The sequence below is a fragment of the Pogona vitticeps genome, chromosome 4, assembly GCF_051106095.1.
Source record: "Pogona vitticeps strain Pit_001003342236 chromosome 4, PviZW2.1, whole genome shotgun sequence".
NCBI classification, from domain to species: Eukaryota; Metazoa; Chordata; class Lepidosauria; order Squamata; family Agamidae; genus Pogona; species Pogona vitticeps.
The window spans coordinates 51,294,038-51,366,126 of NC_135786.1; the positions used below are offsets into that span (position 1 = coordinate 51,294,038).

A 72,089-nucleotide genomic window follows, 5' to 3' on the forward strand; every position below is an offset into this window, starting at 1 on the left:
GGCACTTCTTTTCTCCAGAAGGCATACGATTGCAGCCTTTACCTTTGGCTAGTTTCATACATGCCTCACAGAACTACAGGCTCATTTTGACAGCTTTGTGACTGTCTGACGGTTCTATCTACCATTACACCTTAACCAGACTTCCCTTGCTTATTCAGTAAGCCAGAGAGGGAACGATTTATTTGGAAAAGGGTGCTCAGTGCCAGTGTCAATATGAGAATATTTTCTGTGTTTCAAAGATGTTGGAGAGAAACAGAACTGGCAGGAAGGAGTCTGCACGGATGAAAACTTTCAGACAAGCCAGCCTGGAAGCATGAGCACATTTACCTAAAGTCCTGCAGGCAACTATCCATAGAGTCTGAAAACAAATAGTGTTGCTTCTCTTCTTCCCACTGAAATCTCCTGATCTGAAGCTCCGTTTATTCTTGCCATTCCTTGGTTTTGTCCAATGTGTTTATTATTTAGGCATGTTTACAGTGCCTTGTTTATGTATCATATGCAAATAAACAGGAATCTTACTGAAGGAATGATGAGATCTTTATACTCTTCTAAAGGAAGAAAGATTCCTCTGGACATCTGCAAATATTTGATCATGTGTTTAATATTAATTTTAATCATATACAATATGCAAAATATATGTTACCTCAGTAACCTCCCTTTCCTACTGGAAACTCCTTGGTTGGAGAGAAAAAATGGAAGTGGGGCTCAGTTGATTTTAACATGGAAGTCCAGGAAGAATGCAAGAACCCCAATATGTGTATGTGGGGCCACCAATGCCCACATTTCCTGAAGAGGGATAGAAGAAACAATTAGTGGGCAATTTAGTAGATCAGGAATAATCTGGGTGGCCTCTGTTTTACTCAGAAAAGCCCTCTATCAACAGCTTTCCAGTTCAGGACAGGTCCATTTAAAAGATGAAGAACCTTAAGGAGGGAGAATGGGGGCCTTGCAGCTGACCTCGAGTTAGCACCTACGTAGATAGAAGACACACAGATCACCCAGTCAAAATCCTTCTCCACTACAGTGAGATATCTTTCTCTTGCAATCTCTATTTGAGCTAGACGTGTTTCTAGCTAAATGAGTAAATGTTTCTAAATAAGCATTCACACATATATGCAAATACAAATCTGTGTCCTCTTTTGTCCTTTTCCCCCTGGAGATTCATTTCCTCTTCTCATTTACTTAGATCTGCTTACAAACTTGGCTGGCAGATATAAGTAAGTGGGAGTGGGAAAGAAAGGAGGGAAAACATATTTTAAAAAGCAGAAAAAGATGATGCCAGAATCTTGATTGTCTTCAGATAACGTAAAGTTACATCTGCATAAATCTGCCAGGTGTCACATGCAAGCAAAGAGGACTGTGCAATTTTCTGCCTCAGGTGCACCTGGGTGTTTCAATTTAGTGAACAAATTGCTACTGTGTCCTCCCTAATCTTGACCATCTCATTGGGGTAGGAGGACTTTAACTGTTTCTGCTTTGCTATAGTCTTAATCCAGATTTAGTCACGAGAAAACAGATGAACAATCCATGGAAAATAGTAAACAACTAACTTGCTGTCTGAGGCAACATTTATTATTAAAACCACGAACAAAGAAAGATTGTTCATGGTCTTCCATTTTTCAAGGTAGCAGAACATCTAATCACTGAAAACTGACACTTATTCCAAAAATGGGTTCCATTCGGCCAATCAAATTCCAGCTTTTGGATAGCTAGATAGCTGGCCATTGTGCATGTTGTCTGTTCCTAGGGCCTTGGTATAAGAAAGAACTCATCATTTTAAGGGCTGTCAGTGGACAGCTTTTCTTCTGAAATTGTCTTCCATTTGAATGCCTATATGTTCCAAGTGTGATTTAAATACAAGCAACCATAAGAAATGAGATTGGAGCTTTTGAAGTTGGCCTTCCACAGTGATAACCTAGACAACCAACTCAACAGGCCCAGAGGCCACGTGTTCGCAATCTTAGAGCTGCAGGGATGGAAAGGACCCCATGGATCATTGAGTCCATCCTGTATCAAGAATGCACAATGGGGAATCAAACTCCCAATCTCTGGCTCTGCAGCCAGATGCCTAAACCTCTAATTTCTTTAGTGAGATGCACTGTAATTCTATTTAAGTTATAATTTCTAATTGTGCAACTGTACATTATTAGCCTATGTTATGTCACTCTGCTTAATGGCTCATATCCTGCTGAGCAGTTACATAAATGGTGTAAATTTTAGAGATAAATTGCCATATGTTAAGAAATCTCCATAGGCGTTCTCAGTTGCACACTGAGTTGTGCAACTCAGTATGCAACAGATAATGTCCATAGAGAATTCTTAATTTCCACCAATTAGCTTCCAAATGTTATGCCATTTGTGTAACTGAGCAATCAGATTTCAGCCCGAGTCTTCTTTTGTCTTCCTTTCGGCCTGAGGAATGGGCCATTCATCCGTCGTGTACTGGTCTTGTGCTGGGCAGCAGAGCGGAAGATTGAAAAACCAATTTTATTTTAAAATAATGGTCCATGACTGAAAACCCAAAGGAGAGACAGAAACTGAAAAATATTCCAGTGACCAAAACCTGACCCCAAATTATGGGACTCCTGGATCAAAGTGAATAAAATCACTCAAAACCAGCCTATAATTACTGTCTCAGTTCGGCACATAGAATTCCAGTAGCCATGCTGGCTGGTGGACTGTAGGAATTCTCACCGAAAACAGCAACTTTCCCAAGCTTTCAAGCAAATCAATACATTTTCCCCAAAAAAATGAATATATTACAAAATAGGAAGAAAAGAATACTTTGGCAATGAATAGCACAAACGCCACCTACCTACAACTTGCCCCCCTCTAATCTTTTTTGCTCTTGCTTTGAAATGTTCCATCAATCAACACCATGCCTCAGCTTTCCAGTTCCACACTCTCAAATCTTGCCCCAAATAATTTGCTATTTATTACTTCGCAAACTTCCCTGCAGGAGGAGGCAAGATCAGTACTGCAGCCAAGACTCTGCTGAGAAACTGATTTCAATCCCAACAGGCTCAGGTAGCCTAGGATGAAATGCAGGTGACTCAGACCAACAGTACATTAAGTATTTCTTTTGCTCTGCAGAACTTCTGCCAAAATTCCTCATTTTTGTCCCCCTGCCTCAAGGTCTTCCTCCCTCCCCCCCCCCCCCCGGCCACACAACTGATTTCTTCCACCAACTGTGAGCATTGAGCTTCTGACTTTTTTTGCAGTGGCATAGGGTCCAGTCTGGGGTCTCCATCTGCAGGATTTGGGAGAATTGCTGTTGTAGGGGATCTCAAACTAGACTTCCCATGACTGCTAATGTGCCAGAAGACCAGTAGTCTCATCAAATGGAGAATGTCTTGGAGGAGATACATCCAGCCCAGAAGACAAGCAAACAGGTGATGGGATTCCAGAACAGCTGGTGGGGCAAGGTCTCATCTGGGTTTAGCCTATCTGTGGCCATGTCTGTAAAACCACATTGAAACATAGTATACAAGAGGAGCATGAGGCCTTTTTCAGCCAAGGAGCTGAATTCCAACTTGAGAGGGGTCTCTGGGACTGCATTCTAGCAGTTGGCAAAGCTATGGTCACAGGATAAGGCCAAGGAAAGAACAGGCAAGGCTTTTAAAAAAGTGGAGTTCAATATCTAATTTTTAAAAGATTCTTAGTTTGAGACACCAGGCTTAGGGAATAATTTCTGTCTCCTCATAATTGCTGCTTTGTAACCTGGAGATGTATTCTGTCCATTTATATCCATGACAAGTGACAGACAATACTGATCTATATAGTCTGCCCACTGTTATTTTACTCCCAGTCCTTCTCTCTGCCCCTTGTCCATGTTCTGCTACAGTGCGACTTCAAGCACGCCATTCATGAAATAGGTGTGACCAGAAACAAGAGGCAAACATGCAACAGGTACAGTCATTAATACTTCATCTCTCTCTTTCTTGGAGGATTTAAGGTTAAATGGCAAATTCCCAAGTTGCAACTTAGCAGCTGTGTACTTTTTACAATAATATTGACCCAGAAATGCTGAAACCAAAAATAGATTAATCTATTACAGTGGGAAGAGATTATTATGGGTTGTCCATTTTTTGAACCTTGACTCCTTTGGTAACTATGTGTGCAACAATTCTAGTATAAAAAAAGTAAAAATGCAAAAATGAAGGCAATGATTTATGAGCGGAGCTCCAAACAGAAGCCAGGAGCCAGGGCCAAGGCAAGAGGTGGCTCAGACTGGCACAGAATTGAAGAAGAGTCAACTGGAGGCTGAATATATTGTTGTCAAGTTGTCATGGGAAGGATTTCATGTACTGAGAAAATGAGAGCCTTCCCTTGTTGCATCTGTTAACAAAGTTCAACATTTGGTGCGCTGTGCACATGAAAATAGCTGTTGTGCAAAGCGTCTTAAACCGTTCCTCATTTAAGCTATCAACCTGTACAAGAATATAAGATTTTGTATGAGAAGCCTCTTTTCCTGTACGGTGAAACTTTTTGCAGAAGTAGCAAATGGAATCGCTACCATGCACTGTGCAGCACTTGATAAGAACTGAATTTCAGTTTATTTTTATTTTTAAAATTCCACAATTTCCCAGTTTTCTTAATATTCTTGATGCAAACAACCTGATTAAATATACATAAGAATTAAGCACTCAAGTGCTCTGGGCCTAGATAAAAATATATTCTATATATATAAAAGAAACAGCAATTGACAAATTTGTCTCTCGAGGGCTAGGACCAGATAATTAATTAATTTTATTATTTAAAATCTGGCTTTATATGTCTACATATTAAATCAGATTGGAGGAGAGTAACTTGTCACCTCTTTTTCCACCAAGGGGCTCCTTCTTAGCTATGAAACCTACATGGCAGGGAGCTACAACATAATCCTGTCTATGCCATGAATGGCATTTTGGAGGGTTTATCAACATGTTCACATTTCTTCATGTCCAAGATGGAAAAAAACTAAATTTACAAGATCTGAATGCAAGAGAAAGCAAAATAGATAGCTTCCCACATTCTTAGCACCAAGGCAGAGTGAATGGAAAACAATCTAAATTGACCTGGAGGTGATGGAATAAATCTAGGTCAAGTTAATTTTTTTCTGAATGGCAAATCCCTTAAAATGTGTTCTCTTTATCCAAGGGAAGTGCCACTGACTAATAGAAATATTACTAAAATATCACTGAGATTAACATAGAGACCCATTCAAATAACCAAAAAACAGAATGAGTAAGAAAATATGGGATGGGATTGGAAAATAATTAGGAGAGAAGAATTAAAAGCTTAAATGAGAAAAACATGATACTCATGAAACTGTATCCAAATTCCAAGAAAATTATTTTAGAAATGTGTGATCACAAGGTGCTGATTATATTCTTGCCTGGGCCAGGCACTAGGGGCAGAGATGGAGATAAATAATAAGTACCATGTTAAGATTCACACATACACAATCCAGATTATTACTCATATAAAAACAAGAAAGGCAACAATAGGATAATTCAAAATAGGAGTGGAAAGATTTGAAAAAGACAGAGACTCAGATTAATCAAGATGGTCAACAAGCACCAACACACTCCCTACTTCTTTTTCAACATTCTGCCACTAACAGCTAAAGAATGATGGCATTTGCCTTATATCATGCAGTTTGGCTACTTTTTTGATGAAACAATGACTTTCATTTAATATCTGAATCATGACTCAAACCAAAGCGATTTTGACTGCTCCAGGGCTGATTAAGACCCAATTGGAATCAATCCAATTTGTTTTGGGCTTGATCTGACCTTGTCTGATTCATCTTCATTCAGTTTGGAATTCATTCAACTCACTGGCACATCCCTTGTACAAATTACATTGAATGAGCTTAGTGGCAAAGTACACAGTTTGTGTTTCTCTTCTCCCACTCCAATGACTGCCAGTTGGTGCTTTACAACTGGATCTATATTTCTGATACATTAAGAACAAGACAAACAAGAAGAACAAAACTGTTTGCTAGGTCTGATCATTAAAGAAGCGTGTAGAATTTCATGTTTTTAAATATGCTTAAGTCGCAGCACCATCATGTTACAGGAGTAAAATGGACTTTACTTCCATTGCTCTGGGGCTGAACACATTTACTTGGGAAGACAAAGCACAATTCCATTGTTCAAAAAGATAATCATTTTTAATGTAGAAATAATTAACTCAATACCTGTAACCATGTGCATGCCTGTCTGGCTGCTTCCTGATTATAAAATGCTTTTAAAAAGAACAATGAAAGGATGTACCACTGATCTTGTCTCATTTCAGAAGCTAAGCAAAGTCAGGCCAGTTTCAGACTTGGATGGAAGACCAGGAATCTTCAGGGAGAACTAGAAGGCAGTTTTGCCTAAAATCCTGCACAGATGCTGCTAGTCACAGTTGACAGTTCTGGTGGAAATAAACCATGTCTTATATTCCTGTACTGTCTAGATGATCAGTTGGAAGAGATCTGCCAGCTCTGCATCCTTGGATATCAGCTACAAGGTCCAGCCATGGCCACACACCATGTGCAGGCAAAGAGGAAATACACTGTTAAAGGAAACAAGCTTCGGATAGTGTGGGCGGCATATATGTTAAATAAATAAAATAATTTAAAAAGTAACCCCAGAGTTTGGTAGCAATGGAGCTAGGGGACAGGGACCTAACATGCTAGTTTTTACATGCATAGTCCACAAAGACGCAGGAAAAACATTGTGAGTCTTACAGTCATTGGAAGGTTCAAAAGGTTCAAATTCTCAGAGCATTTCAAAAGGATTTGGGGGAACTGAACTCTTTGAAGAAAGTGCAGAGAGACAATCTATGGTATCCGTGGGTTTTATTGGCATTCTGACCATTCCATTTTCATTAGCAGAGGTGGGGGGGCAGATATTCACCAACAGCTTTGTCTTGATGCTTTAAAAATATTTGATTCACTTATATTCTTTTCGGAAGGCAACGGCCTTGGGCTGTGAAGTCCACTACTTATCCTAAGCTTGCTGGGAATGGAATGGAATTTGGGAAAGGCTTGGAACAGAGCAGCTCATTCAACAGATAAACAGTAACACCAAGGGGCTGTTTTCAAGTAAGAATTCACAAACTTTGAAATACCAAAAGTCCAATAATAATATTATTAATAATCATAATCATGAAAATAAAAGAAGCAAAAGTGTTGGAGTACCCTATCTATTAGGTATTAAGTGTGCTCTGTGCCATTAAGTCGGAACCAATTTATAGCGACCTTAATAGGGCTTTCAATGTAAATGAGATATTTAAGGAATGGTTTTACTAATTCCAGTCCCCCAGTGAGTTTCCACAGCTGAGCGGGGATTAGAACCCTGTTCTTCAGAGCCCTAATCCATCACTCTGCTCACTGCACCGCACTGGGATTCGTCCACAATATTAGATATTAGACCGATTCAAATGATGGAGTCACTTTTTCTTGCAGCCAGTGTCTTCTCATGATGAAACGGGATAATTTAATTTGTTTTAACATGGACTGGGCATGTACAATGTCTTTGGACAAGTGTGAAAAATGGACTGAGTCAGACTATTTGCACAACTCTAGGTTCCCCGTGTGCAGAACAAGAAGACACTGTTCACCCCAGGATCACATAACAACATAACATGTCCTTCATATCCCATTCAGCTTTCATATGATTAAAAAGATTGTCAGTCACTTGAATTAAGGAAATGGGGAAAGCTAAAGATCAAAATAATTCAGTAGACTGAGCTGCTGGTACCAAAGAAGATGGCAAGTGACAATTTCCCCACCCTCACCCCAGTAAAGTGCAGGCTCTCCTCTGGACACCCCAAACACTGAGGCACGAGGGAGGACTCACACTGAGGTCACAATGCAGTTGCTCCACTAGTAATTTCATAGAGCTCTAAGTTGAAGAAAAAGATCTACAGTACATTGCTTCAGATAACCCCCTTGTGTTCTGAAATAATGTTTATGTATGTACAGTATTATATATATATATATAAAATAAGAACAGAACAAACCAGTAAAACAGCATATATATAATTATCTGTTTCTTAACTGCTCAGATTAATGCCTTGTACTAATCGGGTGGTATAAAAATGGAAGAATTAAAAAAATGGAAGAATAAAAAAAATTATACTACATTTTTATTCTTCTTCCACTAATATAATATAATATTTCTCACTACAGTACCACTTTCATTACTGCATTGACAAGAATATTTTGTGTACAATCACCCATTTTTGGACAAAATTGCCCTTTTTGTGGAAAATCAAGCAGTTCCAACTATTATGTGAACTGTACAAATTGACATAGATGAGCCTATGTGCTACTTTACTTAAGAACTTGAAGAGCTAGATGTATTATTTGCATCTTTCTAAACAATCTACCTGCCGGGTAGGTGGGGCTCATCAGCCTTGGAAGGCAGCCCATCTAGGAGAAGGAAAACTCCGATTCCAAACCTTCACTGCCTTGTGGCTATATCCACTGATGGAAAAGACTTCAGTTCGTGTCATTTGGGCAACTCCTGTGACGTCACTGGAACCAGTTGTATTGGCTCTTGCCTTTCCATTGGACCATTTCAGCAATGTGGAAAGGAGGGATTTTCCTCTTGGGTAACAACCTATCCTCCATATTATTTTACACAGGCTTCATGCTCTGGAGAGGATACTCGTACAGAACATGTTACCATAGTCTTTCGAGACTGAAGGATGCCTAACCTAACCTTAACAATCAGCTCATACCTCTGTGTTTGCTGTCGGTGTATATGTTTTGCCTATCAAAGGGACAGGATGCTAGAGATATTGTGTGAAAATTATAGAAAGAATTCTTTCTCTCATTCTTGGCTGGAGGGAAGGATTTTAAAATTTAAAACTCCTTGTCATGGTTGAGACAGCCTAAATCAAGGAGAACAAGTAATCCGGTGAGCATTCTTATCTTTTTTTCAGATTGTCCCAGCATAAACTTGCCTCACTCCACATTTAGCAAATCAGTTTGTTTATGTTTTCTATTTCAAGAAATTACAAGCCTTGAGGGGGAAAATGTGTAACTTGACCCCTATGGTTTTTGACAAGCCCAAAAAGCCACCAAAATATTTGGAAAGGGAAAGGTCAAAGGGTTCAAAATGTTGTGAATATTTTTGAACATTTGAGGGCTTTAAGTGGTGCTAAAAATGTTGAGTGAAAAAAATGTTTAGACTGTGGCCAGTGAAATACATTGAACTGTAATTCCCCAAAGAATAAAACAGCTAGGGGTTCATTGAGCTGTGACTGCCATCTATGGGAGGAGCTGAGATTGAAGCACCTTGCTTTGTCCCCGTATGTGAAGGAGATAAGAATATCCACAGCAGAACATGCAGACAATGTGGGCCCCAGGTAGTGTGCTGTGGATAAGCAGTTCTTCTTCCATGCATCCAAGGTAAGGATTTAATGGGGGAAATCTTGTTGCATAACTTTACGCTGACATAAATCATATCAGGGCTGGAAACATTCCATGTACACTAATTAAAATCTTCCTATTCCCCCCATTTTAGATTCCAAGGCTCCCTAGGGCTCTGTTTTGACCAAGGGAAGACTTTGTGGGTCTCAAATAGGGAAGGGGGGAGCTTTTAGAAGTCAAGATTGCCACTGACAGGATTAGAACCGCCAGCTCCATCAGCAGGTTTTGACTTCTAAAGTCCTTCTGCTCCATCATTCCTTTCTGGAGGTTCTCAAAGACTTACCTAGGGCAAAAGGGAGTCCTAAGGAGCCTCAGAAATTAAAAGTAGAAGGATGGGAATATTTTAATTACTTCAGATCAAATGTTTCCTAAACTTGGTCCAGATTACACCACACAAAGTAATGCTGATAGGATTTTGTCAAGTATTTCCTTGGGGTACTAGCAGTTTCAAAGGATACTGCTAATTGGCACACCTCCATGTCTTGTCCCAAGTAGTGAAGGTTTTTTGGGATGGGATCCTGAGTGATTGAAAGCCTTTCATCTGGCAAACTTGGGACTAATCAGTCAAAAATGCCAGAGGTAGAGTTTAAAACCAACACTCCAGCTTGACTTTGCAGCCTTTGTTTTGAACCTGGCATAAGCAACTAGGCATGATTTTTGGAACTCTCAGATTTTTGATGCACCATCCACAGATAAGTGGTATTTAGCCTGATGACGGCCCATATGGACTGAGAGCTGTCATTTCTTCGTGATTTTTTTAGCAGTCTAAGATAGGTATCACACACAGATAAACACACACACACACACACACACACACACACACACACACACACACACACACACACACAAACTGCCTCTTGCTTTTGGATAGTGTACACGAACCACATGGCTTTTGAAAAACTTTTGTTAAGCAATAGTTACTTTTATATATATGGACAAATATGGAATCTAGTTAGCATTCCCTTCCCCCCCCCCAAAAAAATAAACACACCCACACACAATACATTGACTTTTCATCCTCACGCTGCTGAATATTCAGCCCTTTGCATTTAGCTTGTTGGAGGTGGGAGGGGTTGAAAATCTACCTTCCAAGGCACTAGATTGGTGCTTTATAAATTCCTGTATTTTTAGGTATGCTAATGTGAATCCCCTTCATTGATTGCTGCCTTGTCGTGTCGAAGGGGCTTGAGTAATACAGAGAAGCTATGGGCTATTCCATGCAGGGACACCCAAGACAGACAGGTCATAGTGGAGAGTTCTGACTAAAGACATCCACCTGGAGAAGGAACTGGCAAGCCACTCCAGTATCTCTGCCAATAAAAGCACATGAACAGAAAGAAAAGGCTAAAAGATATGACACTGGAAGATGAGCCCCTCAGGTCGGAAGGCGTCCAACATGCTACTGAGGAAAAGCGGAGGACAAGGACAAGTAGCTCCAGAGCTAATGAAGTGGTTGGGCCAAAGCCGAAAGGACGCTCAGCTGTGCATGTGCTAGGAAAGTCCGATGCTGCAAAGAAAAAAAAACTGCATAGGAACGTGGAATGTGAGATCTATGAACTTCGTAAGCTGGATGTAGTCAAACAGGAGATGGCAAGAATAAACATCTACATCCTGAGTGTCTGAGAACTAAAATGGACAGGAATGGACGAATTCAATTCAGACTATTATCATATCTACTATTGTGGGCAAGAATCCCATAGAAGAAATGAAGTAACCCTCATAGTCACAAAAGAGTGGGAAAAGCTGTACTGGGATATAATCTCAAAAATGATAGAATGATTTCAATATGAATCCAAGGCAGACCTTTCAACATCACAGTAATCCAAGTTTATGCACCAACCACTGATGCTGAAGATGCTGAAATTGACCAATTCTGTGAGGATTTACAACACCTTCTAGAACTGACACCAAAGAAAAATATTCTTGTCATTATAGGGGATTGAAATGCTAAAGTAGGGAGTCAAGAAAGTTTGGCCTTGGAGTTCAAAATGAAGCAGGGCAAAGGCTAATAGAGTTTTGTCAAGAAAACAAGCTGGTCATCACAAACACTCTTTTCACTCTTTTCACAAACACTCTACCCATGAACATCACCAGATGGGCAATACCAAAATCAGATTGATTATATTCTCTGCAGCCAAAGATGGAGAAGCTCTATGTAGTCAGCAAAAAAAAAAAAAACAAGACCTGGAGCTGATTGTGGCTCTGATTATCAGCTTCTTATAGCAAAACTCAAGCTTAAACTGAAGAAAGTAGGAAAAACCACTGGTCTAGTCAAGTATAATCTAAACCAAATGCCTTATGAATACACAGTGGAAGTCAAGAACAGATTTAAGGAACTAGTTTTGGTGGACAGAGTGCCTGAAGAACTATGGATGGAGGTTTGTAACATTGTACAATAGGCAGCAACAAGAACCATCCCAAAGAAGCAGTAATGCAATCACCTCCTGGCAAATAGAAGGAGAAGATATGGAGGCAGTGACAGATTTTACTTTCTTGGGCTCCATGATCACTGCAGATGGTGACAGCAGCCACAAAATTAAAAGACACCTGCTTCTTGGGAGGAAAGCTATGCCAAACCTAGACAGCATCTTAAAAAGCGGAGACATCACCTTGCCAACAAAATTCCGCATAGTCAAAGCTATGGTTTTTCCAGTAGCGATGTATGGAAGTGACAGCTGGACCATAAAGAAGGCTGACCACCAAAGAATTGATGCTTTTGAATTGTGGTGCTGGAGGAGACTCTTGAGCGTTCCCTGGACTTCAAGGAGATCAAACCTATCTGTTTTGAAGGAAATCAATCCTGAGTGCTTACTTGAAGGACAGATCCTGAAGCTGAGGCTCCAATACTCTTGCCATCTCATGAGAAAAGACCCTGATGTTGGAAAAGTGTGAAGGCAAGAGTCGAAGAGGACGACAGAGGACTACAGAGGACGAGATGGTTGGGCAGTGTCATTGAAGCTACCAACATGAATTTGACCCAACTCCAGGAGGCAGTGGAAGACAGGAGGGCCTGGCATGCTCTGGTCCATGGGGTCACAAAGAGTCAGACACGACTTAACGACTAAACAACAACAACAAATACGAAGTTGTTGTAATGACTTTTGTTGGTAACAGCAGAAAGGTTATTTATATACACATATGGCTACAGATGACAGTAGAATGCCAAAAAAGTCAATGTTTTGAGAATGGAAGATAACTGAGGGAGGATTCAGATCAGAAGGTTGAAGTGGAACACAGCACAGAGTTTGAGTATGAAAACAGTTCCTGAGGCTCTTGATCATGAATTAAAATAAATAACCCACAGAGAGATAATTACTTTGAAAATAAAGGAAAAGATTCTTTGAGCGTCCTCAACAAAGACAAAACAAATATGGTTCAGTTGATGTTGGTCAATCCCACCTCTCAGATGCAAAGAGATCAAAGAATACTATCTCTCTCTCTCTCTCCCTCCCTCCCTCCCTCCCTCCCTCCCTCTCTCTCTCTCTCTCTCTCTCTCTCTCTCTCTCTCTCTCTGTGTGTGTGTGTGTGTGTGTGTGTGTGTGTGTGTGTGTGTGTGTGTGTGTGTGTGTGTGTACTTTAACTTCCTCAAGGAAAGATCTACAGGAAAGCAGTAAGCCCCTGAAAAATATGCTTCTAGCAGCGTCAGTCATTTTCTAGGGAAGAGAACACATAACAGCCAGAAGGCAACTGACTAGAAGGCAAGTTGATCTGTGTTTTTACCAGTCCAAAGGCACAGCAACACTGGACCAGAGAAATTGCTGGGTATGTGGGAGGTGGGTTGATGTTCACATTTCTTGAAGGAGGCTTGTCCTCCCTTTGAAAACTCTGGCTGAAGAAAGCAGCGTCATAGATAAGGAACATTTAGCACAAACAATGGAGATCATTCAGCTTGTATACAGCAAGCTATGAATATAACATAGTTCAGGTATCTTATCTTTTGAAAAAGAAACTTACTCTCATGAAAGGCTGTTTTTGTAAAAGAGAGTTTAGTTTTGGTTTGTATCTATGAGCTCTTATTAAGAGTAGTGAACTCGGCCTTTTTAAAAAATGAGTTGTCAAGAAGACTTCTCATTCAACCTCTGTATTATATATATGCTGAAACAGGCTAATAGGGCTACCTCTTTGAAAAGTGACATAAAAGCCTACCGGTAATTATATTTTTTTCTTTCTGTCCTTGTTAATACAGCAGTTGGGTATGTTCAACATGTACTGTGAATGTTCGTGTATTTGAATGTTTCTAACCAGGCTGCAAGCTTTTGTCTATTGTTATGGGAATTCCATTGTGTATCAAGTGAAAATATGGCAATTTCTCTGGGCTTTTGTATAGATCGCTAGCCTAGTGATGCATGTTGAATAGTGCTGAGTGTGAATTGACTTCTACAGTAGTTACAGGTCACTCAGCTATCTGCCAGAGCAGAGGCTGAATCAAAGAACTTTTCTGTTTGAAATGTACAGCGGTAGGAAAAGATCTGTTAATGGTGATGTGACTAAAATATACACTATTTGAGACTTGTAGTCTAAAAAGATCATTTTGGAAATGTAGCTAGAAACAGGCCCAGACTTTTGTTTATACAGCTGGTTGACAAGTCACCTTGGCTAACTTCAAGGGCCTACTGTAGCTTTTGAAGAAATAATGCTGCTTTAAAGATTGTTGATAATTAATATGTATCATCAAGTTGTTTCCAATTAATGGTGACCGTCTCAGGGTTTTCTCAGAACTAATTCATCAGTTTTGCCTTCTGATCGTGCTCTGGGAAAAGGCAGCTTACTTAGGGTACATACCCATTCAGTTAGTCACATATGCTCTTGGTGATCCCAGCTGGCCCTTTTTGCAGAAAGCACAGTATGTATTTGAATTTCCATTCCCTAGTGTTTCTACTCATTGAACTACTCTATATCAGTCCTTCCAGCTTTAAAGACTAATGCTATCTTAGGAATCACAATCCCTCTCTCACCCTGCTTAACTAAAATTTCATTTTTATTTTAGGTATCATTGGGTGTTCACCTTTTTTAGCCAATGTTTCTTTCAGTTATTAGGGGAGATGATGGGCATTCTATTTTTGTTTGGGTTTATATCATTTTGTTTTCATGTTACGTAAGCCACTCCAAGTAGTGAGTCAGGTGGTATATAAGCTTAATAAATAAATAAATGAACAAAGAAACATATTTGTAAATAAATAATAAAATCATCAGTTTTCTAGTCTTCTCAAAGAAAAAACACTAATAGTTCATTGCTAATACTTCCTTGTCCTTAGGGAAGTGCAGAATTCTGTTAATCAGTTCAAACATAATCAGCAAGGACAGCAGAACCCCAGCAGCCATGGGAACAGTATCCACAGTTTCACTTATCTGTGGCTCACTGCAGCTCTATATACAACATACTATGACACCTCCTTGTGGCCTTTGTCCCACCTTCTTGTATGTTGTATACTGTATAGTGTTCTTTTATATCTGCAGTTTCAGGCATCCGCGGTAAATCATGGAACTGATCCCCCATGTATATGGGAGGCCCTACTGTATTTTAATTGCTGATGAATATCTACACTCCTGTCAGTCAATCATTAGAACTGATAGCAAACAAAAATGTTGGATTTGGAGGACCCCAGAAAGCAAGTCACAGAGATGCACCACCTCTATCAAATCTGTGTCAAATCTGATGAAATGTTCTTTTCTGTGGTGTGTTAGTATCTGCTTTAACATAGTAGGTGGATGGAAGCTAATTATTACTTTAAAAAAGAACCTGCATTCTTCCTTCAGGACCTCCAGAAATAACAGTTTCCTGAGAAATTGTAATATATAAATGTATTTCAGTATAGTCAAACAAAACCAGAAAGATGGAGGAGGGATATATGCACACATAGATATTGAGGTATTGTGTTTGGTAAACCAATTTAACAAAGTAGAACACAGAAGGTTTCACAAGTGAAAAAGAAATACTTGGGGCATCCACTTGAAGGATACCAGATGATCTAAAATTTGTCCACATGCCCTTGAATATCAGAAAATTAATATTAAATAATTACTGCATCACCATGCGGGGGAAAAAATGGCTGCTGTCATTACTTTTAGTGAGATAACCAGAAACATAACAATGCAACAATTTTTCTTTATTAACTCCTTATTCTAATAATCTGCTAAAACTTTTTAGATTATATAGCTAGATAAGAAAGTGCAAAGAAAAAGAAAAGAGGATCAGACATACAAAATGTAGGAACATTCGTTTCTGTATTTTTCAGATTTGTTAGTATTTGATGTGCCAGTCCCTGTTAGGCAATTATCCCCTTTAACTGGACCAATCGCTGATGTTGGCATATATATATATCTAGAGCCATGATTCCCAGCCTTGGATCCCCAGAAGTTCTTGGACTACAACTCTCAGAAATCCTGGCCAGCACAGCTAGTAGTGAAGGCTTCTGGGAGTTTTAGTCCAAGAACTTCTGAGGACCCAAGGTTGGTAACTGCTACCCTATTTCCTTATTGACATAGTGATTGGATACTGTCAAGTCCATGAATCATGAGAACATATGAAAGGCAGAGTTGGTACTGCAATACCATATATCTTTGAGTTATAATCTTCCATTAGATCAAGAAACGCACAATGTTTCTCTTTAAATGTTATTGGGCTGCAGCTCCCATCAACCATAGCTGGTATAGTTGATGATGAGAAATGCTGGGAGTGGCACTACAACATCTGAAGTACTGCACGTTGCCCGCTCTATGTTGGATGATCTAGTGCTGCTGTTGAAGAGCTGATCCAATTTAGGGAGCCGCCCACAAGCAAAGACGACTTTTTTTCTGTTTCCTTGAAGAATTGTTAATTTCCAGGACAGTGCAAAAGAATTTACTAGGGACCATCTGGATAGAGACTGGAGTAGTCTTAATCTGGCATGGGGCAGTGGCTGAGCAGAGGTGGAAGGGACTGGCAATGGGCTTTCAGGAGAACAAAAGTATGTGGAGAACCTAAAGTTAAGCATACTGAAAGAGAGAGAAAGAAAGATCACATGAGATCGATGGATATGGGGATGCAACCTTCAACAGCAGACACATTCTCAAGGAAGGAGGAAACAAATGCCAGCTTGTGTTGCAGTCTCTTTCCATCTACACAACTGCATATTTCATGTCTTTTCTCTCTGTATCTGCAGGAGTAAAAAGATATTTAATTCTTAACAACAAAATGTATTTTTCCCATTTCATCCCCGTTCCCAAAACTGAGATTTCTTTCATTCAAGCCTCATTGCTGTTTCCTGATGGGAAATGCAGGCAGCATTAGCAAGAGTCTGTTAAAAACAACAACCAAGGTTCCACTAACTTGTTAAACAGAGAGAGTCTGAAAAAACTGCCAAGCCCTCTGCAAGGGAAGAAGGAGAGAGAGAGAGAGAGAGAGAGAGAGAGAGAAATCTAGTTATTTATAACGCCAAGCAGCTTTAAAGTTTCTTCATTCTAGTTTGCAAACTGCCTGCTGCTTGGAGGTCACTCCAAAAAAAATCCCAGCAAAGCCCATGGCCTCCCAGTGCAATATTTGATCAGGAGTCTGGGCGGGCACCAACCTTGGCAGATTGAAAGCTGCACACACACGCTCTTTAGTACACAGGAGGATCACACAGGCGAACACTGCAGCTCTGGGAAAAAGGTGTCTCTGAGTCCAGGTGAGTTGATTTTTGAATTGCGTATTTTGCAAATAGGATGTTTGAGCAATCCTTGGCATACACATGCCAAAAAGATGGTTGCCATCTTAGGTGGAATGCGCCAATGGGGACATGGGCTGGCAGAGGGCTAGCAAAGGGTGTCTGTGTGTCAGTAACATAGCACGGCATGGGTCACTAAGATGCAGACCTGTCTTGGCTGCTGGAGAAGAGAAACATATTTATTTGACCTCATTAATAATGGCTTCTCCACTTCCATAATTTGCAAAATCCTTGGCAGTCAGAGGTGGGATGAGACATGTGCCCAATCTTGCCAGACCCCTTTGCACAACTTCCTTCCACTTCATGCCCAGGACATTGTGTACCAGGCTGCTTTATTGCTATATCATCTACATCAGGTCACTGACAACAAATGGTGAGATTTAAACCATGGGGAGCAATTAACAGGCAAGGATTGCTACATTGTGAATAGCACCTGAAAATTTATCATTGGAACACCAGGGATGCAGAGTCTTAGATAAGGGGTCAAGAATCTCAGTTCAGCTGAATGAAGAAACAGTTGTCTTCTTTTAATACATTGAAGAGTATCTGTTAAGACTCTGACCGCTAACATGGTTTGACTGCAGATGGACACGTAGCAAGTGCACAGCAGATGGGAATATATTTTTCATAAATGTGGCTTGGTAAGGAGAACTTCCAGGCAAGAAAAACCTTCCAGGAATAACCATCTGGAATATCGCTCTTTCTAGCATAGCTATTAGAACAGGGATTCAGTTGTGCAGAGGCAGATCCTTTCTTCAAATGATGCTTCTTAGAGGCATCTGATTTTTTTTAAAAAAAATCCAAAATCAAGATTAAGACAATACCTTCCCAGTTCATAACCATTCTGGCTGGGGGATTTTGGGAGTTGCAGTCAAAAAAAGTAAAATTTCTGAGTTCTGAATGCCTACATGTGGCAAATCCAAAGGCACAGAATACAGTGCAAATGTCGGAATTTTCCAAAAATTTTCATCAGGCTAGATGGTAAACAGCAACGTTGGAAAAGACTGGGAGATGAAAGGAAAAGTGGATATTGAGGCTGCTGAATCAGAGGCTTCAAATGGAATGTATCAGATTAGGCTCTGCCTTGTACTGTGTGTGATGGTTTCAAGATGCACCAAGGATTTGTGAAATAAGAAAAGCAAGGGTTGATCCCCAATATAATCAATCTGTTGTCTAAATCTGTCTTCCTCATCAGAAAAACAGGGGTTTCTTACTAGATGGAAACAGCAGCAGAGGGAAACTAGACTGTTTTATATGAATAAAGCTAATCTTCAAGTGGTATTGAGTCCTTTCTCTCTCATATAGGGATCCACTACCGAAGGACTATAATTGGCATTTTGTAGGTCATAGCAATATGGTAGCCATGATAGCCATAAGAAAAATCCATAATAGGGAAGAAGCCTTTATTAGGTCAAACAAAGTGTCACAAAAGTTTGTCCATGTTTTAAAGCTCTCTAGAATACTTTATCAAGGCTTGAAGGTGAACAAAGTAAGAGCAGGGCTGGGAAGAGAAAGAAAGTTTACTGATATTATCGGTAGCCTGCATTTAATGACAGTTTTAAGATGGAACATAGAAGTAGGTGTGACCTATAAAATACCAAATGTAAGCGAACCCAGCAAAGAAAGGATGTTTTACTGTTTAGAGGCGGAATTTTATTTTCTGATGGTACCTCCAATCCAACTGCTCTATAAACTTTGCAAGTTTTTAAAAAATTAAAAAATATATTAAGATGAGTAGCTTGCACTTGTATATTTGTTTGTTTCTCTGCCCCATGAGTCTTAGGGATCGCACTTGTTTAGTTTGAATGTCCTCCCCACTCTCACACACTCCTTCTTATGCAAGCCACCAAATGAAGACACCATGGCTGAAATGCCAGAGAGATTCCCCACCATTACTTCTATTCACCTTGTACCCCAGGGATGATAACTCTTGGTGGTGGGTAGTTTTTCCACTCTACAGCCCTCCATGGGCCAGATAACATTGAGGAACATGGCCATGCTCCAGCTGTCAAGAACGTGGCCTGCCCTCCCGCATCACTGCACCTTTCCTAGTCAGGGAAGGCACAGCATGGATGAAATGCCACCTGTGCTGCAAGACTGAAAGAGACACTCATCACGGGGCAAAGCAGAGGCAGAAACCAGCTTGGTACATAACATGTCCTCTTTGATAGAGGAAGGAGATGTGTTGCCTGAGCTAAAGGAGTGTTTCTTGACCCATGTAGCTCAATCAGGACTTCTCCCCACTCCCTATCAGGAAAGGCAAGGGGTGGAGGAAAATGAGGTGAGAATCCTTGCTGTTCTCAGAGATATCTGACTGGATATAACTCCTGGGAGAGATGGAGCCCAGGATGGGAGAGGGGCAGAAAAAGAGAACTGTTGTGGTCTAGATTGAGAAACCTCTGTAACGTGGACTGGCTATGGGGTGAATAGGCTCCCCTCCCTTGATCTTGTGTGAAGCAACATTCCGAAGAATTTGAAAGCTCACAAGTTATTCGTTGACATTTGGGTTGTCCAAAGAATGGCATTTTTGTAGGATGGATTTTTTTTCCTTATGACTAACAAGGCTACCTTTGCTTCTCGCTATGGACAGAAGTGGCAGAAGTCCATTTTCCAAGCAGGAGAAGGAATGTTTTGTTTTTTCAGGCAAAGTGACACAAAATGGTAAGAGAAGTGGCATTTTATGAACAGCTGCCTACATGCCAAGCTTCTCCAGTACATGAAGTCGAAACACTCCACATAATTTTTAAATACACTAGTTGCAGCATTTGCATTACTTTTTGGACTCAGCCTCCTAGAATCTCCTAGTCAGCATGGCCCAGGGATTGTGCTGGCCTTGGTATTTGGAAAGTTACAGTCCAAAAAAAATAACTTTTCCAGTTCTTGACTCCTCTCTCTCTCTCTCTCTCTCTCTCTCTCTCTCTCTCTCTCTCTCTCTCTCTCTCTCTCTCTCTCTGTGTGTGTGTGTGTGTGTGTGTGTGTGTGTGTGTGTGTGTGTGTGTGTGTGTGTGTGTGTGTGTGTGTGTGTGTGTGTGTGTGTGTGTGTGTGTGTGTGTGTGTGTGTGTGTGTGTGTGTTTAGAAATCACATAACTTTCACTCAGAGCCTGAATAGGATTTAGATCTCATGTGTCTCATTAACATTTCATCTAACACGGTGGGTAGGGAGGACTTAGAAAATATTCTAATTTCCCTCAACAACTACATTTGTTTAAACTGTGGGTAAACTATGAAGGAAAACTGCATGAATGTTGTGAGCATCTATTGGGAGGTGCCTGTGATATCTCAATAGCAGATAACTTACCACTGCCATTGTGTCTAATTTTTCCAGTTTTCAAAAAACATGTGTTTTTAAAAAGCACAGCTAACTTTCCCTGCATGGGTCAGAGGGATCCATGTAGGGCAGGCTTCCTATGTCATTGGACCTCAACTTCCAGAAGCCAGTAGTCAACAATCCTGGGAACTGCAGTCCAGCACCATCTGGGGATCTAAAACTATAGAACACACCTGATTTCTCCGTATCTGAACAGCAGTAGGTCAGAGATAGATTTTTGAACTACACCTCCCAGAATCCCCAATACTGTGCATTTCTTGGTCAAGAAGAAAGAGGGAGGTAGGACAGAATGGATGGGAATATGGAAGTGTTGAAAAATCTCTCATTCCTTGCAATGTTTTGTGTTGCACCAACATATACTGATATGGGTGGAGGAAGAAAGTAACATTCTATTATACCCAGTGGGAATTTCTTCTTCTCTGAGTGCTTTGCCCGTGCAGACAGGGCTATGTGTTTTACTTCGACTCTGTTCAACAGGTTTAGAGCAGTGATTCCCAACCTTGGGTTCCTAGATGTCCTTAGACTGCAACTTTCAGAAATCCCAGCCAGCCCAACTAGTAGTGAAGGCGTCTGGGAGTTTTAGTCCAAGAACATCTGGAGACCCAAGGTTGGGCCCCACTGGTTTAGAAGCTCAGTGCTCCAAAACATATCATTTATGCTATATCATGAATCTAAAAGGGAATGTATAAAGGGAAACAAAGGGAGTCCCTTTGGCATGGATCATGCCCAGGTTTTCCATTTTATAAAGCCCTCCTAGCAAGCTACCATAGGTTCGGTCACTTTATTGTCTAACAGAAATGCTCTGTCAGGGAGCCCCCATAATGGCTGCTATGAGGATCACAGAGGTGAGAAAACTGTACTTTGTGTTCTTGAAGGCTTTCACAACCAGGATCTGATGGTTGCTGTGGGTTTTTTGGGTTCTTTGGCCATGTTCTGAAGGTTGTTCTTCCTAATGTTTCACCAGTCTCTGTGACTGGCATCTTCAGAGGACAGGAGTTAGAATGCTGTGCTCTGTTGCAGTTTATTGGATAGTTGAGTATTTATAGCTGTGGGAACAGCTTTTGTCCTTTTCGGGAGATGGCTGATTATGGTGATCAGCGTGTTTTTGTTGTGGATGTATTATTGTGATAAGGGGGAGAGATGATCTGTCACTGTGATTGATGGGTGTTGTTAGCTGGTCTTTTGTGTGCAGTAATCACTGGTCCTTATGGCTGAGTAGAGTTTATTGACCTTTTGCAGGCTGTATTATTCAGTGCCGGGAGCCAGGCCATGTTGAGTTTTACACTTTCTTCTTCTTTGTTGAAGCTCTGCTGGTGTTTGTGGATTTCAATGGCTTCCCTGTGCAGTCTAACGTAATGATTACTAGTGTTGCCAGTACTTCAGTATTTTGAAATAGAATTTCATGTCCAGCTTGTTTTATGGCATGTTCAGCTACTGGAGATTTTTCTGGTTGTTTTAGTCTGCAGTGTCTCTCATGTTCTTTGATTCTGGTGTGAATGCTGTGTTTTCTGGTTCACACCAGAATCAAAGAACATGAGAGACACTGCAGACTAAAACAACCGAAAAAATCAGCAGTAGCTGAACATGCTATAAAACAAGCTGGACATGAAATTCTATTTCAAAATACTGAAGTACTGGTAACACCAGCAATCATTATGTTAGACTGCACAGGGAAGCCATTGAAATCCACAAACACCAGCAGAGCTTCAACAAAAAAGAAGAAAGTTTAAAACTCTATAAGGCCTGGCTCCTGGCACTGAAAAATACAGCCTGCAAAAGGTTCAACAAACTGTAGTCAGCCACAAGGACCAGTGATTACTGCACACAAAAGACCAGCTAACAACACCCATCAATCACAGTGACAGATCACCTCTCCTCCTTATCACAACAAAACATCCACAACAAAAACACGCTGATCACCATAATCAGCCATCTCCTGAAAAGGGCAAAGCTGTTCCCACAGCTCTAAATACTCAACTGTCCAATAAACTCCAACAGAGCACAGACAGCATTCTGACTCCTGTCCTCTGAAGATGCCAGTCACAGAGACTGGTGAAACATTAGGAAGAACAACCTTCAGAACACAGCCAAAGAACCCGAATAGCCCACAGCAACCATCAAACTGTACTTTCTTTGTTGACTATGCCAGGATTTAAAAGCAAAAGCAGCTGTAAACACACTTTCCTAACAAGCAAGCCCAGAGCAGGCTATATATAAGGAGCTTGGAAAGATTACATTTTAGACTACAACTCTCAGAATACTTAGTTAGCCTACACACTTTGTATGTACCAAAAGAGGGAATATTATGGAACTATGAGCCTAAATCCAATTGCAAGTTGCTGATGAATATATTGCTGTATGAAAAGTTAACATTTATGTAAATGCCACTGCTCCAATGGGTCTCCTCTATTTTGTACTGGCAATTGGACTGGAGCCATGAAATCCATTTTCAGAGGTCCTGCCGGCAATTACTGAATAATTCCCAGTTAGCAATTCCAAATCAGATGCATTCATTTTCTGACAGGAGACTAAAACTTGGTCTTGCTTCAGCTGTCATAATCTGAATGGAAGAAATAATATGGCCTGGAATGCTCAACCACATTGCAAATACTTTTTCCGACTTGTACAGTTATTATATGTTAGCATTAATAGCAAGAGAGGGAGCCTCAAAAGAGGCTTGTGCTCCATGCATGACACGTACTGACACGTACTGCATCATTATCAATATTACGACTGTTATTTGGGCAGGCTGGCCCCTGCAGCAATTATTCTTTTACTATTATGCAAAGAGATTTTCGTTTTCCTTAGGTTTTTAAGACACTATGCTGAGTGTTTCATGTTGATTTTACAAATTTGTGGCCTTAAAATTTATTATGTTTTGGCAATTACATTTTACTGTTTTTTAAATTCTTTTTTGTAAACCATCTTCAGGTCATGGCAGAAAGGGTAAGATAAAACACCTGCAACAGATGAGCTAAATAGTCTGAACTGCCAGGGGAGGGGGATATTCTGCATTAACCTTTCTCAGATTTCTGATGGTTTCTCCTTGTCCCAGTACAGAATATTCCCAAGGAGATTCAACCTTCAGTTTATAAAGAGGCACTAAGTGGCCATCCTGATCATCTTTCATAATATATATATATATGCACAGAGCTGAGTATATCAACCTGCTCAAACTCTATAATAGCCATAATGTTGGCCTGCTGTATAATCACACTGGACAGTCATCTTTGCTGCTATGAGTTTAGGACTGAAGCATAGTCTCCTGCCAATGAACCCCATTCTCTCACACTGTCCCATGCAAATTGTGTTTTAGGCCTTATGTCCCTCTGGAAGCTACTGTAGACCACTGGTTCTTAACCTTTGTTACTCAGATGTTTTTGGACTGCAACTCCCAGAAGCCTTCACCATCAGCTCTGCTGGCTGGGGTTTCTGGGAGTTGCAGTTCAAAAACACCTGAGTAACAAAGGTTAAGAACCACTGCTGTAGACCACACTATCAAGGTCTTTGTCCATCTAGCCCAGTGTTGTCTAGTCTGACTGGCAACATCCTTCCCACTTCTCAGGGTCTTCTCCAAGTCTATCACTGAACTACGGTCCTTCCTTCTCCCCATGTTTACAAGTGCAGCATGGAAAGGCTACTGTTTTGGACTACAATTTCCCAAGAATCCCCACGATCATGGTGGCAGAGGAATTGTGGAAGCTGAAGTGCAAAATAAGATTTTTCAAGCTCTAATTGAATGAAATTCAGGAACACTCTGCCCTCACTTTTTTTTCCCTTCAGGGTGAACAATTAAGATGTCTACTCTGAAGTAAGGCCCATTCTTTCCAGTTGTGCTTATCTATTGATAGGTGTCTATAGGATTTCAAGCTTCACTCAATTTTTTCTGTCCTCTGTTTACACATTGTTCAGAAAGCAGCCTTGATCTCTGCAAATATGCTAGCTATTTTGTAAAGTTTTTTCCATTGGAGTATGAGAGCCTGTAAGTTACTGCTTGCCTGCCTTAATCTTGACTGGCAATTCAAGTATTTGCTAATCAAGCCAAATAAGCAGTCAAATCCATCACACAAAATTACTTCTGCTCTTGGAAGGCACTGTATGAGATTTTTCCGGCCATTATGAAAACACTCCTAATATAAATTTTTGCATACGTAGATTAATATTGCAACATCATATGATATTAATATCAATATATTTACGCAATAATATTACTATTTCTGTATTGTATTAATGCTGGCTGGATAACCCAGTGAGTCAGGCATGTGGATGAAGATCCAGAGGTTGGGAGTTCATTTCTCCATTGTGCCTCCTACAAAGAGAGCCAGCCTGTGTGGCCTTTGGGTGAGCGACACGGGCCCAGGGTGCCCCCAAAAGAAAGGAATGATAAACTATGTCTGAGTACTCTCTACCTTAAAAACCCTGAAAAGAGTCATCATGGTACTTGACGGCAAAGAAGAAAATATTAATAAAATCCAATTAATCCCTAAGAAACATCAAGTGTTGCCATGATGTAAAGTCTTAAAGGGAACCCTTCTACAGTTTTTGTTGCTGTCAGAGCTGAGGAAGGTAGTTATTAGACACTGGACCTTACAGCCTGGAAAAGTTACTATTTTGGACTGTAGCTTTGAGAATCTCCTAAGCTATATGGCCACTGACCATGCAGCCTAAGAGAGGGGGCTTGTTCTTTCTCATTGTCAAAAAAGGTCACAGTTCCTAAATTCTGAACCTTCTTAGCAGTAATGCTGGGGTCTCAATCTAGACTGAGCCCCAGCAACTCCCCATTGAATTAATGAGTCTCAGTGTTGATCAGCCATTCTGCAGTTGACTCAATGATCTATTCTGCCATTGGTGTTAGGCCAGGAGTCCCCAACCTTTTTCACCCTGTGGACTGCCTGGGGAAGGTGGGGCACCCCCACGCTCATGCACACGCACAAATAGAGGTGCGGTGCTTGTGCAGGCACATGTGCGCTTGTGCGCATGTGTAAACAGCGGTGCAGCACTCGTACAGGCATGCTGGAGTGCACGCACATGTACAAATCAGCTGTGTGGGGGTGAGTGCATGGGGGGGGAGGTCTGTCTCTGTGGCCTAGTCCAGCTCAGACCACAGACCGGCCCAGGACTGCAGAACGGGGATTGGTGACCTCTGTGTTAGGCCTTCATCTTTGTTATATTCTCACTAGGACCCTATGCCTACACCCACATTTCATGTGTTTTGTGCACCAGCTCAAGAATGATTTAGTTGCTCAGACCTTTTATGCTGGTCTGCTGCTTCTAAAACTTTAAAATTTTGTTTCAATTTTGTTTAACATTCAGTGGCAGTTGTTTTTATCATTTTTCAAAATTGCTGTTTATTTTTCAATTGTTTATTATTCATGCTGCAAAATGGCCCTTTGATGGATATAGGGTATAAATCTGATAGCTGAATATCTAAGTAAATGATGCACATTGGCAAATGTCTTTATTGTTTCCTATAAATCGTATGTGCCTACAAGAAACGTCAAACTTACTCAGTGGGCAGAGTGCAAATGAGGGTACACTATTAAGGTGGCAGCAAACACCAATTTTTTGACACAGATATGTAGGGCAAAGGAATAGAGCTCAGTGGATTGAAATACTCAAGTTTATCTCTTTTTGATACCAAACCAGTGTTCACAAGGCAAATTAAGCAAGAACACTTGCAGCAGTGAAAGTTGCTGGGAGAAGAGAAAGTGAAAATGTGACTGGCAGTTAGTCAGATATGTGCCATCAGATCAGAACCAACATATAGTGACCCTAATAGGACTTTCAAAGTAAGGGAGATATTTTAAGAGTGGTTTCACAATGGTTGTTGTGGGTTTTTCGGGCTCTTTGGCCATGTTCTGAAGGTTGTTCTTCCTAACATTTTGCCAGTCTCTGTGGCCGGCATCTTCAGAGGACAGCATCAGAGCACAGAGTGCTGTCCTCTGAAGATGCCGGCCACAGAGACTGGCGAAACGTTAGGAAGAACAACCTTCAGAATACGGCCAAAGAGCCCGAAAAACCCACAACAACCATTAGATCCCGGCCGTGAAAGCCTTCGCGAATACATGGTTTCACAAGTTCCACTCCCCCAGTAAGCTTCCATGCCCTGTTCCCACTCTCTCAGTGAGTTTCCATGGAGATCCAAACCCTAGTATCCAGAGTCCTAGTCCGCCACTCTATCCATTACATACTGGGTACCTGTGACTGGCAGAGAAAGGTTAAATATACCCTTCTTTCCCAACTTTATCTTGCAAATTAACCCCTCTTGGGGGCACCTTTTAAGGGAGAAGGAGCAGCCAGTATCAGGGCTTCATTATGGATGGATGGTTGCACTCTAAGGGCCAAAGCAGATGTGAAGGCAGTCAACCAGTTTCTTTAAACATGGTTCTTTCCCAGTGATGTATAAATGGAAAGTGCCTAGGTCCAGTTCTTAGAAAAAATGAAATATGATGTCCATACTGTGCCTTAGCTCTGCTCAGTTTGCCCAAGTATCCTCAAGAATTTTTTTACAGAATTGTGTGAAAGATTCTGATTACTAAAGCTATTAAATAGTAAATTTCCCAAGCTCTGCTTTCTTTCTCAGATACTTCTCAATGAACTTAACTGAGGAGACAGACTGAGAGGATAGCCTGTAAGCAAAGGTATATTCAAGTACAGAATAATTTAGTTTCCTATATTCCCCCACTCCACACTTTGCTGTAACAATTAGACAGAATCCAGAATACAATTAGGGTAGGCCTGGATTTAGCCATTTACAGTTATGAATTCTATTGCTACTTTGCCACTGATTATTTATTCAATGGCCCGGAACAAGTGCTTTATCCATTGTCTTGCTTGTTGTGACTCCTAGTGAGAAACTGTTCTCAGAGAGGTAGCCATGTTAGGAATGTGAAGGCAGCAAACTAATCTGTTTCAGTGTCAAAAAAAGTGAAAACAAAGCCGAAAGAGAAGTACTGTGACATCTCAAAGACTAACAATTTATTGTAGTACAAAAATGCATGGATTATAATCCACTGAAACAATTTCGTTAGTCTTGTTGACCGGGGGAATCCGTCTCCCTTTCAGTTGCACAGGGGCAGTTTATCTACAGACAATAGAAACATGCATTATGTCTCTCTCTGGATGATATCATTTCCAGGTCAGAGGGTGGGATGGGTGGCCTGCTTAAATGTGTCTTCATTGAAAGTCTGGGATGCTGTTCCTTGCATTTGTTAAACTACCATCCCGAGAAAATTTCAACCTCATTTTCTCCCAACTCACCATTTTTCCTCTGAATGAATGTATGGCTTTCCAGCTGTTGGGCTCCAACTCCCATCATCCCAAACTAGCCACCAGTTAGAGATTGTGGGAGTTGCAGACCACTGACATTTGAAGAGCCACACATTCACCATCCCTGAAGTGTTGGGAGGAACAGCATTCAACCCTGCAGCCCTGTGTACCTCTACTCTGATCTTCTGAGTTGCAAGAATTGACTATACAATGTTATCCAAGGAAAGCCTGCATGCTTAACATCTATTTGAACTCCAACAATATCCTCAGGATAATTGATGCTTGTTTATTTTATCTTCAGTTGTGCTTTTTTGGTAGTTGTTTTTCCCTTCTTCCTTGTTGTACCCTTTATAGGTTGGAACAAGATTTGTAGCACGATGCACTGGGCTTCTGTTTTTATTATGGCTGGCCTCTGCGGAGTGTCCTTGAGCCAGTACGATGATTATGATGACGTGTTATGGCTACAACAGTATTTACGCAGCCAGTCCACATCCTACAGTTATTCACCGTATTATGAAGATGAGATTCCCCCATATGGATCTTACTCTTACGTGCCAGCTGGATCCTCTGTCGGGGAACCCATTCCTGAAGCTCCTGTCTCAAGAGAATGTCCGCATGAGTGTGAATGCCCTCCCAACTTCTCTGCTGCCTTGTACTGCGACACTCGCAATCTCCGTTATCTTCCTTTTGTGCCTTCACGGATGAAATATGCCTACTTCCAGAACAACCAAATCACAGCCATCCAAGAGGGAGCCTTTGATAATGCCACAAATCTTGAGTGGCTTGCCTTGCATGGCAACCAAATCACCAGTGAAAAGATGGGCAAGAGGATCTTTGCCAAGCTCAAGAGCCTGGAGAGGCTATACCTTGACCATAACAACCTGACCAAGATGCCTAACCCTCTGCCACGATCACTGCGTGAACTCCACCTGGCTTATAATCAGATCTCCAAGGTCCCATCCAATGCCCTTGAAGGCCTGGAGAACCTCACTGCCCTGTATCTTAGCCACAACCAAATCCATGAAATAGGATCAAACCTCAAGGGGTTAAAGTCTTTGATTCTGGCAGACCTGAGCTACAACCAACTTAGAAAAGTCCCTGATGGTCTTCCAAGCTCCTTGGAGCAACTCTACCTGGAGTACAACAACATACAAACTATCCCTGATGATTATTTCAAGGTCTCACCTAAATTGCTTTATGTACGGATGTCTCACAATAGCCTGACCAATGAAGGACTCGCCCCCAATGCTTTTAACACCAGCAGCCTTCTAGAATTGGATCTCTCTTACAACAGGCTTCAGAAGATACCTCGAGTCAGTACAAGCCTTGAGAATCTCTACCTCCAGGGGAACAAAATAAATGGTAAGCAACTGTGTCCTGGGTTGTGGGCTTTCACAGGAAAATGTTGGCTCAGAATATGCTGCTGGAGGACATGAGCTATTTTACTATGGCAAGAACACAGTAAAAGGAAATTAGGACCAAGGGTGCTTCCAGATGGCACCACCAATCAAAAGGGTTTATGCTACTAGTACAGAACTTGAAGTAAGGTATTACAAATATTTGTTTGTTTAGTATTTATTTATTACATTTATACCCTGCCTTTCCACTAGACCAGTGGTTCCCAACCTTGGGTAACCCAGGTCGTCTTGGACTGCAGCTCCTAGAAATCCTGGCCAGCACAGCTGGTGGTGATAGGATTCTGGGATTTGCAGCCCAAGAACACCTGGATTAGCCAAGGTTGGAACCCCTCCACTAGAAGATAGTGTTCAAGGTGACTTGCAGACTTCTTAATAGAATAAAAAAACAGATAAAACCATATTTAACTTTTTAAAAATGATAAAATCTTACAACCAACCTCAGAGTAAAATCAATTCTACCTCAAACATAACACTTTCGGGTGGCAATGAAGGAGTAAATTTGTTTGTTTTTAATGAATGACTCAGAATGTCATTATAATTTTGAATGTAAGGGGGGCATCATGTGGCATGCAGGCTATATGTGGTCACCCCCAAGCCATTTTTGTGACCCCACAAGACTCTCCAATATTAATTTTTTAAGCCACTGACTATCAGTAGTGCAGTTTTTCAGCACCTACTTTATGTTCATTTTAACTTATTTATTTATTTGTTTGTTTGTTTGTTTAACATTATTTACTGCTTTTACCTTAATTGAATCAGGAAGTGTTCCATCTGAGCACTTACTTCCTGAAATATGATTTCCTTCCTTGATAATTGGCAACTGTTATTTCCTGTCACATAACTCATCATCATCATCATCATAACCTTTATTGGCATAAAAGCAAGCAGGGGTCCTCAGATAGATGGGCGTTATATACCCTGCATGAAACAGATCAAAAAGCTTCAATGCAAGCAGAATATAGCATTACATAGTTTCAAGGTAGCACCTAGCGGAGAGTAATAGAACCATGACCAGATTACGTTGGGAAGGTGGTGCAACTATGCCTGGGGGATGACCTCTCTGATTTGAATCGCGGTATGTAAAAAGCGGGCAACATAGGTAGTAACATGGTTAATATTTGTCTATTATCTTTCCCTTTCCTTTCCTTTTCCTCCCTTTTTTCCCCTTTCCTCCCTCCCTCCCTCCCTCCTCCCTCTGATGGAATGGAAGGCCTGCCCTCCCAGCGAGGGCCCCCAAAATATTTCTGTGGTCACGGGTAGAGGTAGATATGGCGTGGCCCCAGTCCCTACTCGTGTAAGAAGAACGATGGACAGATGTCTGAAGGCTGTCCACTGTTCTGAGCCTGGGGCCACCCCTCAATATCGAGGCAGCCAAATCAGTCATCCTTCCACTCTACGCCTGGTGTTGTTGAATGCCAGGTCTGTCGCCAATAAGGCCCAGGTGATATATGACCTTATCCTGGAAGAGGATGCAGACCTGGCCTGCATAACCGAAACATGGATAGACGGAGAGGGGGGTCCTCCCCTAGCACTCATCTGTCCGCCCGGTTATGCCATCCAACACCAGGGTAGACTGGAAGGTCGGGGGGGGGAGTTGCCATTGTCTATAAATCCATCTTGGAGGTTACTAGGCGCTCCTCGGTGGTAAAGCCGGGTCTGGAGGCCCTCCATGTGTCGATTGGGGCCAGGGATGGTATTGGGATCTTGCTGGGTTACCGTGCTCCCCGCGACCCAGCCATTTCCCTACCGGAGCTGGTGGCACTGTTGGGTTCCCCGAAGCTGCTGGGTTTGGGGGACTTCAACGTCCATGCGGGGGCAGAGATTTCCGGACCAGCTCTTGAGTTCTTGGAGACCATGGCCTTCTTGAACATGTCCCAACATGTCACCGGCCCCACCCACGTGGGGGGCCACACACTCGACCTGGTTTTTTCCTCCAGTGGGAGCGGGAGTGGTCCGATGGTGACTGACCTTGAGTCGGTCGCTCTGTCATGGTCGGATCATCACCTAATAAAATGTAACCTCAACATGGCCCTCCCCCCTCGCAGGGAGCAGGGACCTATTGTTATGGTCCGCCCTCGAAGGCTACTGGATCCGATTGGCGCTCCTGTCGAGGCTCTGGCTGACAGCTGGTTCGCCGCTGCGGTCAGGGCTGTAGACATGATTGCACCTAAACGCCCTCTCCGACGCAGAGCCCGCCCGGCACCCTGGTTTAACCAGGACCTCCGGAAGCTGAAGCGGGTCAGGAGACGGCTAGAGCGCAAATGGAGAAAGGACCCGGATTATAATTGGATAGCTTTTAAGGTCGCCACTAATCTTTACCTGGCTAAGGTAAAGGCTGCCAGTCGAGCATACTTCGCTAACCAGATAAGCGAAGCGTCCAACCAGCAGGCGGAATTATTCCGTATAGTGCGCGACCTATCCGGAATTGGCCCGGGTGATGGGCCTTCCCCTAGTTTTACACCGGACCAATTTGCAGCATTTTTTAAATCTAAAGTGGAGGCCATCCGCCGGGACCTGTCTCCTTTTTTGAATACAGTTAGTCGAGCTGAGATGTCCAGCGCTCCGTCTTGCCCGGCAATTTTTGACTCCTTTCAGCCTGTCATGTCTGACACTGTCGCCAGGGCGCTTGATCGCTGTCGTGCCACCACCTCCTCCCTGGACCCCTGTCCGGCCTGGCTAATCAAAGCAGCCAGGCCTACAACAACGGAATGGGCCACTGTAATAATTAATGGGTCTTTCCTTGAGGGCAGATTTCCATCAGCCCTCAAGGAGACACTCATTAGGCCCATCAGGAAGAAACCAAGTTTGGTGGCGGACGAGATTGGCAATTATAGGCCCGTCGCCAATGTTTCTTTCCTAAGTAAGGTGGTGGAGAGGGTGGTGGCCGATCAGCTTCAGGCGCACCTGGATGAAACAGATGCCCTGGATCCATTTCAGTCGGGCTTCAGGCCGCGCCATGGCACAGAAACGACATTGGTCGCCCTGTGTGATGAACTACTGAGGGAGTCTGACAGGGGCAAAGTGTCCCTGCTGGTCCTCCTTGACATCTCAGCGGCCTTTGATACCATTGACCACTGGGGAGGCTCTCCGAGTTGGGAATTGGTGGCCTCGCATTGGCCTGGCTCCGTTCCTTCTTGGAGGACCGCCACCAGAGAGTGCAGCTTGGGGAGAGCGTCTTGGCCCCGTGGAATCTCAATTGTGGGGTCCCACAGGGGTCGATCATCTCCCCAATGCTGTTTAACATCTATATGAGGCCGCTGGGTGGGGTCATCAGGGGGTGTGGAGCCCGGTGTCATCAGTATGCCGATAATACTCAGCTCTACATCTCCTTTCCACCTACCGCAGGAGAAGCCGTTCTGTCCCTTCAGCGCTGCCTGGGGACCATACTGCAATGGATGCAGGAGAACGGGCTGAGGCTGAACCCGGACAAGACGGAGGTACTAAGGGTGGGTGCCCCCACAGTCGGGAACTTGGGAAACTCCCTCTCTTTTGGGGGGGTGACCCTTCCCGCTAAGGATGGGGTCCGCAGCTTGGGAATCCATCTTGACCCGGCGCTCACTATGGAATTCCAGGTGACGTCGGTGGTCCGAACCGCTTTCTACCATCTCAGGCGGGTGGCCCAGCTGCGGCCCTATCTTGATGTTGGGGCGCTCACCACTTTGGTGCACGTGCTCGTAATCTCAAGATTAGACTACTGTAATGCGCTCTACGTGGAGCTACCTTTGAGGCTGCTGCGGAAACTTCAGGTGGTGCAGAATGCGGCGGCCAGACTCCTTAGTAGGGTGAGAAAATTCCAACATATCTCACCCACTCTGGCCGCATTGCACTGGCTGCCCATCCGATTCCGCATCGACTTCAAGGTGTTGATGCTCACATACAAAGCCCTAAACGGTTTAGGGCCTCGATATCTGGCGGAACGCCTTCTACCACCAAGTTCTACCCGTGTCACTCGCGCGAGCCAGGAGGTGAGGTTGAGGAGCCTAACGCCGAGGGAGGCCCGGAAGGAAAAGACAAGAAATCAGGCCTTCTCGGCGGTGGCTCCTCGCCTCTGGAACAACCTTCCCCCGGACATTCGCTCGGCCCCCTCGCTGGGTATTTTTAAAAAGCAATTAAAGACAATGATGTTTCGGCAGGCCTTCCCCCCCACCCCCCCTTAACTAATCCTGATTTTCCTTTTTTCTTTTTCTTAGTGTATAATTTCATGGTTGAAAGTTTTCTTCTTTGTAAATTTGTTTTTAGTTATTGTTGTACCCCTGTTGTGAGCCGCCTAGAGTGGTCTATTGACTAGATAGGCGGGATATAAATAAAATAAATAAATAAATAAATATTCCCTTGGACTAAAAAACATACCTTGGCCTTATCAGAGTGACCTTGGAGACCAGAAAGCAGTGGAACTAAAAGTCTTGCTCACAAGCTGTTGTAAAAAGGGCAGTCCAAGAGTACGTGAGAAACTGTTTCGATGGCATCTTGACTGCAGGGGCATCGTCTGAGGTGTCACATAACTCAATGGTTGGGGACTATTCAGGCATAGGAGAACCACAGAACTCTGATTTTTCTGATGACCAAACAGCCCTTAAATGTAATGAACAGCATTCTTTCCTCATTCCTAAAATATTGCTGGGACTCATTTTCGGCACTATTTTTTTAAAGTGTATTTTAAGGAAATAGCAACTCAAAATACTACAGCACTCTTTTTAAAAAGAGTATATGTATTTTAAAAACAAGTAATATTTAAAAGGTACATTTAAAAGTAAATGATGAGCTACAAATGATCCACTTAAAAATAATGTTCTAGTCTCTGGCTTTTCTTTATCTGTGACCAAAAATAAAAGAAGGAAGAAGTTGTAGAAAAACAAAGGAATGTTACAAATAGAAGACGACACCATTTGGAATCCTCAACCCAATAAAATTCACTAAATAAGGCAAAGGAGTTGCATAATAAAACCTCATCTGGAAACACTCTTTATCCTCACAGCTCTTCTGGCAGCTGATGTTTGGTTAAAGCACGAAACTAGAGCAGAGGAACTGAATTTTCTGTGTCACATGGGGTTCCCATTGTCAAGCTTCCTTTGACTTCTTATGTCATATGGGTGGGGATCAGGGAACAGGTACATTTTTTATAAAGCTCCGGTCCTCAAAAAAGGCTCTGAACAGAAAGAGCATAATCATCAGGATGATCATCATCTTAGAACTGCAGAGTTAGAAGGGACCCTATGGATCATTCGAGTCCAGTCCTTGTCAAGGAGGCACAGTGAGGAATCTAAATGTAGTCCATGAAAATGACTTCTCCCTGCTCTTTCAGTGTTTTCTATCTCAAAATGTTCCATAATATGTTTGGTTCAAAGTAAGAACATCTAATAGCTCCACTGCCAAGTGGCAGCTTTGTTTTAGGAGGGACCAATGGCTACATTTTAAAAAAATATTATTATACAACATGGTGCCAGCCATCCTGAATGCTGGCCAAACACTTGTGCTTCAAGGAGAAATGAGCAGGGGAGGAGAAACTCAGTAAGTGAAATACAGTGGGTGATATTTCCCTGTCATGTAATTTGAATGAATGTATTTAATTCAAGGAGGAAACAAAAATCACTTATTTTGCACAGGGCACCTAATTCAGAAGATAAAAAAATAAAGATAGTTTCTTATCTTTAAATTTAAATGAAAATGGGTTTGTCATGTAGAGTCAAATATAACTTCTTTTTGGTAAGAATTGCCTGATCTTCCCAAACATGGTATATTATAGATGGGCTGGATCCCAATTACCACCATGGCCCCATTCTGGTGCAGCATCATGAAAGTTACAGACAGTCCAAACAAAGCACTTGGACAGCCCCAAGTTTGGAAGGGGAGTCCTAGCAGTTGACAGGTCATGGCACTGTGACAGTTCTTCCAGGCTTGGCTCTTGAACATGTCTGTTGAGACATAATTTCCAATGACTAGAAAGGAATTTCACCTCAATTAACAGTGCCTAGGATTGGATCACATGGCAGCAGTCTAATATGCCCTTTGTTGGGAGTGAACGGATCTTGGTGGGGCTTACTTCTGAGTAAAGATATGTGCTGTCAGTTACCTTTTCATCTCTCACCTGTCTTAAAAGTTTTGTTTTAATGGGGAAATTTTATATCCAAGAGGTTCTTGTTAGAAACATTGGGCCAATAGCATGGGAGCAGGTGAAATGCAGTTATAGTTTTGCCCTGGATAAATCCTTGCTATGACCCCTGTCCATAACATCAGTAAGCATGTGGGTAATGGGCATGCTAGCTCTTCCCCCAGAATTAGAAATACAAACAAACAAAAAAACCTGGGGTTCTGGATCACTGTGGAAGGGATTGTCACTCTCTAATTGGCCTTCTCAGCCACACTAGATGCTGTTCCAAGTCCTCTATTCAGAGCATGTTACCATAGTCTCTCGAGACTGAAGGATGCCTAATCTAATGCCTAATCTTATAAAGACACATCCATTATCACCTCATTTCTTTTATCCTTACTGTACAAATGTTCCAGAAAAACAATGCAGCCCAGCCCTTCTGAATTTTAATTCTGTACTCCAGTCATCACATTAACTTTTATGTTGCTGAAGCTGCATGCAGACACACTGTTAAACCATGGTTTAGTGCACACAGATGGGTAGCACATGGTTCCTCATCCTTTGATTTTAAGTATTGGAAATTTGGTACTGTTTTGTTCCATTCTTAAATTCAGCCATTAAAAAGTAAAATGAGTCAGGACAAAATCTGATAGAATATGTTGGCAGGTGTTTTAGAAGAAGGTTTTAAAATCAAGCACTGTAAAAGATTCCTTTTTAATTAAGTTTTGAGATCTCAGTGAGAAGATTCTCTAAAACTATATAATTGGTGTAGGAATATCTGGACTTTGTGATGTTTGTGCTGGGATCCACTCACTCATTTCCCCACAAAGGCATTATTTTCCACCATTCCATCTGCCACAATAAGTGACTACAGAGTACCATTTTATCCATATATCGGCAACTATGGCTTTGTGAAGCTCTGACTAAACAGGATCCCAAGCTATTGTTAGGACAAATCAGTTTTCATACTATGGTTCATGAATTCATCTACAGGTGAGTCTGAGCAGTTCTTAAGTGAACTTGTTTTAAACATCCAAATAATTTTATTTGAGTAGTGAACCTTGGTACATGCGCTTGTAATCTCAAGATTAGACCACTGTTATGCGCTCTACGTGGGGCTTCCTTTGAGGTTGCTGCGGAAACTACAGGTGGTGCAGAATGCGGCGGCCAGATTACTCAGTGGAGTGAAAAAATTCCAACATATATTCACCCACTCTGGCCGCATTGCATTGGCTGCCCATCCGATTCCGCATCGACTTCAAAGTGTTGATGCTCACGTATAAAGCTCTAAATGGTTTAGGGCCTCAATATCTGGCGGAACGCCTAGTCCCACCAAGATCTACCCATGTCATTCGTGCGAGCCAGGAGGTGAGGCTGAGGAGCCTAACGCCGAGGGAGGCCTGGAAGGAGAAGACAAGAAATCGGGCCTTCTCGGCGGTGGCTCCTCGCCTCTGGAACAAGCTACCTCCTGGGATTCGCGGGTCTCCCTCGCTGGGTAACTTTAAGAACCAATTGAAGACATGGATGTTCTGGCAGGCCTTCCCACCAGACAATCCCTGATGTTCCTCTTTTTCCCCTTTCCTCTGGTTTTCTATCTTTGTAAGGTTTTTATTATTTATTCTGTTTTATATATGTTTATGTTTATTATTTGTTGACTGTTAGCCGCCTAGAGTAGTCCTGAGTTGACTAGATAGGTGGGATATAAATAAAATAAATAAAATAATAATAAATAAATAGGAAGACTTGGATTCAAATCCCTGCTTGGCCACCGAATTCACGGAGGTTGGTCACAAGGGTAAAGCCATTCCTAAAAATCTCTCATACCTTGGAAAGATAGGATTGCCATAAATTGGAAATAAGCTGATAACACAAAACACACATAATTTTTATCTAATGCCACTCTCTTTTACCACTTACACCACAGATCTCCATGCAACTCAGACCACAAACCAGCTGAGTATATTTTGAAAACAAACCAGCCAGGTATATTTTGGAAAATCACATGTGGTTCCCATTTGTTGAGTTTGTTTGCAAGACATTTAAGCACCAAGGCAGATTCTCCACAATTTTATAATTCAGTTCTAGGGACACTATCCATGCTTTCCATTTGAAACAGCTGGACAAATATTGCAATTATCTCAAAGTTTTGCTTCACGACTTTGTATGGCTCTGAATAGCAGTGAAGCCGTTAGACTATTTCTCTGGATTTCTCTTTATTTGTGCTCTTGTTTTTAAAGCAGCTCTCCATCTGACCTTTAAAGATTGTTTTAATGAGTTTCTCAGAAGACCTTTGCTTTTTTTCCATAGTAAATGAACAGTCTGCAGAGCAACAAGACTCAGTAGCCGATTTAGTTTTATATACAGAACTGGTAGTTGCTGGGCTATTAAGATAACATTATCTTTATCCTTCCCTGGGCTCAGAACTGTTCCTCTGAAAAGCATCTCAGACAAAAAGTAACCATTTGACTTTCTCCAGTTCCTTTTCATCAGAAGATCTGGAGGAAGTGTACAAAGTTCAAACCATAATCAGGCCTTTGTGTAAGCAAAATAGGACAGTGGCTAGAGACTGGACAAGGAATTAGAAAGTCTGAGACAAATGGTGGTTGTTGTTCAGAAAGCTGGAGGCAGTTTGAAAGAAGTCGCACGGATGTGTACACATGTACCATGGCAGTAAATACAAACATGCAATTAATTGCTCATCATAGCAATTCCCATGGCCACAGCCCCATGGCCATTGAAAAAAAAAATGCAAGCAGTTGTTTTGATCCATATTAGTAAGCCAGTCCTAGCCATTTTCAGCTCCACCAGAGTCAGGTATTTGTAAAATTAATGGGTATTGATTGCCCATTGAAGACCTAGCCATCTAACAATATTTTGCATTACAAAGAGCCTCATGGTGTAGAGGTCAGACTGCAGTACTGCAGTCAAGACTCTGCTTGCAACCGGAGCTCAATCCCGGTGGGCTCAGGTAGATGGCTGAAAGTTGATTTAGCCTTCCATCCTTCTGAGATTAGTAAACTGAGTAGCTCACTCGCTGGAGGAGAGGCATAATTAAGCTGTAAACTGCCTAGAGAGTGCTTTAAGCACTATGTGATGATATACAGTATATGCAATACACTTTGCTTTTGCTTTGCTTTTTCAAGCATGAAGAGCATTATAGTATCAGTTTTTGAGATTACTAATGCATGCACCATTGTCATTAGGCATTTCTTATCCAGGTAAGGGTGAATATGAGCAATCAACCAAAGTTGATAAAAGGCACTCCTGACTGACATTTGGGCTTCCATAGAGAGAGCTAAGTGCAGAAGTATCTCCAAGCCACAACCCAACCTTTCTGGGGGATTGTAACCCCATCAAGGCTAGGTAAATTTAATCCTAACTAGTCCAATGATCCTCTTAACAGCATCATCTCTGTCTTGTCTGTATTCAGTTTCAATTTATTGGCCCTTCTCCAGTCCATTACAAATACCAAAGGAAGCACTCAAGGACCCAAGTAGCATCTTTTGCAGATGTGTCAAAGGAGAGCTAGAGCTGTGTGTCATCAGCATCCTGGTGGCACCACACTATAAATCTCTGGATGTCTTCTCCTTGAGGTTTCATATAGATGGGAGATGGTCAACCCCTGTGAAACCCCATAACGAAGATCCCACCGGGTTGAAAAAATAGCACCATGCAGGGATTAAAGGGCTGTCCACAACTCTTTTGTCTGCGCATACAATTTATTTAACAAGAGTTGCTTTTCATAGTATGCATTAAAATTAAGGAAATTTAGACAAGTAATCATACATACTCTTAGGCTGTGTTCGGATGTTTTAGCCTGAAACCACATAGGGCTCTAAGTGGGAAGGACATAGAGATATAAGCTAGTTCTGCCTGCAGTGTCTCATCCACTGGAAGTTCCTTTGATCTTCATGTGTTTAGCATGAACATCTTGAGGCACCTTAAGCATCTTTACCATAATGCTCTTTTAGTACTTGCATAATTTGGAAACATGATAAAGCACCTCTTCTGATTATGCCAGCACTGGAAATGCATGCAAGTGGATGTGCTAATGCATGCCTTTTTGGACCTTTCCAGTGACTTTTCTCTGTCTGTGTGTTGAAGACAGGACTTATGCATGTGTCCCCTACTGCAGTTTTATTTGCAACCTGCATGCTGTTTGTGGTTTGTGTAACTTGGAAAAACTATTCTGGCCTGGGGCAGCTGTCAATTAGCACCAACCAATCATTCCTTCCAGTCCTTGAATTCGGAGAAAGCCCTGCCTCTCTTTTGTCATTTGGAGGCAGTTGTTTGTTTGCTATGGATTTGTTCAGTTGGTTTCTTAAGTATGTGCACAGTTAAAAAAAAAGGAGCATACACAAATCTGTAATTTCAAGTAACTCTAAGTAAAGAATTGTTTTGTATTCTTTCTCCTACAAATGTCTCAGAGTGAGTTATTGAGACTTTAAGTGCTAGATAACGAGAAAGGGATTTACTCTGGGGAACCTGCAGCTAGTCTCCTCTGCTAGATCTCTGTACTTCTACTGTATAGCAAAAAATAAATAAAAACTCTGCAACGTTTCCCACCACACTTACAAATTCTACACAGGTTTCAGCTGTAAGATCTGAAGAGGGCACACTGATGGGTACCATCAGGGCTAAAAGACAATAGGGGGCATTTTCATTTTCCAGATCTACAAAGTATTACCCCTATTTCTCAGAATTTTAGGGGTCACAAAGGTAGCCATATACTACCCTTCATTAAAACATCCCTTACAGTTCTTTCTACCACCTAAGCCATTTACCCTGTTGCTACTTATTCATTTTTAGATTTTTCCCATACCTTTTATAAACTTACTTCAATAAGCTGCTTTGGCACCAATGGCCAGGTATAGTCTCCAGGTGTTCATTTTGATTCTTTACATTTACTTTCCATATAAAGATGACAGCAAAAGCTTGGAAGTAATGAGTTTCATGGCCTCAGACAGACTAGACTGTTGTTTGTCCTGCTGTATAGGTCCTACACATCATATCATTGCTCCCTCCATTACCAACATCACTGTATGTTTATATTGATTACAGCTGACCTTTTTCTGTGACTTTCCAAATCTTTTTGTTCATCCAGGCACATGGTTGTTTTGTTGAGGGGTTTTTCTTGGGTTTGTTTGTTTCTTTTAGGTTTTGTTGTTGTTGCTTGTAGAAGCAGGTAGTATATTTATCCTGATATTATGTGGTATGGTCTGCCATAGCAAACGTTTGACAAGTGTATAGTTTATGGCATCTCTATAATGTGAAGTAAGGGAATGTCTAACCTTTCATTTCTTCCACTGTGATTATCTCCTAAAAGATAATAGCCACACACGTTTCATTTAGATTCTTTACAAATTTTGCAATGAGATTACAGCAACCCTTTTCAGGGCTTTCTAGGTACAGAGTACTCAGCCGTTGTTCATCCATTCTCTTCTTCAGGCTGGCTTTTCTGGGATGCACAATGGGGAATTGAACTCTCAGCTCCCTAACATACTGAGCTATCTAGACAGCAAAGAACAAAGTAAACTCTGCATTCTTGCTGATCCAGTGCTATTTCTGTTATTGCAGACATCTCACATTGGATCATCAATCTTCAAATGCAGTCAAAAATGATCTCACGCCTTTAAAAATAAGTAATCAGGGCTGGGAATGGGTTTAGAATATAAAACGTGATCCATAGAGTACTGCCCTTATAGCTTTTAAACCAGAACCAAGCCTTCAAGGTAACCCCTCCAAGTGCAGCCAGATTCCAGACCTTGGTTGCCCTCTGGCTGCTGAAAAGAATCACTGCAGCAAACCTCTCCAGGAGACAAAACTCCATCCATTTTGCTCTTGCCTTTTTACTTACTTACTTACTTACTTACTTACTTACTTACTTACTTACTTACTTACTTACTTACTTACTTACTTACTTAGACAGACAGACAGACAGACAGACAGACTTTTTTGGAAGCCTAAGGGGAAACCAAGCCAGTTGTACACCTGGAATTCTAATTTCCTCCTGCTAGGAATATATTTTGGAATGATCTGCAGCTCCAAGAAGTATTACTTACGAGGACCTTCAGCTCCGAAAAGCATTGTTTTATTTATTCATTTAATTCACATAAAATAATACATGACTTTCTCTTTTGTGGCATCCAAGGCAGCTTGCCACATGCATTTTTAAAAGAAGAAAATATGGTTATCCGTATTAACCTATTGCAGCTGAAAACAAGGGGTTATGATTGTCTCACCTTGGAGATTTCTTCTCATTCTCCCCCTATCCATAGTTGTCCACCATCGCAGCTATTCTGACTCTTTCCTGCACTTCTTTTTCCATTTGTTATAGCAGGAGCTTTAGTTTGACTGTAGCTCACTTCAGAGACATGAAATGCTATCCAGAATTTCAGGTACATACATACATACATACATACATACATACATACATACATACATACATACATACATACATACATACATACATACATACATACATACATACATACATACATACATACATACATACATACATACATACATACATACATACATACATACATACATACATACATACATACATACATACAACTGGGGATGGGACTGAACACAGTGAAGTCACTGCCAGTAGTACTAGTGAAATACAATTCCCCTCTGATCTCACTGTCCTTCTGCTATTTCTTCTTTGCATATAAAAACTGAAATTCTGGAGGATTTCACTTCAGAGAACAGAGAATGGATGAAGCTGGGGCTACCGTCTACAAAAGCTCAGGCTATAATTGATGTGTTGGTTTTAAGGTGCTTCTGGAGTCTTTGTTGCTCATGCATTATTTTTATTTATTTCGCATCCATCTGTATGAATAGATTTACAGACAAATCAGCAACATAAGAGGGTCCAGCTTTAACAATCTTATGACATAAAATCTGACCCAAAGAAAGCAACAATGAAAGGAACGAAAGATGAGAAGGAAAACGGGAAAAATATATTTGTATTCAGTTGCACATATTATAACAAAATCCAGTAAAAATACTAACCAAAGCAGGAGCTTTTGTTCACACATGTGGGTGTGATGTGTCACATATAGTATATTTCTATTAGATTTAACAGAGTCCAGCTGCACAGAATATTTACGTGGACCTTCAATGTCCTATGTACAGTTTCACTCAACGGTGAACAGAGACTGGTTTCACCAAGTGCATTATTAATGCCATTGCTAGGAAAAGGAGGTTTTTTGGACTACAGGTTTCCTGGAGAAGTGGCGGATGCTTCAGCCCCAAAGACATTAGGAAGCAGATACCACAGTAGGAAAACACTACCATGTGAAATGTTTTAATGTTTGTAATTCACCATTGGAGCTGTGTGCAATAAAACAATGATTTTTGTATCACCGCTGAAAATGACCTAAACCTTAGGCCTTCAAAGAAGTTAACCCCTAGCAATGGCTACTATGCTAGCTTTATGGCTAGAGTTCAATTTAGAGAAGAAAATCTGACCTTAAACAAGCTTCATGCTCATTATGATGTCAAGGGCCAATGTATTAAATTTACTGCCTCTTCTCATGATGAGAATACTGACCTTCAGTGGTCATAGCAAAATCTAAAGCTTTAAGATGCTGGTAGGACTCAGCTGATTTCTAAAGTTGCATGATAAATCGGATATTAATAACACAATTTTCCTGAGGGTCAGGCCTGACTGTCATTAGAGATTAATTACATTAGTGCTCCAGGTGATTCAGGCAGGCCTTAATATCTGAGAGATCAGAACTGTGAACAAAGCTGTGCATAGATCCTGAAACCTGATGAAAAAACAAAGCAAGCTAATTTGCAAAATATGGAAAGTAGGAAAACATTCTGCAGTGAATATACTTTCATATACTTTCTCCGGGGACAGAATCCCCTCTTTTAATGACAGTTTATTGTTTGGCCAACAGTTTGTGGGGATGTGACTTAGTTATGTCAACAAATAGACAGTTTTATCTAATATACCTGTTTTATCTATTTTATGTCTATCGTGTTTTATCCTGCTATAAACCACCCAGAGTAGTGCATTGCACTCATGTGGGTCTTTATAACTCTAAGAAACAAAATAAATAAATATTGCTGTTTTTTTAAAAAATATATATGTTAAGTGACATGGGATTCTTTCTTCCTTTTCCTTCTTTCCAGAATTTACCATCAGCAGCTTCTGCACCCTTGTTGACATCATGAACTTTTCCAGGCTACAAGTCCTGAGGTTGGATGGGAACGAGATCCAGAGAAACAACGTGCCCTCAGACGCCCCACTTTGCCTGCGATGGGCCAGCGTCATAGAGATTTAGCCCTTGCCTTTACTCCTTTTCTTAATCCCCTCCCTCTGAGAAGGTGGTCACTTGCAAAGGAAGACAGAGCTCCTGTTCCTTTTAATAGTAGGATGGAAGAAGAAATTTCAGCAGATATAATTTCACTGACAAGCTATTCCTGCTGAAATACCTGCTTCCACACAACTGTTGATGGTACAGGAGCCCTTTCCTTCACTGCAGAAGGCCACCCTATCACCACCCCCAAGAAGAGTATCAGTCCTTCCTGAGACCACACAGGAGCAGAGGTTGATCTCCATTTCGCTACATTTGATTCAGCTTCTGCAATCATGCAAAAACATAGGATTTGATCCAAGATGTGATGCCCTTACTAGCCAATCAGGTGACAACACACACACATGCAAAATCTTTGCTCACCTTGTTGTCCACCCTTTCTCTATTCTCTCTCTTTCAAAAGCCAATCACTGGTCTGGGGTTCCCAAGGGAGGCTATCAGGTTGCATGTGTCTCTCCTTCTGGATGGGTGGATGGGGGAAGGAAGAGATGTTTATAGATGTCATTACATTTCATATGTGTAAGCTTTAGAAATTTGATGCCAGTTGAGCTGCCCTTGGAGTTTTCCATGTAGGAGGATCTCCCTGTAAATGGAGCTTATGGAGGAGGGGACAGAAAAAGATGGAAGTCAAACAAAACAAAAACGGGTTAAACAGCTGGCCACACAACAAGGAGCAATTACAAGAGACAGGATGGAGGAACTGCAAAAGAGAAAGGGAGAGAGAAAATTACTGTCAGGATTGGAGTCATCTTTTCAGATGGCTTTCAAAGTTGAATATAGCTCCCCTGGTGTCAGGCTTCCTATTAAATGCCATCTTTCATCACAATTTCTCCCTCACTTTATTTTTCATTTTCCCTTCAATATTGATTACAAGAACCCACAAAGTAATAAGTGAGGAATCCAAATCCCTACAATCAGACAAACACAATAATAATAATATGAATTAATCATGATGCTACATATCCCTGAATCATATCATTCATTGCAGGTTCTTCATAATTTACTCTCTGGAAGGCTACAAAACAAATGTTTCCCGGCATGTTCATAGCTCCACTGAGACCCATTTCCCTTTCTCTTCGCCATTCTTATGTTTTCCTAGACCGAAGTTTTATTGTCACCATTATGTTTTATTTCTTCCAGTTTTGTTCAATCAATAACTTTACAGAAGAAAGATTTTTTTAAAAAAAGAACCATCTCTATCTGGGAATTTGGAAGCGATTTTTTTTAGAGAGAATGACAAGAAACAATACTGGATTAAATGGGAAGTTCCCAAAATCTAGTATAACATATACAGTATAATTTCGCACAATTGCATAGGTCTGTGATATGTGTAGAGACTCTATAGCCACACCACACCTGTACAGGAAGAAAATAACCCTCTATTTCCAGAAGACTGCAGGGAATTTTTTCAGATATCTACGCTTCTGAAGGATTTAAGCCACGCTTGAGGCATTGAATACACTGCATATTAGTAACCTTAGCCAGTTTGACAGAAAAGAGTTTTCTTCTGCCCTCTGCTATCGTGCAGTTTGGTTTATTAATCAGTGCTTACAGAATACAGGTTTAATACTTCCTTCTATGTGCTGCTTATGTGCATATGAAGAATGCTGCTCTTATTGAGGCAACATTCCTAGTCGGCTGTAAAATGTAACATGAGCTAAGTTAGCCTTAAAGTACTTGATGAGAATGTAAGATCATTCAGGAAGGTATCATTCAGCCAGCATATCATGAAAAACAGAGCATTTTATGATTGCTCTGCTCTGTAAATGCCCATTTGGGTATAGCAATCCAATTAAAATTGCACCCCAAATTCATTTTTGCAGCAGAATTCCATTCTAGCTTCCAGTGTGTTTAATTGCATTCATTGTAACTTGTCTGCTTGGCTCTAGAATTGACTGGGCTGAATTTCATGCACTTTGTAGCTTTATGGCTTGCCTTAAGAATGTATGGTGCTTTTCATTTTGAAGCTCCCCTCCCATATCCATTGAATTATTTTGTTTGTTTATAATCCAGGGAGGAGAGGGGGGAGGAGATGTAAAACAAGGAGGAAGAGAAAATTAGGGAACATGGGAAGCTCAAAATGCCCTTGAAACTTTATGTATTTAAAGTGCATGCTGATAATATAAAAGAACTATGTAGAGGCACAAATTGTAGATACCATTACTGATCAATAAAGCCCTTTTTATAATTGCACAGAATGTCTTGAAAACTACCTATTACACAGATGACAGTTGGAACATCTGCTGTTGATTACAAAAGGGCAGGAAACAATGCATCTTGGATCTATGGGAGAGCTTATGGCTGCACCTCTATAAGGGTCCTTCTGCACAAAACATGGACATGTTCCACATTTAAGGCACTGTATTCATTCTCTGTAGGCTGCCCAGGACCTCATGTTCACCAGTCCAGCAATAACATATTTGTTGAGAGACATCTACAAGGAATCCTCAGATCATACTCATTCTAGAGGATGGGGCTAGTGCTATGTTTCATGTGCTTAATGACCAAGCATAATGAACACTCACCAGGAGGTGGGGAGGTGTGAGAAGGATAGGGAGTGAGTGGTGCTTTTCTCTCTTCTGCCTTTGGTCTGCACAAACCAGGCACTGTTGTCGGGCTATGGAGACAATGGCTCAGCCCCGAAGGTCCACAAGGTGAGGCATTATGCAGTGGTGTCGAACTGTGGCCCTCCAGATGTTCTTGGCCTTCAACTCCCAGAAATCCTGGCCAGCAGAGGTGGTGGTGAAGGCTTCTGGGAGTTGAAGTCCAAGAACATCTGGAGGGCCACAGTTCGACACCACTGCATTATAGGAAAGGCTGGGAATTGTTTTGCCTGTACCCTCTTCCCGGGGCATTGCTCCAAGAAGCCAATGAGGAAGCAACGAGGGTATGTAGGCAATGAACAGCAGAGAAAGGCACCTCCACCTCCCCTCCCTTCTTTGTACATTTTTGGGTTGTCAGGGAGCATTCTGCAGCCAGTGAGTGTTGCAGGCAGTGGCGGCTGATAGTGACTCCAATTGTGGGTGTATTATCAATCTATTCCAGGTTTTAAACTGCACTTTATTATCGAGGGTGTTTTTCCCTATCCACCAAAAAGGTTCAGCACTATGGGTCACTGCTGTAAGGCGCAGGTTAAAACCCAGAATAAATGTACAGCACTCCAAAACTGGAGTCACCAGCTGCCACTACCTTCTCATCTCCATGACCATTCTCCCCTTCCTGGTGAACATTTTGCGGGCTGGGAGCACTCCTCAATATGTTTCTGGATGCAGCAGTGGCAGGGTGATGGAGAGAAGATAGCAGGGGTGGTGGGGGCAGCTGATCACCTTCTCTGCACTCCAACGCCCAAGTGGTTCTTTTAGATGGGTAAATAGCCAAGCTAGCACTATTCACATTACTTCAATGAAACCTAGATTTGGAAAAGATTGCATTTTTGAACTACCAGGAGGATTACCATGTTAATCTACACTCTGTTTTAACAAAATCAACACTCTTGTGGCACATTAAAGACTCACAAGTTATCTAGTATTAGCTTTTGTGGACTGAAGCCTGCTTGTTTGGATGCTTGAAATGCAGCCTCAGTAGATGGGCATTTATAGGATCATGATGTGGAGGAAAATATTCGTATTTCGCCTCAGGTTTTAATATTTGTATTCTTATTCTCTCTTCCCATTCTTATCTCAATCCTGGCCAAAGCATGCAAGCCAGGGATTCCCAAACTTTTCAGCATCACACCCTGTGACAACCCCAGACCTACTGGAGTATGCCACCCTATAGTTATGCTGCCACCAACCATTCCCTGTAAGGAGTCACACAGACCAGGAATGGATTTTACTAAACAAAAGAACAAGGTTTATTGAAACAACAAACAGGGTACATAAAAGAATCAGGTAAATAGGATAATGTAACGTGGCATAACCCCAATCACACACATACAACAGCTTGGTTCCCACTGAACCCTTTAAGGTAACGCACAGACCCTGAACCTATCAGTTCTGGCTACCTAAATAGAAACCTGAACCTATCAGGTATGTACTAACTGACACACAGTTGTACCCAGTCTGACACACAGACTCCAACTCCCCTTCTCCACACAAGCTCCAAATATATATACAGTACAGCTCCTCCCCCCGATGTCCCGCCTTCCACTCCCCATAGGATGGAACTTTCCCTCCAAACCCATGACAGACAGGTACCATCAGTGCTGTATGTGACACACCCCATTACTGATTTCTGAGAAACCCTCAAACCTCCCTCTCTCTCCTTTACTGCAATGTTTTTAACCTTTTTTAACAACAACAACAAATCAATTTGTAATTTGAAATGAACACAAACATTTGTTTTTTCAAACCACTGTTTTTTCTTAAATCTTAAATTACAGCAGTGATATCTACCAAAATCCGTTTCAGATTATGAGGATGATCATTTTTTAAGGAAAATCTTAGTTTCATATTGGTTGGAATTTCTTCACATAATCCTAGAAGAGCATGCCCCACAGATGGGAAACCCATGGTGTGGGGCAACATGCCAGTTACACTGGCTTAGGCAAAGAATTTTCTCCACCTTGCACATGTTAATCTACTTAGCTATGCTTCAAGATAGTTTTCACACACCCCACCCTTCATGAGCTTTGAACAAATCTTAAAACCCACCCTTGATCTTAACTTGTCTCCCCGAAACTGTTAAATGTCCTTTAATGACCACAGTTAAAGGCCATCACCATGGTGGTCCTATTTCTTTTGCATTTCTACCACATTTCACATTCATTTCCTTCCCATTATTGCATAAATGTTTGTGTACTGAGGTTGTATTCCATGTAGCTGTAAAGGGGGGCTACTGTTCACACAGAGCTTATGCCATAGAATCATAGAGTAATGGAGTTGGAACCAGATAAAAGCTGTTACCTTGTAAGATGCCACTAAACTCTTTGTATATTTCTGAGCTACTACTCCCCAAAATTAACATTTTCAGGGCCTGTTTGAATTCTGTCACTGGGTGGCATCAGAACCATAAACAGATGATGTTATAGGTGGGACAAGCAATAACAAGGAGAGAAATCTGCCCTGTTCCTTCTACCAGCTCCCTAATTGGGGGCAGAGCAAGAAAGACTCCAGGCGAGTGGCCCTGTTTGGGAATCTAAAGCAAGAGTGGTTCATTTATGGTCTTCCCAAGACCATCAGACTGCTATTCCCAGTACCCCTTGGCCAGTGATGCCAATAGTGAGGGGTCATGGGACCTGCAGTCTTAACATCAAAAAAATCACAAATTCCTTCCTCAGCTAAATGTCCAGATGGAGAAGTGCAGAGCATTGCATTTAGTCCCCAGGTTAGCATGTCCTGACTCTGGCACAAAGGGTGTACTTTTATGGAAGACTTTAACACAATCTTGTTAAAATTTTGTTTTGCTACAATTTCTAAAATCTATGCAGCTCAGCCACGGCCCAATCCTACCACCCCCAAGCTCTGCCTTATTTAACAGTTTTGCATACTTTCAACATCTATCCATGGCTTAAAGCAAATATATGAGGAAATGTGCACTACGTGAATCCTCCTCCATTGCCATTTTTGCCCATGTTTCTGCCACAGAGAATGACTTTCCAGTTGAGAGACCCTTCTGTCCTTGGGAATCTTGTAGGGTAAAGGTTTTTAAGTCCATCTGGATGTCACTGCCCTGGAACCCCTAGCAAATGGAGGTTTCTCTCTACTTAAATTGGGGGGGGGCTGGAAACACTCACTCTATCCATCACTTTTTCACACATGACAAGTTGAAGCCCTTATATTCAAATAGGATTCATGCCACAACTGAAGACCGGTGAGTTTTGGTGCATTTTCTGGCTTGGCCTACAGGCATCCTTGACATGTTAACAGACATACTGCAAGAAAACAAAGATGTTCTTACACTTACCAACGAAGAATTTGTGGGTATGGAGTCTTTTCCACAATAGGAAACATGTAACATAATTTTGCCCTCTAGTGGCCAGAATCTGGTATTTGCAAGAGAATTTCCTCATGGCAGCTCCTTCCAAGACAAAAACAACACATGGTTCTATAGCTATTTGCCAAGATTCTTGTTAGATGGCGGCCTAGAATCTATCATACAAGTTACCAAAATTTTAAAATTGCCACACCTCATATAGACAAAACTTGTCTCAATGCACTTTATACTTACATCAGCAAGCTTTTGCAGCACTTATGGTGGAAGTGCAGAACCGATGATCATAATCCTGTACACTTTCCATTTCTGTGGAGTGATATCTTCACACTCCTTACAATATGGCTTTGTCTAGAACTGGATGAACTAACAGACATTTTACCCAAACACAAGAGAATGAAGTCACAGGACAATAGAGTGGACTGTTGGTCCAGATAGGCAGGATAAAAATCAATCAATCAATCAATCAATCAATCAATCAATCAATCAAATAAATAAATAAATAAATAAATAAATAAATAAATAAATAAATAAATAAATAAATAAATAAATAAATAAATACGGTTGAAAGCAATAATTTTATTGGTTTAAACAGTTTATCAACCGTATTTGTTTTTACCCATCAGTGAAAGCTTAAGCTTAACAGAAGTGGATTCAGCTGAGGGCAATTTCTTGACCAGGCTTGTAAGACAAGGCAAATAAAATATATATTTTTTAAAAAATTATAAGCGATGCAGCACATTTCACTGCCCTAAGAGAGTTTTTTCTCTTCCACTTTCCCTGAGGAGCAGGGGAAGTGTTTAATCTGCCAATATCTTGAGGCAACTCTCTTATTAAGCACATATACCAGCAGCTTTTTTTCTTTCTAACCCTCTTCTTCATTCTGTAAATTTGCTGCCTGCTTCTCTGTATTTTTGTTAAATTCTGAATACATTTATTTGACCACCTTGCATTTTGCATCTGTCTTTCTGATCCCACTGGGCCACAGAACTATAGTGGCTGACCACAAGCACAATAGACCTGCAGGGACATCATCTGATAAAAGTGTACAGAAGAATCTTTAGTAAATGGTTGAGGTAATGCTATTGAACAGCCCACTCCTCATCAAAAATAATCTAACTATCTTCATCATCAAAACTGCAGTGCTGGAATTGACCCTATGGGTCATCAAGACTAGCCCCTGTCAAGAAGGCACAGTGGGGAATCAAACTCCCAACCTCTGGCTCCACACCCTGATACCTAAACCACTGAGCTATCCAGCAGTTCTTAACATTTAAATTGGTTTTTAATTTTACCTATATTTCACATATGTCCATAGTTTTAACTTACGCTACACTGTGATGTGAAGAAAGAAAGCTGACACGCAGCAGCTGATTCCAAAGCACTCGCTGCTTTAGGAGCCTCAATCAAAACACAGATCTTGCTGCACCATTCTTCACATAGGAAAAGCCGAGCTATATATAAACATGACCTACAATGGAATGTTGCAGATTAAAGCACTCCTGTTACTATTCTGGCCACAATACTCTCTCACAACCCCAATTTAATTCCCCTCAACAATTAGTCAGCATTCCATGCCCACTGAACCAACTCAGTCTTCGCTGAACTGTTCAAACTGGGCCTTTTTCCCAGCCTCAGAGACAGGGTTGTACCGCTGCAAAAGTATGGATTCTTCCAACGCTGCTCTTGTCATGGACAATGTTCTTTTGCCTTCACATGGAGAACTGGGTCAGCTATCACTATGAAAGGATAAGAGCTTCAGGAAGCTAATTTTGGACGAACACTTCCAGAATCCCCTGACCAGCACTGAAGTCATTCTGATATAAAAAACTTTGTGGTTGTCCATGGCCTCCCCACTCCACCCCCACTCCACCCCCAGTTCTTCCAAGATAGTCAGAACTGGAAGGAGGAACTAGAAAATATTTTATACCTTAAAATGCTCAAATTCAGAGATGTTCTCCTTAGCATGATTTTCAAGCAGGCAGAGGCTGCAACTACATTGCTGGGGGAGACGCAGGATCTGATCCACAGACAAAACTCAGTCACAGAAAACTTTACAGAGCTATTCTGTCTGGGTAAAGCGTTTGATTGTTTAAAAAATGTATGCAGCCCACCTTCAATCACACTGTTCTTTTTTGGTAGGCAAAAAAAAAAATGCAAATATACTATGAACTTACCAGGCTATAAAACATAGTGCACTGGTATGTTTACACTTTATATTGTACTGGTTCATCTATGTTTCATAGCATGACAGATTTATAGTGTACTGGTATTCCCCTACACAAATACCTTATCAAAAAAGAATAGTCCTGGAAATACTATTGAAGGGTGTTTGTTATATACATGTTGTTAAACAAATGAATGCTTTACTATTTTAATTCATCCATTCTTTGCTTCTTCTCACTCAAGCCCTATTATACAGCATCCAGAATTTTTTTATTTTTGAACTTCAAGTTGAAGAGCCATTCTCTGGTCCATTGGTGCACAGAATTATCAAGGGCCTCCTGCCCTACTCCATGAAGGGTGAAATGGCTATGTCCTTTTTTACTTCTGCCATTGGATGTCAGTGTTGCCTTTCTCTTTCATGCACACACTCTGTTTATAGGAACACAGCAATTCTAAGTGGACCTGTCTTCATCTGTTGCAACAAAACCAGCAATTTTATATACCCCAAATCATTACATATTTTGAAATGTGAGATTTTATAGGCTAAATCCTACCCAACGTCATTAAAAGCAGAAATATACTGTGAACTTCCTTCGGAAAGAACTGAGGCTTTCTAAGTGCTTTACTAGCTTCAGCCAAATCAAGTGATAACCTTGTCACCACAAACTGCAAGGAGAGGATGGAGTATGAAAACATTTGCTACTTCAAATATTATGAGAGTTTTAAGAGTTGCTGGGGAAATATTTGAGAGTTTTCCAGTCTCTGTACAGTGAGGAGATAATTGGTGCTTATACAAAGGGAAATAGTAAGAGTTTGGTTCTCAAATACTAGGAATACAGAAGCCAAAACCTGCAAATAAAAGAGAGAGGGGTTCATAATGGTGGATGATCAAAAATGCTCTAGCCAGGTGGAGGGAGGAATGTCTGACATACTAGACAGAAATGGCATAGGCTCCATCCAATACATGTCTCCAATATTTATCCAGCTGCCATCTTAGTACACCTCACAATTTGGGCTTTCCTGCAGCCTTATCTATTTCAGGCAGATCTTTGTCTGAAAACTCAGATTTGTTGTTATGATATGTAGCATGACTGTGAGCCTTGCTGGCCCTACCTGGGTTGACAGGTAGCCTCTCCTCCATTCCCAGGTCCATGGACTTGACAAAAGGTATTTCAAATAAAACACGATTTATTACAACTTGAACAGGGGCAGGGTGGTGATCAACAGATGCATTTTCAGGCAACAGGCTCCCTCCAGGGCTAATTAATCGTATTAGCCCTGGCTCAGTCCTGCTCTGTTCCAAACCCAGAGATGACAGACAGTACTGAGAAGTCAGTGTCCACAGTCTGGCTCACTAGTGGATGCCATGAACCACCAAAAATCAAGGCTCATGAAAATGAGGGTAGATATGCATGCCATGGGGGCAGGTGTACATTGTGCAATTCGAGCCCTGACAAAGTATGGGTCAGGGTTAATGCCAAGGGCTATTCTTGCTGGAAACAATGCAGATGTTGTTTCTGGTTTTTCTGTCTTCAGCATTGCAGTATCAATTCTCTTGGACTGATTCCTACCTGTGGCCAAGGGCCATCCCTCTGCCATCATTCCCCCAATAGTGTAGGTGACGTGGAAGTCATGGGTACTAGTGCTTCTTCGCGCTCTGGCATCCTATCCATGGGTCCTCCACAACACAGTCTCACATCCCAGGCAATTCTGGTTCCTGCTCCACCATCACCCCCACCACCTGGTATGGCTCCCCTAGTTCATTATGGGTGTCTCCCTAGGCTCCCTTTTCTTCTGCTTAGGAGAGCACCTGTGCTTCCTTTTCCTTCTCTCCCTTCAAGTCCCCCTTCACCTTCCCTAGCACTCCTTCTATAGCTTCCACCTCCCAGCTAGCTCCCTTGTCCTCCCCATCATCCAAGGGTGCTTCAGGCTTGCTGAGACACTCACACCCATCAGTCCTTCCCCTGCAGTATCACCCCGAAATGTCTCTGTGTTTGGCAATCTTTAGCCCATGGTTCCCTATGTTCTCAGGATTGGAATACTGTTTTCCCTGGGGCCAGATGGCCTACCAGAGGTGTGCTTGCTGATGTCCCCCCTTTACAGTGACCAACAAATGAGTCATTAAAAGGAGCTTGCTCGTTTTCCTTAATCAATGTTTCATTGTGAAGGTACCAGTATAAGTGTTAATGGTCAGAAAATACTCATGTTATTTATGAATGTCCACTTTCTAGGGCTCCTCCACTGCCACTTATCCGCTCCAGATTGTCTCAATGGGAGCTAGTTTTTCTACACACGTGTGTGTGTGTGTGTGTGTGTGTGTGTGTGTGTGTGTGTGTGTGTGTGTGTGTGTGTGTGTGTGTGTGTGTGTGTGTGTGTGTGTGTGTGTGTGTGTGTGTGTGTGTGTGTGTGTGTGTGTGTGTGTGTGTGTGTGTGTGTGTGTGTGTGTGTGTGTGTGTAATTCAATCCATGTCAACTTTCACAGTCTTTCTGAGATGCTGTTCTTCTCCACTGAGGCTCAGTGTTCTATGCTCACAGCCTGTAATTCTAATTTTCATTTTAAAAACTGCTGCAGATTAATTAAGGTACCTGTGTATATATTTTAAAATGTCTTCTAATAAAATTTACATTTCTTATCTGAATACCACCAATAGCTGGGAAGAAAATTCACCTGCAATATTTTGAAGGGGTAGTTATAATTGTTATTAATTAGCAAAACATTATAATGAGCAGAATTACTGTTCACCACTACAATGGAGCAAGCCTTAGTAGACCTGTGGTCTTATTCTGTATTAGAGTAGGATGGTCATCTGGAATAAAGAAAGCTGCTTCAAATGAGGTCAGTTGGTTCATCTCGGCTAGTATTCCCTACATAAACAAGCAGCAGTTCTCCAGGATCTTTGGCAGGGGTCTTTCTTACCACCTGCTGTTACTTGATCGCAAAAAAGAAATCTGCTTCACCACTGACTTATAGTACCTTCCATATATGACACATCTTTCATAAGATGATCATATTATCTTCACAAGATACAAGATGCACAAAGGCAAGCTTCCAGATCTCTTGCAGCAAAATCAACAAAAACAGGAGCAGAGGCATACACCACCAGTCCTTTTATAACAAGGGGCTATAAGAAAGAAACAAGACTGCAGTCCAGGGACAAAGTGTAAGCCTCACAAAACAGTTTGTGAGACCTGCATTCCACACACATGGTCAAGTCAAGGGCAACAATCAAACATAGCAACCCTAGACATACCAGAAATAGAGTCACTGAGCTACTGCAGATGAAGGAGGAGGTCAGCAAGGCACAAGATCTTTTGGCAGGGAAACTGGGCCAACAGAACCAATAAAAGAATTGTGTGATAAGCAAACCCAACTCAGTTGTCATGGGATAGGTACTGAGGGCCAGAATTATTGGATAGCTCAGTGGTTTAGGTATGGGGGCTCAATTCCCCACTGTGCCACCCTTACAGGCTAAAGTCAGTGATCCTTATGGTCCCTTCCATCTGTGCAGTTCGAAGAAGAAGCAGAAACTAATCAAAAGAAGGGAGACAGTAATTTTGTGGCTGGTCTCCTTCAGTCTGCAGTCTTGTTCCTTCACGTTTTCTGAGAGCCACTTAAACAGATCGGCTTTCAGCCCGGTCTACATTGCAAAACACCTTTAAAGAAAGTATCCAAATAAGAAGGCTGTGCACATATCTTTTGACAAAGTGAGGTGTACAGCACAAGATCAAAAAATCAACCAACCAACAATCAAACCAAGAATTAAGTTGTCTGAGGTGTTGGGGGTGGGCAAACATCTGAACCTGACAAAATTCTTGTGTCTAATTCTATTCCTATTCTATTCTAAATCTAAGTCAGAGGCAACTTGATGGCATTTAACAACGACAATTGAAGGGTAGTGAATAGAGTGTCACACCAGGTCTCCAGGCCAGGTCTCAGGAGACCTGGCCTTTAAATCCCTGTTCAGTTGTGGAAACCCATTGTGGGACAATGGTAACCATTCCTTGAACCTCTCACATGCCTTGAAAATCCTATACACTTTGCCAGTAAGTCAGAAGTGCCTTGAGAGCACATAGTAATTCGTACTTCTAGATTGGTGTGCGTTTCATCAAATGATGCCCTCTTTTCACAATAACCCTGTGCTGTACACCTGTCCTTCTTGTTGTTGTTGTCTAGAGCTCATGTGCATTTTGGTTAATGATTCACTGCAGTAGCCATTGAATCGGTGGAGCCATTACAGTACTGCAACTAAAATTCTATTTGCAGTGCACATAGATCATGGCCACATTGCGTTTCAAGATGCAGCAGCTTCTAGAAGCCAGTTCATGCAAAACTGCTGTCATGAACACAACAGAACTGTTTGTACACTATATAAACTCACCAACTGAATTGTGATTTGTTTATGGGCAGAGAGACTGCTAATCATTTAATGCATATCCATGGAGGGATGGGGCATAGCCTGAGAAAGTGGGATTTTGCACATGAAAGCTTGCAATTTGTCTGATTTTTTTAGTGGTTCAAAAAGGTGTCATCTTACTCTTGCATTTCTGTAATCCTGAATCACATGGCCTTTTCCTAATTCTTTCTGCTAATCATTTACAACCTTAGAAAAAGTCTAAGCAGCCAACAGGATCTATGTAGCTGTCAAAGGCAAGATCACACAACCATCTCATGTTACAGCAGCCACTCATTTTACTCAGCCAACTATGCAACCCTTAACCATGCTGCAATGGATTAAGGCAGCCATATGACTTGCTGGCTTGCTACCCAGTTTCAACATTTTAACTTAACGAAATGCCTCACAATTATGCATTATGGAAAATCTACTCCAGCTACTGGTAAATAGAAACCAACAATATTTTTAATGCAAAGCTGGAGAGGTAAAGGAATAATATGAACTATATCATCACCAAAGAAGACAGGTATTTGCGAAAAAAGTATGTAATATATTTAGATACAGGCAAATTTAGAAATAGTTACTATAGTTTAGGATAGGACAGAGGTGACATTTTTCCTTTGTTCTCCAAAGATCAAGGGGTAGTCACAACTGCTTGCAGCTCCATTTTAGTTAGTTAGTACCAGGATTCTTATTATCTTTTCTATTTCAATGTATTATTCTAATAAATACTGGCTCTCTTACTTTCTTAAAATAATAAGTATGGACGTTATTTCTTTCTAAAGAGAGAAGTGTGCTTTGTTCACCATTCTCACATTCAGGGGTTGAATCCACAAGTTCACTTGCTAGGTGCTCTACTCGAACCGCTGTGTGTGCCTGCTCAATCTGCTGGGGGCAGGTTCAAGGCATTTGCTCTCATTTCCTGTGGTTGATTTGGTCTGGACTTTGACCAAACATCCATTCAAATGGAGGACATCTTCAAACAGAGGCCAATCCTACAACTGCCCTTCAAACATACATGAATACAGATCACATTCTACTGTTTGGTAATTTTATCAAGGACTAAAATGCTGATCTGACTCTTTACAACACAAATAGCCATACTTCATATGAGAGGTGATAATACCTTAAAAACTGATGATGATGTGAAGAAATTGGGAATAGACTTCCAACTTATGTAATGTAGCTACAGTATATTACTCTTTTTAAATTGCATTTTATTTTATATTTAATTTTCTTGTAAAACTTGACTAAGATTTCACTTTTGTTCAGATTTTCATTACATCTGCTTCCCTAAAAATCACAAAAAAATATTTAAAACACATGGAAAACCAGAGGTTCATTTACAAAGCATAAACAATTACTCTCACGCATACATGTAGCAATTGGACTCATAAAAAAGGGTGTGGGTGTGGGTGTGTTCTGCCTCATATTAACAATCTTCACCTGTACTACAAAAAGTTTTAAAAGGCACTAAAAGAGCATTTACATCTCATGTGTCAAAATATCCCTTGACTTTGATGTTGATGGTAACTTAAAAGGTTTAGGGTTGCTAGATCAGGTTTTCACCCAGTGACTGAGATTTGGAGGTTCAAAGAAATCTAAGGGAATGGAGTGGTACTGATCTGGCAGCTATGATCAAAGTCCGGAGTCCATCCTGCTATACTACTCAGGAAATCTCTGATTATATTACACAAAAGACAACACAGAGTACAAAGTATTCTATGGATATCCTGATAGCTGCAGCCAGGGAGAGAACCTTGCTGAAGCAGTCATTAGTACAGATAGACTGATGAACTGCCACATAATTTCTTGCAGCTTGAACACAGTTTGGAAGTAATGGCTGCCTCCCCCTGAGTTGTGGCACAGCTTTCCAGAATGCATTGGCATTTTTAAAGGGTGCCTGAAACTCAGTTTCTTTCTTGCGAAAGCCCCTGCTAAAGCTATGACATGATTTGCTGCATGCTGTTCTTCATTACTGATAGTAGCAACCTATCCAGCTCGAAGACAGCCAAGTGGTCTAGGACTGGGAATGTGGGAGCCTGACTGCTGTTGTGGCGGAGCAGGCATTTGTGCCATAAACTATTTGTGTTGCAAGGAAGATTGTAAATTCCTGCTCTTTCAGCTGCTCAGCACCACCCTCCCTTTTCCTGTGCCTGAAAGCCCAATACACACCACTCTTTGTTCCTGGGACAGAACCTCGCCTTAGAGTGCCAAGATGCCTTACAAAACTAGTACAGTTCCTAGAGCAGCAAAGGAATGCAACACACCCTCTCCCCCTGTGTTTTTAGTGCAGGGCCCCTCATATTCTGATCCAGCCTCCAGCCTCAAAGTCCTCACGTTTGGCCTAGATGTAAGAACAGAAGCCAACAGATGGGTAACAGTACACTGGTAAGAGTTGGCTATTTTGCCATAGACATATGCTTCAAGAGGCTTCATTCACAGGAAAGGGCAGGAAGGGTTACAGAACACAACATGTGTCAATTGTGGGGCTCTACAACCAGGGAAAATGAAGGGTATTGTTATGTCCTTATATACCAAATTTCTCTATAATTAGACCTCCAGAATAGCAAATATTACCTAAGGTTTTGTCTCCTTGGAATGAAGTTCCTGGAGTGTTTCAACACTGGACGCATTCAAGAGAAATTTAGAGAACCACCTGGCAGATATCCTATTTGTATTCCTGCATTGAGCAGGCAGTTGGACTCGATGGCCTTATAGGCCGCTTCCAACTTCATGATTGCATGATTCTATGGCATTTTTGTGATATGGTTTATGCACAAAAAGGTAAAGGTGAAGGTTCCCCTTGACATTTTCAGTCCAGTCGTGACTGACTTTAGGGGGTGGCACTCATCCTGCTTTTCAAGCCATAGAGCCAGCACCTGTCCGGAGACAGTTTTCCATTGTCACGTGGCCAGCGTGACTAGGGAATGCCATTTTACTTTCCCACCGAGATGGTACCTATTTATCTACTCGCATGTACATGCTTTCGAACTGCTAGGTTGGCGAGGAGCTGGGACAAAGCAATGGGAGCTCACTCCATCGTGTGGATTTGATCTTACGACTGCTGGTCTTCTGACCCTGCAGCACAGGCTTCTGCAGTTTAGCCCACATCACCACAAAAGGTTGGACGTAAGTGGAGAGTCATAGCATTCATGCCACAATTGATGCATTCAGTTTCTAAGCAAGCCTACCACCTCCATTGTTCTTTTGCAGAGAGTTCAGCTCAAGAATTGGGGGCTTACACGGGTTTTCTGCTTACACAGCATTGCTTCAGGGCAGCCTAACCTATTCTGATAGATCTTCTCCAGAAATCTTAAGAATCAAGAATCACAGACCTCTGGAAAGCTATTCCAGCCAACCTACAGAAATGCTTGTCACAGTACAGAATATTAAATCCCTTCCTTTCATGTCCTAAATTTCTAAGTCCTACAAAGTAGCTTAGTACCGTCTATCAAATCATGAGTTGCATTAGCTACTGGCCCATTTTTGCACACAAACACTGTTGCTGCTTGCCACCATTAAAGCCCCAAATGGTTTAGGACCAATGCACTCAAGACATTTCTTCTTCTTAAGAATCTGACAATCTAGGTGTCTGATTGGTGCAACTGGTGGCAATCTGTGAAGACCTGCTCACAAACAATACTGTGGATTGCAATGTTAACTGCAGCACCAATATAACTCTGTTCCTTGATTGCCCCCCCCCCCAACCGTGGTGCTATAGTGAGGCAGAAGCATGCAAGTGAAGACTACCTATTGGGCTGCACTGTTTGATACCATGGTACATCATCCAAATATTAAGGCATTATACTGCAACATTTAAGCTGTTGTTACTATAATTGGGGAAAAGAGTGGTTACAAAATCAGAATTATTTGGATATGGCAGCATATACCAGTGGTTCCAGCTTTGCCTGCAATTTTGTTTGCTCCTAGCTAAGATGCCTGTTCACTTAAAATGTCCACTGTCGCCTTTATATAGTGCCTGCTCCAGGCATTGTCCCAGATACAGAGTTCCCTGATCCAAGAATACTGTATTAGATTGTCCTTTTTTTTTTAATTTAAAACTATCTTCATTTCACTTCACTTTTATCTTCTCCTCTGGCAAGGCTTTCGCTTTCGATATCTGTTAACTGCCTAATTGACTCCTTTATGCTGCTTTTTGCTTCATATTGTGATACTTACTTCATGATGAGGCTTTATCGTTGCTTTTATCTTTGATGTTGTTGATTGGATTTTATTAGCCTCTTTAAATGCTTCTACTGAAAGAGGAAAGTGGGTAATGAATGTTATTATATATAAAACAAACTAAAGGGTTTTTTAAAAAAAAAGTCAAAGAACTACACTTTAAACTTGGTTTATGTAAAATAATACTGAAACAGTCCATTGCTCTGACAGAGTGATGACTGAGTTGTATAAGCAATGACTTTCTGCCTGCAGATAGACTGGCCCACCTTACTTCTCAAGAGACTGTAATGGATGTAAAGTCTCCTGCATCCAGAACTCAGCTTATACGTACAACAGGGAGCATAATCTCTAGATCAGAGGGCCCCGCTAAACAAAAACTTGGTTCCATTATCTAGAAGCAGGATACCACTAAGAGTGTATTCAATGTATGAGCTTGCCTCTGTTTGCCTTTGTTTTAGAATGGGTCAACTGTGGTATAGCATGTCTTTGTTTGCATGTTTAATGTGCCATGCAGATACTAGTGAAGGCTAGCATACCTGGAAAGATATAATGTAGTTGAAAGAACAGGAAATGTTATTTGCCTTAATGTATGATTAGACCTAAGACTGCAGCAGTTCACTTACTACTGCTGCCTTCAAGAGAATAAGCAGCCTTCTGTATAAGAAACACAAGTTCTTCATCTGTGAATTATTCATTCATTCATTCATTCATTCAACTTCTATATCGTTCATCTGGCTACCAAGGCCACTCAGGGTGGTTCACAACACAATAAAACAAAAAAACATTTTAAAAAGCATTAGATATAATTATACAGAAGCTGAAATTAAACATACCAATCCACATACACAAAAAGAAATCATCAAAATAAACCAACGAAGTGGTGGGCAATTAAACTCGCATTTCCTTTTTTGGCATTCCAAAAGCTGTCTCAATTTTTGATGTCATTTCTGATTTGGTTATATTTGGTTCTGCTTGGTTTGGTGACTTTGGAATGGTATACAGCTAAAGCAATCTATTTAGTTTATATCAAATTCCTCTCCTTTCTCCATCAGCACCATGTCATGCTATAATGTAAGGACCATGGATAGGAATCTTTATTTTGGTTATCTTACCCCATAGGATATTCCTACCTGCACCTTTCTGGCCCCTGTCAAGGGACTTGTACTTTTTTGAATGAGCAGAATCGCTCTACTGTGGTTTGCTTCTAGTGCATGTGATCATTGGAAATGGACCAAAGGAAGCCTTCCTCTTTCAGTTTTCCAATAGCTTCATAAGAAAGCCGCTTCATGATACAAGAAATTCAGCACTTCCTTGGCTCTGCGGAAGTGTTTAATTTCCAAAATTTCTGCTTTTCAAAAGCAGAACCCTCCTGTGCATGTGTGCACCCCTGTGTATGTGTGAGCATGCATGCGCATGCATACAGGTTTCATTTGGCTTTTTAAAAGGGGCAAGTGGAGCAGAAAGGGGGCAGAAGGGGATAGGGAGGACGATTTCCAAAGGTAGATGGGGAGGCTGCCTTGGAAGACTGAATCCTGGGGGCAGGTAAGCTTGGCTTAGTTTTTCTAAAAGGGCAGTTGGAGCAGTGATGGTAACAGGAGAAGGCAGGAGGGAAACTTTTGTTTGCTTTTCTCTACTTTAAGAGAAATGCAAACCACTCCCACTCATTGCCCCTTCCTCCCACTTCTGACAGCAGGCTGGTGGGGACCACATAAAGCTGTGTCAGGACCGTATGCCATGGGAACATTGCACCAAATCGCTTACCAGACCTTCTAGTAACCCTATTTAGCCAGTTCCAGCCCGCACCACAATGGATGTTCAAACAAGCCCATAATTTTGTTGTGTTATAGACCTTCAGTCAGATGCCTTCTCCCAAATTTCCAAAGTCAGAGGTCTGATTTTTTAAAAAAAAACTTGTTCAGGTAACACCATTGAGTTTGGCTGTATTGAAGTTAGTGGCCAAATTCATTTCCATAACCTTCTAAAGGCATAGTGAAAGCAACTTTTTAAAGCCAAGGTGAGCTATTTGCAGCCATCTTCGCAACTCTGTAGTCCAGATCTTTCTTATGTGCTGTCAAGTCGGCACCGGTTTATAGCGACCCAAATAGGGCTTTCCAGATTAAAAAATCCAGATCTATCCAATGCAAAACTCCAAGTCCCAAGCTGGTTTAACATTATTTGTTCTTCCGGGTGGCCCAGACATACAAATATGTCCGCGAATGTTTCCAGCTCTGCGATATATATGTGTTATATGAGAAACAAAAGCCTGACTGGAACAGGAGGAGGAGACAGAGATCGCAAACTGGCTTGAAGCTACTTTCCTGCTTAATCCAGCTGCGTCAGCAAGGCTTAGGGGAGCGGGAGGGCAAGAGGACGCCTTTCATGTACCGTTCAATGAAGTGGGACAGGGCTTTAGGGAAAACAGGTCAGAGATGGGAAAAACACGCTGCAGAAACAACCAGCAGCTGCCAAGACACCCCCTCCCTAATCTCCCCGCCAGGCTCCTTTCTAAGGGAGAACCTTTCTTCCCCTCCGCCCTTGTTCCACAATGGGGCGAACAAACCCGTCCGCAGCCCTCGAGAGGGAGCGCGAGGGAGACAATGGGAGAGCGAGCATCACACCTCTCTTTTCATCTCTCCAGCACGCAAAAGTCCCCATTGGCCAACCAGCCTGCTCCAAGGAACCAATCAGAGAACTGTTACCAAGGTGCGGTGCGTCAGCTTAGAGATCGAGCTGGGAAGAGAAAGGAGCGGAGTTAGAAGAGGCATTTTAATGCTGTTGCTGGGAGAAACTGACAGGCTGTGGGGAGGTGGTGCCTGATACAACCGGTGGCCCTGCAGCAATGGGAGTGGGCAAGTTTCCGTCCATCAGCAGCTTTTCTTGCACAGGCACCGTTCCCACCCTGCAGGGACAGAGCCCAGTGGCTTTGGGTTCTTGGGCACATATAAACTCAGTTATCCTCTCTCCCCCTCCCCCTCATTCCACCACCATATCTGGTCAGTTAGACTGAGTTTTGCGAAGTGAGGCAGCACATCCTGAGAGAGAGAGAAACTTTCAGCACCACACAGTCTTTCTCAGATCTTACTGTGGGTCATGGCCTGGAGTCAGGTCATGAAACTGAGTGCAAGGGCAGTGCCCACACCAGAAGGGCTTGGCTGGAGACAGATTGCAGCCCTTTTGTTTTCATTTTGTTACCCCTTCCCGAAGAGTTTGTGGCAGTGGTGGCTAGCACATGGCTTCATTGCCCATGGTGTGTGTACACAGTCCTTCCCTCCCCTACCCCATGGCCTTTGTTTGCAGGTTTTGCAAGGAGCTTTCATTGGGTAAATGCATTTTATTGTACATTCCTCATGTGATCATCCCTGTGATAACATTTGTATGGGTTACAAATGGCTTCATTTAAAAACAAAGCCTATTTGAGCAGAGACCACTAACAAGGAAGTTTGTTTTTTGCCAATGTTTTGGTGATTTTTATTTCTCCTTACAATCTGAATAAAACATCACTTTACCATTATAAAAAGGAAACACTTTGATATTTTCTACCATTTTGGAATTAGTCACCAAGTCCTTGATTATTCTTGATCCAGTGCACTGTAAAAGGTGTAAAATGATAGCCAGACTGCCAACGTTTTAGGCATTTGCAAAGGCACACTATGGAGGGAAAGCCCTCAGGAACTGTGCTACTGCCACTGATGACAACCCCCTACTCTCAAGATACTGATGTACAATTTCTCCTTCCCTCAGAGCCACATGATAAAATGTAAGGTAAAATGCCACAACTTCTTTTGCAGACATATCAAGTGGCCTTGCAAAAGCCATGACTATTTCTTAGGCTGATACAGTATGCTCAAGTCAAATCCCCATTTACGGGGGACAGTCCCTAATGGATACAAATCCTGTCTGTGCATATGGATGTAAATGTACCCACACAGACATGAAATGCCTCTTCTTTTCCATTATTGTTTCTCTAGTCACCTTCAGTTAAACACCCTTGCCTATCCAAGCAATACATGATAAATGATATAAGAATCATGTTCATACTACAGCTAAAGTATGAAATATTAGCAGATATACAGAATCAATTCTCTCCATCTGTAAAATGGGAATAAAAGTAAGACAATAGTTAAGTAATAATAATTTGCAAGCACTTAAAAGTTAGTAGTAGTGTGCAAAATAATTCCTGCACTTCGATAGATACATAATCTTCTATATCACTTCCATTTCAGTGTTCATTCTACTCAAGTCCTAATCAGCCAGACATTTTATGTGTTAACTTATATAAGTTGTTTGAATACTACTTTGGGTCCCATATGCTCCCCAAAGAAGCTCACAAAGAGAAAAATGACAATAACTTCAACAATTTACTTACTTTTCAAAAAGTAGAATCATCAGCATATGTCTGAGGATCCGACAGCATAAAAAGCACATCTGAATCAGACTATCTCAATGCTTTTCCTCAAATGTGGAAAGAAAGAGGTTAAATAAGCCTCCAGTGATGGGGGTTTAGGTACCACCAGTACTGAGAAAGGCCTGTTCTGAAGACCTTCCCAAGTTCATCTTAGCTCAGTGGTTCCCAAACTTGGATCCCCAGATATTCATGGACTGCAATTTCCAGAATTCCTGGCCAGCATAGCTAGTAGTGAAGGCTTCTGGGAATTACAAACCAAGAGCATCTGTGGACTAGAAATGGACACAAACTGCTGATTTGGTAGTTGTGCCAGCTCAGTTTTCATCCAAAAAGGTGTTTGGCACTTTCCCTGGAGGCAGTGTCCTGGCTTCCATGCCCCACTTCCTTCAGACACTGCCCATCTCTATTGAGGACCCAGAGTTGGAAACCACTGATTTAGACTATGGTGAAACAAGGCACAGACTTACCACACTGACTTTTGAAAACAGTCCACCATTCTAAACAAATATGCCTGAAAGGTTTTAAACAAAGCCCCACCTTTATGGCAAACATTAGTGACTAATTTCTCTTCTTGCTAAGTGTTAAATGAAATAGAATGCATTTCCCTTCAAGTAGATCAAGTATACGAAGTATGACAGTAAATCCATCATGACACAAGACTTTTCATTCATGGAACCCCAAAATTATTTTTAAAATAATTTTTGATTATGAGGAAAATGTCAACCTTATACCAGTCTTACAGCTTCCTGAAAGAATGTAAATCAGTGATTGGATGCTACTAACAGAAACACAATGGAAATAGGTACCATCTCTGTTTACCTTGTGGGCAGTAGGCATGCTGATACAGTGTGTTCATTATTCTTTTTTAAAAAAATTGTTGGGGGAAGCAATGATTTGCTACTACAAGTGCCTCAAGACACAACTCAAAAAGCAAATAAGATACTAAGCTGAGCTAGATATGTTGGAGATCTGTAAATAATGTTCTTGTTTTGTTTTGTTCTTTTATAAGCAGTTGTGACGGTGCAGGATAATTTATATCAGGATGGTACTCAGGGATACGGAGTTTAAATTTCTCCCCTTTCCAAATAGAAATCTGTCCCTTCCCAATAAATTGTGATCACTCAAATACAGGCAACCATGTCAAGGACAGCTTGAGGATCAGACTGGATTTGCATCACCCAAACTCTGGGAGAGAACCCCACCTACCAACCCCAGGGACAAGTTGCCCCCAATCTATGTTTTAGCTTCCAAAGTTAATATTCACTTCCGAGAAATAATTTTCACCAGAGGAATAACACAGGGTTAAAGAGTTCAATTATCCTCCTTGAACACTGTGATTAAATTGAGATTCCCCCACTTCCTGCTGATGACAGCTTTGGGAGATCTGACTTATGACAGTTGCAGAAATAGAATACAGGAGGCTTTTGTAAATTTGTCCTGCAGCTAAATTGCTAGATTCTATATTTCCTAGATGCAAAGAAGCCATAGTTCTAAAAGTCACAGTGAAAATGCTTCCATTCTTCAAGGACAAGTGAACTCAGAAGCCCTGACCATTAGTCCTCCTTCTTTCAGATAACTTTTACATACTGAAATCCTAGAAAGCCCTGCCTGGCACCCAATTTATCATTTCTAAACTTTTTCTGGTGCTAAAACTAGAACTAATATCTCAGCTCCAGCTCCTTGGTTTAGTTTCCTACTAGATTCATCAGGAACCTCATCTAGCCATCACCACCACCACCACCACCACCACCACCACCACTACTAATACTACTACTACTAATAATACTAATACTAATAACAATACCGATAACAATACTAATAACAATAAAAACACAACAACAACAACAACAACAACAACAACAACAACAACAACACCACCACCACCACAACAACAACAACAACAACAACAACAACAATAATAATAATAATAATAATAATAATAATAATAATAATAATAATAATAATAATAATATGGTATTTTGAATTATCATCATCTTATGTCTGTTGGTAAGAATTTCTCAGTCTCTTTAGTTTTCATTCATGCCTTCTCTTTGTTTAAGGGACCATCTGTCTCACTGTACTATGCATCACACACTATTATGCACTAGTAGCGCGTGTGCCATAAATATCAAAATGTGCTTTGTTCTGCTTTCTAAGAGACATGTTGGTGATCTGTGCTGTGGCTCCAAAAGGGAAGTACAAAAGACAAAGCCTAGGACTGGCATCGCCTGCAGAGAATTCTGTGCCATTTTGGCTTTTCTCTGTGATTATACTTGACAAGGTCAGGATTCTGTCAGGCAGGACTCATTTGTGCTCTTACCTCCTTTAAACCTGACAGTTTTTCATACTGACACTAGAGAAAAGGGGACAGTCATTCTGGGTCCCAGCTCTGTTTGGGATTTGTCCTCCCTGTAACACACAAGGCACACTGCATGGGAACTAGAGAGTGTGAAAAGGCACCAACTCAATCCTGCTGGCTTGAAGCGTGTGTGTATGCACTCCAGGGTTACCCTTGGAAACGGTGCTTCAGTTAACATCTGCCTGCCTGTTCTTTGGTGAGGGTGGTGGGGATGGTGGGGGTGGTGGCAGCAGGCAGACATTCTTCCTTCCTTTTTGTTTCTGTAGTCCAAGCAAAGGCATTTGTTCCTGTGGCTGTTGTTTTAATTAGGGCTGTATTTCTGGATGTTATCATGAATCGCTGTCTCCAATCCATGTGTCTAAATGTAGTTAACTGGCCTCATGAACTGGAGAAAGTATTGTTAAAAACAAGAGACACATATTGTGCATCCAAGGCATATTCAAAGTACTTAAAACAGTTGGTGATGATATAGATAGAGGGGAAAAAACACCCTGAATATGAATGAACAATATATAAAAGTTCCCACCTCTCTAATTCATAAGGAAAAGATACACTGGCCAGAAGGGCAGTGGGTCTTTTTAATTACTCTCTCCTGATTTCTGCCCCACATGAGCGACACACATGTGTGGATGAAAGAGTCAAAGGCATTTCTAATACTATATGAGAAGCCCTCAAGTTAAACTTTGGTTTTTCTTTGCTCTTTCCTCAACTTGAAGTTATGGCAGTTTCACAAAATATCTTGTGAGCTATTTGAACAATTTTGCCTTAAGTCAAACAAAAGAAGCAGGGGGGTGGATAAATATTTTGAGCCATCTTAGACTTCTTCAATATGAGACTGTGGTTATGACTGTTAGAGTGATTTTAACTTACAGTATTTTACCTTTCCCTCTTTCTCTCTTTCAAACACAAACACACTCATATACACTCAAAATAAAGTAGGAAAATGGCATAGACATGGGAGTAAGAAGTATGTATTCCTAGTTAGTAGTGTACTCATGTGCACTCATTTTTATAAAAAAAAATCCACAACACTAGTGCAGTTGCAGAAATGCACAGAAAGGATGCTTTTTGGGGGAAGAACATTTTTTCCTATGTCAAATGCTTTTTTAAAAACTTCATCCCAGTCTTTCTGTAGCAATTAAGCAATATTATGTTTCCTATCTAATAAAGCAATTGTCTGCAGAGGCCATTATAAGCAGAGTGATAGCCTTTTGGGGAAAGGCTATTTAGGACCAGGAAAGGTCCTGGCCTTTCCCAAACCCATCCCAAGCTTGACAACAAAAAAGTGTCCTTTTGATATACATCTTGCCTTCCCTAGATAGGGAATAAGGTGTATTGCAGCTCACAGTAACACTATATACATTTTTGCTAATATTAGTTATCAAGAGTACCATATTAAAATATGATTGAATTGAATAATTAAGCTCATCAGTAAAGAGAGAGAGAGAGAGAGAAGAAAAGACAGCACTCTCACTGAAAACAAACAAAACAAAACCTTTTGCAAGAGCCAGTCAGTTGCCAAACCCCCCAAAAGGTGTCTATATGTTGCAATGGAAACAACAAAGAGGGAGCCATCTTAGCCTTCCTTTATCAGAGAGTCAAAAGGACCCCCTCACATGTCCCAAGTAAATGTGCCTTTTAAGGTGGCAAGGCCAGGAGATCTCTAAGATCTCAAACCCTGGCAGGTTTGTGTAGCAGAACATGGTCCTTCACAGAGACTGGATGGCAACTTTGTAGAGCTATTTTCCTCAAAATCGGCACTTAAACTGAGTGCCATACATTCCCAAACATTCACTCTGGGATGTAGTGGGGGGGGGGGGGCAAATATTCAGCAACTGCTGCCACTTCCTGTATGTTAACATTCTGCCTGAGTATATGAGAGGAGAGTGTTTGGAAATAGACCCTGTATTATTGCAGAGAAGGAGTGTTCCTACAGTAATAACAGCTGAAAGTTCACTAACAGTGTCTGGCAACGCCTTCTCAAGAGACTACTTTGATGCTGTCTCTTCCGCCAGCTAGTGCCAGGACACTCCAAGCTGCCTTTAGGGTATGCAGGCTGATGGGGTTTCAGTGTATAAGTAATGCAGGCAGGCTTAAAAACAGGACAGCATAAAGAAAGCCAGCATGAAGATCAGTGGAAAAAATGAGAGAGGTATTTGCGGAGCCAGGAATCTAACCCCTCAGATGCTGGAACTGTTTAGAGCAAGGGAAAAAGGAGTGTGGTGGGTGGGGAGGTTCAGCAACACCCTACAGCCAATTTAACATGCCCAGATTTTCTAGTGGCTGCTTCGTTCTGTCTGTGCCTGCCTCCTGTACCTCGTTTCACCATGTGTTTATTATTTCACCTCCTTTGCCTTCCAAAATTGCCATCGCTCTCCAGGGTGCCTCCAGCTGTTGGGCTGGAGAGGGAGCGGGAAGGTGATGCAAATCACAACTTATTCTGTTCTCGTCTAGCCTTGCCTGGTGTGTGTGTGTGTGTGTGTGTGCGCGCACACACACACACACACATACATGCTGGCAGGGTCTGATGTTGATCAGTCTCAGACTGCAAGGTTGATGAATCAGCAGGACGAATTGGTTGCCACATCGCCCTCCTCAGCTCAAACAACCCAGTTGTGTTCCTTTAGCACACTGATCACAGCCCTGCTTTTGCTCTCAATTAATCCAGACTTAAATGTTTTTATACAGTTACAAAAGAGAAAAGGGGAACTGTAATTTTTGTTTGTTTGCTATGTTCAAATTGAGTGGCATTAAATCAAAATTGTATATCTCACTGTCAAATAGCTTCCAACTTATAACAACCCTAATAGGGCTTCAGGGTATGTGAGATATTTAATGGATATTTTTACCATTGCCACTGTCACCACAACCCTGTGAGATTCCATGGCCAGGCTGGGATTTGAACCAAGGTCTTCTAGTCCATCACTCTTTCCAATACACCCATGGAATTATTATGAATTGTTTATTTTTTAAAAAAATCTTAATTTACAGCTTTTAGTATTATGTAAGATATGCACACACAAGCTTTATTTTCACTGCAAAATGCAGGTGCAGAGCGGGAGTGCAGTTTCAAACAAGGATCACAGTAGGGGAAAAGATTAAAACCCCTCACACATGTCATGGTCCTGATCCGGCTTAATGTTTCACCACCTGTTTGTTTGTTTTAATCAGCCTTGCAAAATAAAATCATGTGCATCACATTTTGTCTGCCCCTAAGATTCTAGAGCCATGGAGTGTCCATGTTCTAAGGAAGGATTCTACCAAAGTTAAGTTGGCCCTAGCATTATCTTCCCATTTTTCTTGATATAAACAAAATCTAGACACCTGAAAAATGAATCATACATAGATCTCTAAAATCCTTAGGTTTGTTTAAAACTACAAGGGATTTAACTAAATTCATTGCTGGTGTTTTGGTTTTTCTCCTGTGATTTCTGGTAATAACCAGACATACTGGAATGATGCTAATCAGGCATACCTAGCTTCATAATTGCCTGTATGATATAACAGCTCAGTGTGGGTGGGGAAATAATAACATTGTCAATCTTGGCAAAACAGATGAACTGGCTTACATAAAGCTTCATATATCTTGAAGCAGTGGTCCCCAACCTTGGGCCTCCAAATGTTCTTGGACTTCAACTCCCAGAAATCCTGGTCTATAGAGCTGGTGGTGAAGGCTTCTGGGCGTTGTAGTCCAAGAACATCTGGAGGCCCAAGGTTGGGGACCACGGTCTTGAAGGATCATGTCTGATGATGAATTAATATGGCTCTTGTAGGTCCTTTTCAGAATACTGGCTATAAGAACCTACACTATTTTCATTTCTTCAGTAGTTTCATAATAGTTTAAGGTTGCAGTCTTTAATCCACTTACCTGTGCTTAAGCTCCATTGAACTTGGTGGGACTTGTATCTCTATAGGCATCTCTATAGGCATACACAGGTTTTCACTATAAAGAATGCAAAACAGCATGGCCACAAAACATTGGTCCCAAAGGAGAAACGCAGAGCCTAAAAAACGATAAAGATTTTCATAAAATTTGAACATGTGGATTTATACATACAGGTCTACATTGAAAAATTAACTATTATAATTGTAACCAAAATACAATATACCTCAACATACTGTGGAAAACTACAGCAAAGTGACCTGTGTACCTTTGCTCAATCTATTGCCCACATATGACCAACACCTTTGTGATCCTCTGCATCAGAATCTCTTTTTTTAAATTTTGTTTATAAAAACAACTCAGATTTTATGATTGCCTTGAAAGGGGATACTTCATTTTCAGATGATGAAAAATTTCTCCCTCAGTTCTCAAAAGTCAGACTACATTTTAAAATAAAGGGTGAAGCTCACGATTCCAAAGGATGTTTTACAATTTGAATTCAAGGGCAATGACTTCTCAAATCTTGACTAAGAACAATTTTTAAAATCATGTAGAATGTTTATATTTAAAGTATTCTACAGTAAATGAGTGAGATTCTTAAATGGATTCTTGTGTCTTACTGTTTTAAATATCTTTTTATATTACTTCTGTTTACCATATTTTACTGTGGTGTTTATTCCTTGTTTGTATGTGTATACTTATAGTTTTCTGCTTTAAATATTGTCTTTGAACGATGTAAAACAAACAAACAAACAAGCAAACAAATAGACAGACAAACAAACAGGTAGTGAGATTTAAGAAGAAATAATATCCAGAAATAAATTCAGAGCCACAGTTTGGAAGTACCCAATTACAAGTATGTAGTTACTTATAACCAATTCCTTTTTGTAATAACTAAGGCATACCTTAGTTACACTAGGACTATAACTTAATGAAGGGTATTCAACTCCATTTTCAGTATAAAGGTTACTTTTATTTATTGAGGTGTAGCCTCACAAAATGGTGGAGAAGGAATATCACACTTTCCACGGGTTTAATATTGTATCTCTTGCTGCCGCTTTGTGATCTATTGCAGACGCTGAGGCAACAACAAGATAGATAGGAGGGCTGTGTGAATTTTACCACAGGACAGAAGCCTATAGCATATTTGTGTGAAAAAACAAAAAGTAATTATTATAGTTGCTTTTGAAGCACATGAAAGAGGTATCAGTGTAAATATAACAGAAATT

General features: G+C 41.3%; 1 protein-coding gene across 3 annotated transcripts; it reads left to right on the forward strand.

Annotated features, from left to right (window-relative positions):
• Positions 1-12,925: 12,925 nt before the first annotated feature.
• FMOD (fibromodulin) lies at positions 12,926-45,735 on the forward strand. Of its 3 annotated transcripts, none has more exons than XM_078391950.1 (3): positions 12,926-13,110; positions 28,050-29,057; positions 43,353-45,735. In XM_078391950.1, the coding sequence occupies exons 2-3, from the start codon at positions 28,073-28,075 to the stop codon at positions 43,502-43,504; spliced, it is 1,137 nt and encodes a 378-aa protein (XP_078248076.1). In that variant the 5' UTR covers positions 12,926-13,110; positions 28,050-28,072; the 3' UTR covers positions 43,505-45,735. The 3 variants fall into 3 exon arrangements, with proteins under 3 accessions (XP_078248076.1, XP_020652556.2, XP_020652548.2); XM_020796897.3 differs by having other exon boundaries at positions 13,051-13,560; XM_020796889.3 differs by lacking the exon at positions 12,926-13,110 and adding an exon at positions 16,646-17,058.
• Positions 45,736-72,089: the final 26,354 nt, after the last annotated feature.

Bases quoted from the DNA above. Each gene is read 5' to 3' on its own strand.
- FMOD (XM_078391950.1), top strand. From the start codon at position 28,073: ATGCACTGGGCTTCTGTTTTTATTATGGCTGGCCTCTGCGGAGTGTCC. The intron at 29,058-43,352 runs GTAAGCAACTGT...CCTTCTTTCCAG, and splicing joins CCAGGGGAACAAAATAAATG to AATTTACCATCAGCAGCTTC.